This window comes from Zingiber officinale, chromosome 1A, assembly GCF_018446385.1.
Source record: "Zingiber officinale cultivar Zhangliang chromosome 1A, Zo_v1.1, whole genome shotgun sequence".
In the NCBI taxonomy this organism is placed as follows: Eukaryota; Viridiplantae; Streptophyta; class Magnoliopsida; order Zingiberales; family Zingiberaceae; genus Zingiber; species Zingiber officinale.
Genome location: NC_055987.1, coordinates 185,613,537 through 185,685,206, shown reverse-complemented (window position 1 = coordinate 185,685,206; position 71,670 = coordinate 185,613,537). Strand labels below are relative to the sequence as shown.

The following is a 71,670-nucleotide window of genomic DNA, read 5'->3' as shown; positions in this document are numbered from 1 at the left end:
GGACACGTATTCGCCTCGGTATATGTGCATAAGTTTCTTCACAGCTCTATATAAGGGTCCTCACACTTCGCCGGAGGTACGCATTCTCTGAGATTCAAAGCCACTTCCTAGTTTCCTCTTGCCTGACTTGAGCGTCGGAGGGTCGTCACCGGGAACCCCTTCCCGGCCCGACTTCCTTGCAGGTTCGCCGGTGATCCCTACGACCGGCCGGAGATCCACGTCATCAGTTCGGAAAGCGCCACGTGCCCAGCGTTCATTGATTCAATGTTCGGACAGGATCACTTAGCTTTAAAAATATTTTGATAAAATCTTAGCTTTAAGAATATTTTGATTAATATTTAGAAATAAATATTTCGATAAAAACTTAGCTTTAAAAATATTTCGATAAAAGCTTAGCTTTAAGAATATTTTGATAAAAACTTTATCTTTAAAAGAATTTTGATAAAAGCTTAGTTTGATAATAGCTTAGCTTTTAAAAAGTTTTTTAGATAAAAAGAATAGTTAAGTACTTTTTCACAAACTTAAAAGTCTTTTTTTTTAAAAAAAAAAAATATTTGAACTCGCTTTTTCAAATAAGGTTTATTTGTAAAAATAGTTGAAAATTGAGCTTCCTTTTTAAGAAAACTTTGAAATATTGAAAAACAATGTTTTAATAAAATGAAAATTATTGACTAGAGTCCAAGCATGTAAAATAAACATAAAAGTTATTATTTATTTTTCAAAATTTTCAAGGTAATTTTCTATTTTCTTGATTTTCCATCTCACTATTTCTAAGTTATCAAACATGTAAAACTTATGAGTTTGTGTGAGACGGAGTTAAGTTTATTTTAATTTTATCAATATCAAAATTGAGATTTTAAAATATAAGTTTAAATTTTCAATGAGTTTGAATTTCAAATTTTAAAATATAAATTTAATTAGATTTGAACATTTGACAATAACTAAAATTTTGAATATTTTGAAAATTAATTAAGTTTGAAATTATAAACTTATATATTAATTATGATTTAAAAATTAATTATCTTTTAAAAATACTTAAGATTTTGAAAATCTAAGAATTAATAATTTGAAATTTAATTATAATTTGAAAATTAATAGGCAAACATTTCATTATGACTTTAAAATAATTATGATTAAGATTTTGAAAATTAAATCACTTGAAAATAATTAATGATTAAGGATTGAAATTAATTATACTTTTAAAATTAATTATGATTTTAAACTAATTGACTTTTTTGAAATTAATTATGATTTGAAAATAATTATAATTTAATTATTATTTGAAAGTAATTAACATTTTGAAATTAATTATGATTTAAAAATAATTATAATTTAATTATGATTTAATATTTAAAAATTAATTATGATTTGAAAATAATTATAATTTAATTATGATTTAATATTTTGGAATTAATTATGATTAATTAGATTTTTAAATTAATTATTAATTAAAATGACTTAGTTTATTTGAATTAATTTTTAGTTAACTTAATTGAGTTTAATTAATTTGGGTTTGAGTAACTACTTTATATTTTAAATCTAGGACTAATTCACCCTTTTCTAGATTTTCAATCAGGGAATCTTAATAGTTTTGTGAGATGACTAATTTAATCTTTAATTTAAATTCCAATCTAAGGATTGATTTACAATTGAGTTAGACTAAAGTTTTACAGTTAGTGAATTAAATATTTATTGATTTATCAATTAACTACTTATATGCACATTCATGGTAATTATGCATGGATCAAACAAATCAAGTATTTATTAGTTAAGTTAACAAGTTACAATTTTAGGTTAACTTTTATGTTGAGTTTTAAGTTTACTGATTAATTTAGTGTTTATTGATTGGTTTCATAATTAAAAGACACTTGATTATAGCTTGGTTTGTAAAGTTTAAGTTTCACCTTAGACTTGTAATCCAAGTTTAGATTTTTTGATTTGGTTAAATTATTAACAATTTTTTCTAATTTATCAATTTTATCTTTTAAAATATTATTTTGTATTTCTAATTTTCTAAGAGTTAATTTTTTATTTTTATTAAACAATTTTGAGTTATTCTTATTTAGATTTGAATTAACTTTATTCATTACATTATTAGCATGCATATCTAATTTTGAAGAGAAATCTACACTAGAGCAAGTAGGATTAGTTAAAGTACATACATGTGTTGCAAAAATTGGATTTTCATGTAATATAAATTTACTTACCTTGATTTCTCCTCCTGGATTCTTAGATCTTCTTTTTGGACATTGACTTTTGCAGTGACCTATTCGTTTGCACTTGGAGCATTCAATGTGCTTCTTCCCTCTTCAGATCGATTTCTCCTTTTCCTCTAGTTGTGCCAGCCGAATCTTATGAGTAGGGCACTTGTTTCTATAGTGCCTCTCTCCCTACACTTAAAACAAGTTATATGAAATTTTGAACTTATAATTTTACTTTTTAGATCCATGATAGGATTCTCCCCCTTGACTGTTGTCATCTCAAATTCGGACTCAGATTCAACTATCTTTTCCTTGGCCATCAGTGCTATGAAATCGGTCTGATTTGATTCTTCTAAGTCTGGTTCGGAGGTTAACTCTGGAGATTCATACTTAGATTTGAACTCAGGTTTGATTTGGTCTTCTGGCTCTGAAGGAATCTCATGAAACTTGATCAACTTCTCCCAAAGCTCCTTAGCATTGTTGAACTTTCCAACTCGATCAAGCTCTGAATTTGTTAGTCTGTATAGAAGAATACATGTTGCTTTTGCATCAGTCTCAATTTTTCTCTTTGTTTGTGTATCCCACTTGTCACAGGCGATGGACACACCTTCTTCGGTGGGGAGTATAAATCTGATCTAGACTATGGTCCATATCTCCACTTGGGTTTTCAGTTTATGCTCCATATGGTCTTTCTAGTATCCAAAATTTTCATCGGAGAAAAGAAGTGGATGAGCTGTGTTGGAGCCTTCTTGGTAAGCCATTAAAGAGGAGAAATCTTGCATACAATAAGAAAAATAACGAATGTTCCAAGACTTGATCTTGGATTAGTAGTGCGGAAGAAAATAAAACTAATAATTTACTAATTTCGAGAAATAAAATATTAAAAATATTAATAAAAAAATATTATTTCAAATATTGGCAAATGCGATATTTTGCGAATACTGACCAATGGTAAAAAGATGAAAATAACTTTTTCAAAAATAATTTTGGAGGGAAAAAATGAAATGCATAAGAATCTAATTTTTGAAAAAATAGACAAAAAAGCAAAACTTACTCGAACGGTAGTTGTACCAATTCAGAGTGGCCCCGCTTTGATACCAATTGTAGGATTGAAAAGCGCTAGAGGGGGGTGAATAGCGCTCATGGTTAATTCGTTTGTTAAGAAATAATCAAGTAAACACGCAACAAAATAAACAGAAATCAAACACAAACACCAAGATTTTACTTGGTTCGGAGTTTGTGGCGACTCCTACTCCAAGGCCCGCACGTAAGAGTGCTTTCGATGGACAATCATTATAGCTTCGAAAAATTACAACTTGAAGTACAATATTAATGCAGTAATTAAAAGTATACCGACAAATAAGAAGGGAGAAATTAAGGCTTTCGGTTGTTGGAGTCAAGTTACGACTTTGTTGGATCATCCTTTGAGCAGCACACAGAAGAAGGATTGCATGTTACTATTCTATACCTACTGCTGCTCGAACCAGGCTTAGATAAGCCATTGAAGGCGCTTCCAACCTCCATAGGAGGCACCTCCAGTCCGAGTCCACAGTGTCGATAAGCTTCCGCGGCATCCGCTGCTTATCCACCCGAAGGCACCTCTAAGCTCCATAGAGAGTGTCTTCCATCCAGGGTTCAAGGCGCCTCCCATATCCTTGGAAGGCGCCTTCGCTCATTGCTGCGAGGCTTTTTTCCAAGGCACCCGATGCGCCTCCAAGCTCCATGGAGGGCGCCTCAGGTACTATTCATTCAAGGCTTCCCTTAAGCAACTTCATTCCTGCAAGGCATATTAGTCCACAAACAACGTATCCCCTGCAAAACCAAGTTAGTACAATAAAATACAAATAATATAAGTATTTGACAGTCATCGGACTATTCGATTCTGACTTTGGATTTTTCTCCGAAAATCCTAGGTCGAACTGATGCCTACTGTTTCCTCACTGGGGAACACGTCCTCACCTACTCCACTCAGGAGAGTTTACTTGTTGCCAGATCCGTCCTCCAGACCGATAGACTTTCTGCCTAGGGTTACCACCCCCTAGGGTTTTCCACAGCTTAGGGTTACCACCCCGTACGGTTTTCCACCTACTTAATTGCAGCTAGGACTTTCCATCACCTAAGGTTACGACCCCTTAGGACCTAGGGTTACCAACAATATATATATATATATATATATATATATATATATATATATATATATATATACCCCCTGTAACTCTAATTCCTGGATTCGTCCGTATGGATGGTTCTATATATGAATATGTAGTCGCATATAATAGACTTTTAGATCGATTGGGATAATTAATTGGATTATATCAATCGATTACTATAAGATATCAATATATCGATTAATAAATCTAATTTTAGATTGTTAAGGCTAATTAAGTAATTTCTATTCGAATTAAGTTCCTAGGATTTTCTTGGGTCTATCTACACAACATGCTATAAAGTTAAATTATTGTGTCATCCCAAAGGAGATTTAGTGCATTTTGTATTGGTAGACGTATATCCATACTAAGAGTGATCGGCCCAAAAGAAGATTACCTTTATGCCACATATATGCACAAGATAGCTTACATGTATAAAACAAAAATATTATTTTATTTAGATTATGTACTAAATATGTTGGCCCAAAGGAAAACACATTATGTGCTGATTAAGGTTGTTGTGAGCTATAGACCAAAATATAACTCATATAAAGTATCATATTATGCGCACAATGAGTCATCCCAAAGGAATGCATGTTGTATAATCAATTAAAGTTTTAGTTATATCTGAGAGTTCCACTAACAAATTATATTTTAATCCATAAAGTAAAATACAATATTGTATTTGATATCTTATAAAGAGCTCATTTATATGCATTTAAAATTTTATTTTATTTCCATAATTTTATATTATACATGTTTTTAGCTTTAATTAAATCGCGATCTTAAATAAATTTTTCTCTTTAATTTTAGTGCAATCTATAACTTCCAATATTAATAACATTCTAACATTAACTGATTCAAATTTTACTGAATGGAAAGAATACGTGATCGTAGTCTTATGCTGCATGGACTTAGACTATGTATTAAGGAATGATCGCCTCACACTTCTGACCAGTGCTAGCACTATAGAGCAGGGGGTTAAATTTCAACTATGAGAAAAATCAAATCGCATATGTCTGAGTATTATAAGACTTTCCATACTAGCACTAATAAAGTGTTCAATAATAGAGGGATGCTAGGAGTTTTTTGGACTAATTGGCAGACTGATTCACCTCTTACGAAGTTAGTAACCATACAATACAGTGGTAGAGGAAATATAAGAGAGTACATTATGGAGATGCCCAATATGTTGAGGATCGGTGGCTGGCAAGAAGGGGGTTCAATAGGCGTGACCCCAATTTGCTTTCCCATGATCTTAGCACAGTGGAATACAAACAATAACAAATAAAAAGCTAATCTAAAGACAAGAAAACAAACCAAACTCGACACGTTCGTTTACGTGGTTCAGAGATAACTTACTACTACTCCACGACTTTCTGTAAAGTGGACGATATCTATCCGTCGATGGATTAGCCCCCGGCAAACTCCGTTTGTCTCAAGTCTCCTTGTGGATGGAGAAACCTTATCACAACTCTTACCAAAATTCTTGGATTACAATGAGCACTTGAGACTTTGGTGACTAATAATTAGGGTTAACTACCACTAATTTTGTCAACCATTGTTAGCCACCCCAAGCTTCATTATATAGATCTTGAGAAAAATAGCCAAGCTGATTATATCGTTACCAGTCAACTGGTGTCAGAACCAATTAACTGGTCCTCTATGGAATTCGACTGTTACAGCCCCAACGACTCAATACCAGTCAACTAGTCCATACACCCAGTCAATTGGTCCACTTCGGTTGAGACAACAAAAGCATTCTGTTCTCCCCAGCTCGACCACCAGTCGACTGGTACATACACCAGTCGACTGGTAAAACCCTAAACTTAGGGTTTCCCTTCCCAAGTATATTTTTCTCACACTCGGACCCTCACAACTCACTTAACTCTTCATCATAGCCTTGACGTCTTGTCTGCAAGCCTTCTTCCTTTGGCTCTCATCCCTCGGATGCATTTAAGCCAGTGGATTGTCCCAATCTCATCCTTCACGTATGCCTCGAAGTGCACTTTCCTCGGCTCTTGTCATTGCTGCCTTGTCTGCGGTCCCTCGGATGCTCCATCCTTCACCGTACCCAAAGCTATCAAGCTGGGCCATATATGTATCTTGCAAACCTGTACAACTCAAATATATATATCAAATACAAGAGTAAACCTAACTTAAATCCTTTGTCCAAACATTAAAATACATGGTCACATGGACCCTTAAGATTGCATCCAACACAATATAGCGACAAGTTTGAAAGCACTAAAACTCAATATGTCTGAGGGTATGTTGGTACATTTTGTCTTAATGTCTTTACCTACACGGTTCACTCTTTTTAAGATATCGTATAATACTCAAAAGGAAAAGTATACATTGAATGAGCTTATTGCTCAATGCGTGCAAGAGGAGGGGAGACTAAAGATTAAAACATCTAAGAGTGCTCACTTAGCATATGGTTCTTAAAGTACGAGCAAGAAATGAAAGAGGATTAATAACAAAGGAAAAAAGAAAATAAACTACATATTCTAGAGGTAATGGTCATAAGGTGCACAAGAAGCAGGATAAGGAATCCACTTGTTTCTTTTATAAGAAAAAAATGTCATATGAAGAAAGACTGTCTAAAGTACACCAACTTGCGTGTAAAGAAGGGTTAAATACTCAACTTTATTAGTTTGAAAGTCAATTTAGCGATGTACTCATTGACACAATTAGTAGATAAATACCTGTACTACTACTCACATTAGTGTCATTATGCAGGGTTGTCTCAGAAGCCGACTTTCGTTTGATGGTGAAAGATACATCTATACAGGAAATGGAAAGAAGGTTAAAGTTGAGTCTATTGGTGTTTTAAAGCTTTGTTTAGGAACTAATGTCTTTTTGAATTTAGAAAATATATTTATTATAATGTCTTTTTGATGAAATTTAATTTCAATTTCTTATTTGGATAAATCAAGTTATTCTTGTTCATTTACTTTAATTCAGTGTTGGTTGGCGGTGGTTCCTTGATTTATAAGCTTTATAAATTGAACACTTTTACTGCTATGATTGACAACGTAATAATGCATAGTATAGGTACAAATGTAAATTGACCGATGAGAATTCTTCCATGTTATGATATAGGTGTTTAGTACATATATCCAAACAACACTTAGAAAGGTTAATGCCACATGGAATTCTTGATTCTCTTGACATATCAAAATTTGATGTTTGTATAGAGTGTGTTAAGGGGAATTCCACTAACAAAAGGAACAAGGGAGCTAATACATATGGATATTTGTGGACCATTCCCTAAGGCATCTTGGAATGGATACACATATTTTATTAGTTTCATAGATAACTATTCCAGATTTGACTATCTATACCTTATTCATAAGAAGTCACAATTTTTGGACATGTTCAAAATTTTTAAAGCCAAAGTTTAACTTTAACTAGGTAAGAAAAGTAATGTCGTCCGATCCGACCATGGAGGTAAATATTACGATTGATATGATGGATCATATGAATAATGTCCAAGACTTTTTGTGAATTACTTTACTGAGTGTGGGATTGTACCTCAGTATACCACGTCTGGTACTCCCAATCAAAATGGTGTAGCTTAACGTCAGAATCATACCCTAAAAGACATGGTGAGAAGTATTGATGACCTTCACTTCTCTACCAGAGTCTTTGTGGGGTGAAACACTCAAGACTGTAATTTACCTACTCAATAGAGTACCTAGTAAGACAGTAATTAAAACTTTATTCGAGATGTGAACGGGTAGGAAGCCTAGCATTAGACATTTACATGTTTGGGGTTGTCTAGCTAAAACTAGGCCTTATAGGCCTAATGAAAGGAAACTGAACTAAAAAATAGTTAGTTGCAATTTTATAGGTTACATTGAGAAGTCAAGAGGGTATAAATTTTATGATCCCTCTAATATATTCTTCTTTGAAATGGGAAATACCAAATTTATTGAAGATAGTGGGAGCAATAAAATCAAAAAAGTATCTTTTGACGGAAGCGTTGGTGATCCTCTTATGATCACTACTAGTGCGATCAATAACTATATGATTGTCATATCATACATTATGAATATTGTACATCTAGTAAGAGTAGTGAACCGAGATATTCTCATGACATCTCCAATGCAATTGGAGGAGTCTATCACTAAAATTGAGGTATTGCCTCATATTGATGAGAAAGTACCTCCACCACCTCAATCACAAGTGCCTTTAAGGCGATCCACAAGGGAACAAAGAATCATAAATTCTCGTGATTATATTTTCTCCAAGAGTATGATTTTAGCATAGGGTTAGAAAGTGATCTTACATCTTTTCAAAAAATCAAACAATGTTATAACCCTGAAAGGTGGATTAATGCTATGCAAGAAGAGTTTAAGTCTATAACAGACAATGACGTTTGAGAACTTGTCGAATTGGCTGAAGGTAAGAAGCTAAGCCTGTTAGTTGTAAATGAATATTTAAAATCAAGCGAGATTCAAGGGGCAATGTTGAAAAGTATAAGACTCATCTTGTTGCCAAGAAATTTACTCAGAAAAAAGACATTGATTACAAGGAAATTTTCTCACCTGTGTCAACGAAAGACTCCCTTAAGGTAATTATGACATTTATAACTCATTATGATTTGAAGCTACATCAAATGGACGTAAAGACTGCATTCCTTAATGGAGAGATAGAGGAATATATATATATATATATATATATAGTGCAATCAGAGAACTTTAAGTCTAAGGACTCAAAGCACCTAGTATGTAAATTAAAGAATTCTATTTATGGTTTGAAATAGATATCTCGTCAATGGTGTCAGAAATTTAATCAAGTGGTTACCTCATATGGTTTTAAAAAGAACCCCGTTGATAAGTGCATATATGTCAAGTTTAGTGAGAGCAAGTTTGTTATACTTGTTTTATACGTGGATGATATATTGCTTGCAAAAAATAATAAGGGTATGCTGCATAAAACCAAGTTATTTCTATCTAGTAATTTTGAAATAAAAGACCTTGGTGAAACATCCTTTGTTTTAGGCATACAGATATATCATGATCATTCAAGAGACATTCTAGAATTTTTACAACATGTCTATATTAAAAAGGTGCTTATAAGGTATGGTATACAGAACTATACACCTGGTGACACACCTGTATCAAAAGGTGACAAGTTCAGCTTGCAATAGTATCCATAGCCTGAACTTGAAATAAAGGACATGAATAATTCTGATATGCATCAACAGTGTGAAGTCTCATGTATACACAAGTTGATGGGAATCTTGTATGGCCGGCTAGAAGGGGAGTTGAATAGTCGGTGCCCCAAATCGATAGCTTCCTACACTTGTTAGTTTGTGCAGTGGAAATACAAACTAATATGAATACAAAGAAAGTTAAAAATAAAGAAAAACAAGCAAACCGCTAACATGACGATACGTGGTTCAGAGATAATGCTTCTACTCCACGGCTGTCCTTGAGGTGAATGATCCCTATTTGTTTATGGATTAGTCCCCGAAAACTCCGGCTAGCACAATCCTCCTTGTCGGTGGAGAAATCTCGCCACAACTCGATCAAGATCACATGGATTGCTAGGGCACTAGTTGATTACTAATTAGGATTAACCACCACTAATTTTGTCAACCTTAATTAAGCTCCAAAGCCTTGGTTATATAGGCTACGGGTTGAAAAACCCCGCCTACCAGTTGACTGACAAAACCATCAATCGACTGCCCTCTGTGGATATTTGACCTCTACAATCCAACGACTTGATGCCAGTCGACTGGTGAAAGTACCAATCGACTGATCAATACTAGCCGAGTGAACATAAGTATTCTGTTCGTTCCCAATAGACTGATGAAACCACCAGTCGACTGGTACCCGAGTACAATCTCTCAGCACTCGGACCCTCACCCTTACGACTCACTTGACTTTTCGTTGCATCTTTGATCTCTTGCCTTCAATCCTACTTCCTTTGGCTCTCGCCCCTCGGATGCATTCAAGCTCGCGGCTTGTCCCCAATACCATCATTCGCGTATGCCTCGAAGTCGCTTCCATCAACCCTTGTCCTTGCTGCCTTGTCTACGGTCCCTCGGATGCTCCATCCTTCATCGAATCCTAAGCCATCAAGCTGAGTCATATGTATATCCTATAAACTTGCACACTCACATACACATATCAAATACAAGGGTGAACCTAACTTAAACCCTTTGCCCAAATACCAAAACACATGGTCGCACGGACCATTGGGATTGCTTCAACACAAGTTTGTACTCAACCAGATATAACATTTATAGTGGGGGTGTTAGGTAGATATATTAATAACTCAGGACCATCACATTGGAAAGCGGTTAAGAGAGTGATGCAGTATTTATAAAGAACTAAAGGACATATGCTCGTGCATCGGAGATCGTATCACCTGGAGGTGATTGAATATTCAGACTCCGATTTTGCTAGATACTTAGATAGCAAGAGGTCCACTTCGAGCTATATTTTCATGATTGCTGGAGAGACTATATTTTGGAAGAGCGTCAAGCAGACACTAGTAGCCACTTCTACTATGGAGACAGAGTTAGTAGCATGTTATGAAGCATCCAATCACAGGATTTGACTGCGGAACTTCATCACAGTATTATAGATCATTGATGACATTGACACGCCACTGAGGATCTACTGTGATAATAAAGTCGTAAAATTTTATGCCAATAACAACCATAGTTCGTCTAAGCACATCAATATTAAGTTTCTAGCGTTAAAGAAAGAGTTTAGAGTCGTCAGGTCAAGATAGAGCATATGAGTACATATTCCATGTTGGTTGATCTCCTTACCAAAAGCTTGGAGTCTAAGGTGCTTCATGCCCATATTGTAGATATGAGAGTCATTCTTATGAAAGAAGAACTCATCTAATAGAAGTCTGTATTTATTTTATTGCTCTATATTGATTAATGAAGATAAACATTTGTTTTGATTATTGTATGTATTTAAAATTTAAAACATTAATGAGAATTTATATGTTTGTTTGACACTTTGACTATGATATTATAATTTACTGTTGCTATTTAGCATTTGCTTTTTGTAAATATAATATAAATTTATTTTAAAATCATAAAGTTTGAATCATGATTTGCTATTGCAGTTTAGTATAAAGTATTTTATAAATATGATTTGACCTATTTTGAGATATTCTTAGGATCGGTTGGAAATTGACATATACTGATCATGTTTCATGTAATTTCTACTCTATACATTCATATCTTGATCTATGTCATTAATGAAATTGGTATTGTGATTACTGAGGGGGCTTGTTATATGCATATATAGTAGTTATAATCTTTTTACTCCTATACCAATGAAGTTAATGGGCAAGATTGTTTACAGGGATATTGTGTATCCATAAAGTTTGATATCAACTAAAGTTTTACTTGTATTTCATAAACAACTCACAAGTAACCCAAGTGGGAGATTATTAGTTATAATCTCTAATTAGTGGGCTTAATTATAAGTTGTGTATATGAATACAAATCGAATCCATTAAAATGATTTAAATTAAGCTTATTGGATTTGGGCTATCAAATGTGGGTTGAATGTGTAGAATATTTTAGTCCTATTCGTTATCATCTATGGGCTAATAATGGATTAGTTTCCTATATAAAGGGAGGTCCGATCCCTAAGGGTTTAGGCATATATCTTGACCTAGTTTCTTATTCCTCATTGACAAAATTTTTTTTGGCACCGTCACCCCTAAACCTCTTAGAAGATCTTCTCCATTTACTTTCGGTTATTCTTTTTTCTCTTCCTTAGAATCTTCCAGATGACGCTAAAAAATAAGAAAAATGACTTTTCAATCAGGTTCTTCATCAATTTTGTTTATGCTTATATATTATGTCATGTTTTCGATGAAACTAGATCATGTTTTGCATTTTCTCGATTAGAGTTTTTTTTCGTTCCTAGAATTCATACAGATAAGAGAAACTCAAGTCCTTTCAAGATAATCTTTTGCTGCTCATTTTACACGCTTAGATTAGTTTCTTGGACTTGATTATGCCCTTGATTCTGGTAGTTACAAGAAATGTTTTCAGAAATTTAACTACACTATGATCTTGGTGTCTAAGATCAGATAAAACTATAAAAGTTCATACCGAATTTGACTATAGAGTTTTGATGCACAAAGTTAGGAGGAAATTCGTCGGTAAATACTAACGGAAAATGGGTTTCCATAGGTAAATGCAAATCAGTTTTTATTGCAATTACCGAAATAATTATATTTCCGTTAGTAAATTACTGGTTGTTCAAACAGTGTTTCCAGTGTCATTTCCAACGAAAATAAATTTCATCGATAAAATATTAATGACGGAACTCCATATTCCGTCGAAAAGTCATTCCAACAAATCTTCTACTGATGCTTATTTATCCGTCGGTATTCTATCGGCATTTACTAATTCCGACAGAATACCAACTAATAATTACATCAGAAATCCTGTAATTTTTTTTTTTTATAGTGCATCATCTGATCCTTCTTCTTTAATCATCAACTCATAATTAGTTACCTCTGTTTATTTCTGTCCCCCTTGTGAATGGTAAGCGTTAGCATTGGAAAGAGAATCAAATTCTTCCTTATTCTGATGCATGCCTTCAGTAATGGAGGAATGAAAGTTGGCAGTGGGAGAAAGAACCAAAGATCGACTCTGAAGGTAGGTTTGCTTTCAAGTTTTGATCTTAAAACTTGCAGTGTTGGTCAAGATCATTGGACGGCACTGCACACTGATTATGAACAATCAATCAATCAATAATAATACACTAGTCGTTCATGGCCGGCAGCGATATGGTCAAACGAATTCAATGACCATCGAGCAGCGCACATGCCTACACATCAACACAAACGACAAAAGAACGAGCTGTTGAATTCAGTGTTTACAAACACAAGAGATGAGCCAAACAAAAACAAGCTAAGATTCAACATAATTGAATCCAAATGGAAAAAAAAAAAAACAGAAGAGGAGAAAAATGATGGAGCTTTGTAATAATAATATTCATCGTTTGAATTTCGATCTCAATTTGCCAGACGTGTGGAGACTTTCTGCGTCAGCGCCTCCTGGAGATCTTTGCGGATCTTCGCTTGGTGAAGAATCCGCAGCAGCGAGGGAGCTCCGGCGACGGCGGATCCGTAGCTCGCTGCACGACGGCGGCGCGAAAGGGCAGCGCCTGGCGGGAGCCGCCGCCGGCGCTGCGGCTGGAGGCCATCATTCCGGTGGAGCCGACGCTTCTCGAGTGGCGGAGCTCTCCGGCGACCTCGGCCTCCTCCTTGTCGGGGTCCGGGTGGTCGGAGAAGATTAACCTCTCATCCCACACCAGCCCCGACGAGCCGGACCTCCTAAACGTCGTCGCCGATCGTTGCAACTGATCCGCCATCTTCTCCGTCCGATTCACTCTTTCCTTCTCTCCTAAATATACACAAACTGGCTGTTTCTGCAAGATCTATCGGCGGTTTGATATTTGTTGATCTGTTATCGTGAATAATTTATATAGAAGAAGGTTGAGGGATGAGATTGGAGAGAGAGAGAGAGAGAGAGAGAGCGCCACGTGATGATTTATTTTTCTGCATTTAATTATTTTTGGAGAAGAATAGTCAAAAAATTGTAATTGATAAAACTAAGAAATTCTTTTTCTGCATTTATGTCTCCCGTCTAGGGTTATAAATGAATCAAGCGTTCGTGAACAAGTTTGGTGTTCGGCTTGATAAAAGGTTGTTTATGTTCGTTCAATATACATAAGATTAATTAAACAAACAAACTTGAACAGCTCGTTAAGCTAAACAAACAAGCTTGAACGCATATGTGTTCAGCTCGTTAACGTTCGTGAACAACGTTCGTGAACAATGTTCATGAACCATATTCATTAATAAAGCTCTTTTTAATATACTAAATAAACAATAAAATAAATAAATAAATTTAAATTATCAAGCTCAATATCCAATCAAACAACTAAAATTTTCAAACAATCAAACAAATTTGAATTGAGAGCTTGATAACATCTAAATGAACCAAGCTCAAACCAAGCTCAAGCCAAGCTCGAACCAAGCTCAAGCCAAACTTGAATTGAGAGCTTGATAACATCTAAACGAACTAAGCTCAAGCCAAGCTTCAAACAAGCTTAAGCTCATAAAATATAAACCAAGCCAAACTTGAACACTCATTTCAAAAGCTTGGTTCATTTTAAGCTCGGCTCGGCTCGGCTTGGTTACCTTATCAAACTGATGCGGATATATGGGGATGGCTTAGACGTAATTAGGAATGGGAAAAAAGGGCAGTTTGGTCACTTAACAAGAATAGGGTTGGAGGTAAAAGGGGGGGACTGTAGCACAGCAAAAGGAGAGCTTTTTTCTGGCCTTGACGGCGGCCAAAGAAGGGGGATTTTTTCTCCTCCTCGCGCCTTTCGCCGGAGCGGGCGAGATCATCGACGCTCTCCTCCTCTCCTCCAGCCGGCGAACGTCTTCAGTAGCCACCACCTCTCCTTCCCACCAGCCGCTGCTCTCCTTTCTTCTTCACCACGAACCCGTCGCAGGTGACTCCAGCAGCCGCCTGTAGCTCCCTCGTCCTCACCACTTTCAACCATAGCCGGCTGTGAGCGCCTCCGGGAAGGCTTTCTGGTGTTGTGGTTTTCGTCGCCAAGCATGAGCAGAAGACGCCTCTCTCCCTCGTGCGCCATCACCGCGCCACCTTCCGTTTCTTCTCGATCCACGCCGACGTAGCCACTTCTGGCAGCCACTGCCGTAGTCACCTCCGGCGATCAGCATCCTCGGCATCCAGTGCCGTCACCTCCGGCTGCCGTAGCCGCCTTCGGCGACCCGTGCCGTCAGCACCTCCGGGCAGTCGTCGTCGCCCACCGAGTAGTTGTCATTCGAGTGCTAAGGTATCGTATTATGCTTATATTTCGGCCTGCGAGCCGAGAGAGTGCCCGGCCTTCGTGTCGTTGTTGTATCCCGGTCTGCGAGCCGGTAGAGTGTTCGGCCTTAGTGCCGTTGTTGCATTCCGGCCTGTGGGCTAAGGTTGTAGTCGGACAGTGCATCATCCTACTGATCCATATCGCGTCCGGCTCCGAGCCATTGGAGCTAGCTACTCATCAGGCGGACATTTATCTACTATTCAGAGCCGCGACGACTCGATCGGTATCCCGACCAACTCATTCATCCATCCGAGGGCGCCCCCCTGGACCAGGGTAAGTTCTCGTACTCAGTATCTGTTCATTTTATTGCTATACTATTATTCGATTGCTTATATATCTGTGGTATTCGCCTCGAGCACCGAGGTACTAGAGGCCGGGGCGACCCGGTCGCTGGATACAGGTACAGTTGACCGGAGGAGGACTTCTGACGATCTGGTCAACGTAGAGGACAGCTCATCAGCCGGGTCATGGGGATGCGGTCAACCTTCCAGACACGTCATACCGGCAGGTTCGTTTTCTCAGCTTCCAGACAGGAACACAAACAAACTTGAACACTCTAAAGCTCGACTCGGCTTGACTTGTTTATAGCTCTACTCCTGTCCATGACTATGGTCTTGGATTTAAAGAACATATCCAATGCATTGATATTGAATTTTATAGAAAAAATAATATTAGTGTGGCATTTTAAAAATTAACACTATAAATCAATGCCATAATGACATGATCTTTGAAATCAAACACTATTGGTGATGTTCTTTAAATACCGCATCGTAATTGACATGGAAAGGATAAAATGTGAAATAAATACCTTCTTCACAAATTTAAACGTTAAATACGTCTTTTAATAATTCGGTAATTGCCTTTATCTTTTAAGATTTAATAATATTTTAATTTTGTTAATTTTAAATTACTCTTTTTAAAATCATAAATGCTTATTCTATCCTTTTTCAAATTATCAATCAGATGACTTCTATATTAGGCGGAGGCATTTTAGATAGTTAGAAGAAAATACTAAAGATAATTTTAATAATAAATATAAAATATCGAGGGCATTTTAAGAAACTATTGAGGATTTTTTTTTTTATTTTATGAAATAATTTCTTATTTGATTTATAGATATTTGAAGGTTCCAAAATACAATTTTTTAAGATGCATCTACAATTAGATATATAGTTTAGTTTCGTCTGTTATACATTGACACATTAGGTAGGTGTAGATGTGTCAACCAAGCATTTTATTTTATAAATCATTAATATTAATTATAATGGTAATTTATCCAAGGAACCTTTTTGCTTATTCGAACTTTTTAAACTTTGTCTATAATCCTTGCTTAAAGTTTGTTAAAAATTTTGATAAAATCTTTTTACAAAATTTTATTTAAAATCTATTGTTGTTAGGTACACAACATTTAACTTAGAATTTTGATATATGACTAAGATTAAAGTTAAATTAGTTGTGATCTAATCAATTGTATCAACTTAGCCAACATTTAATTACTATATGCTTAATTTTTAAATTCTTAACGCTATTCATCCCCTTTAAGGTTGATTTTAATTGTACAAAATCTTTACTTAAATTTTACTTACCTTTTACCTATATTTTGTTTCAATTATTTGCCTTGCCTAAAGTATTGCTTTTTTTCCTTGAAAAATTCTCACTATACTTATGGATTGCAAGTCAAACAAAAGCGATAAGTAAAATACTTTTTAGGCTTGTTAAATAAACAACTTTTATAATTATTAATCAAACAAAAGTATTCCCTCCTCATTCTTAAATTGATAAGAGTTAGCACGAATTCACCCACCTAATTTATAAAATCCTTTGTTCTTCTTCGTTAATACAATTATAAATAATGTATTACATTATTTTTTTGAATTAAAGAAGGCTCATCTGTTATCATCATTATTGCCATTAAATTATTAGAGTAGTTGAAGAAAATTGCATGAGTGAGAATGGAGCGAAAAGGAGTGGGAAAACGCAAGTAAAAAGGAAGAAACAAAGAAAAAATCATTAATGTCAATTGTCACATTAAAGTCAGAAAAATATCGTCCATGTTTTGGTAAACGCGAGGGAGTCTGAATTGATTATTGATATCGTGGTCATTCACGTTGGTTTGGAATACTAGTGTGTGACTTAACAAGAGGATATCCTGTTGAGATAGTTGAACCGGAAGTGGCATTTCGAGCCAACTTCTCGCTAAAAGTCGACACCTCTAAATGGTTCAACGGATCAAATCCTCTGTGTCGATCTCTCTTAGTTTCTCTCGCAGGCCTGCATGCCAATAGCTTGCCCATAATTTTCACCTTTTGGCGGGATATTAGTCCACATCATATACTATAATGACTATTAGAACAGTTGAACTACACTTCCATCTTTCTCCTTTTCTTCCATTTTTTTTTTACCATAAATCTAATTTAAACATCAGAAGGATTTTATCGGGATGACTTATGTTAAGCATCCAACTACCTTCCCCTATGTTGACTGCCACATTATCCAACCTTAAGAAGCTGTCGACCAACTCATTCCTCCATCTCAGCAGCAGATTTTAGCTGCATCACAATAATGGTTTAAATAAGCAGTCATAATTCAGAAACCAAACGTGAGCTGGGAATAAGCAAACAGAAAGAACCATGCAAGCCAATGTTCACATGCTGTGTCTGAACAACTCATTGATTATATAAAATGTGGAGCAGATCAGCCACTTGAATATCTTTACAACGCCGTCCATAATAAACCCTCGAGACCAATTAATATCCTCATTCAGATTAGATGAAACCAAATATGTACTAAGAGAAATTTGAAGCAAGCTTTGTTGATATGCAAAAGATATTACAAGCAAATCTAATGAAAGCATGTGAAGGTTAATCAACTTGAGCCAGTTCATAGCCTTTGGGAAGATTCAGGGAATCTATGCTTTCAGACCACGAGGATAAGCATGGCAGTGCAACCTAGAAAAAAGTATTTTCTTTTTACCATAAACAAATCTTCAGATCAATTAGTAGAGATCGACTCAGATGAAGAGCGGCGGTAAGGAACACGCTGAATAGGTACTCCATCCTCAAGTCTCTTGTCTTCAAACCACTTTGATACTCTCTTCCATGGAAGGTTTGTTACATGTACAATGCTGCTAATCATCGCATTCTGCATCATAGCATAGAAACAATTGACGATTGATTATTATTGTAGTGTGCATTCCTGTATATAACTCATGCTTAGTAGTGAAACAATATAGCAGCATTATATCTGAAATAGAAAGACATGTCTTATTGGTCAAGCTGTGCCCAAGCTGGAGACTCAAAATAGTTGGTTCTTTGCTAATTATTTTCATCTGAGTCAATAAGTTATCTCACATTCCAAACGATCAGAACTTGTAACACAAAATACTTAAGGTTGCAAGTGTTGAATGTCCTTTTGTGAAGGAAAAACTTACAGTAGGGCGTTTTGTTCGTGAGTAAACTCTTTCAAGCGTTTCAATATGAACTTTCTTCAACCTCTTTTGCATTAACCACCTTTTCTGCATGACATGGACAGGGAGATCCTTTTCAGGCTTGCTTTTAACATCAACTGATGTTGTAAGAGGAGATTCCATCGGCTCACTTTCAGGTTCAAGTGTTTGACGGATGTCATAAGGTGACCTGCTTGAAGAGTCAAATGTTTGTATGGTCTCATCAGGTAAAGAAGCAGACAGGAGTAAAATATTTGGAGGTGGATCACGAAGCAATTCAAGAACAAACGCTCTTTCTAGACCAAGCTCTGCAGCAAGATTCTTAATCTGCAAAGAGAACACCGCATAAAAATAGGAATGACCATCTACAACTCAGAACATCACTAATGGGTTATAATCACACAATTTTTGTACAGTACATATGGTCATAGTCTCAATGAGGTACTTACGCTAGTTTTTCGTCTACCAATCTTTAAAGCACGAGCCAATCTCCGAATCTGCCAATTCTTAAGTTTTGGCTGCCTTTCTTCGTCATCATCCTCCTCACTATCCAAGCTTTCAGAACCTGGTGAAATTCCAGAAATTTCATCTTCCTCTACATCACCAAACGCTTCCTCCAACTCTTGTTCTAACATTGCCATATCTTCTTCAGTAATATCATCATCATCATCAAAATCATCACTCAAGAGGTTATCATTTTTTAGATCTTCCTCAAGTTGGGCAAAAAGGGCCTCCAAAGCATCTTCATCAATATTATCTCCATCTTCCTCACTATTTGGCATTCTTGTCTGTGAATAACATACTTTTATCATAATATGCTGGAAAGATACAACACTTGCTCATGCATACATAAAATCATAGCTGAAAACACTAGGCACGACATTGCTTTCCAGCATCATCCATACAAATCGGAAAATTAATAGCATCATCAGAATGAAACATAAGATATTAAACAACAACAACCCAGTTTCTATCTCCTACTATATCATCATCTATATTTAAATAATTTTTATCTTGTTTTATTGTTGCTAACAAAGTCTTTTTTGGTATACCTCTATCTCTTTTGATGTGCATATTTGTCATAATTTCGTATCGCCTAACTAGAGTATTTATTGATCGTCTAATATATGTTCATACCATCTTAAATGTGTCTCTCAAAATTTACCCTCATGCAATGCAACTCTAAATTTCTCTCTAATATTTTCATTTCTTATCCAATCTATCCTCTCTTTTTGCTTTTTTTTTTTAATGAAACATAAGATATTAAAACACTAGGAAAAAAATCTGCAAAGAGAAAAAATGCATCAAACAAACAATAGTATAATCTAACAGAATTTATACAGGGAACCAAGGAAAACTTTGATTGATCATCTTCTAAGATGTTAAAATTGATGAAAAAGTTCAATTTTGCAGGAGCATACTTGGCTTGCTTCTGGCATTGCCATGTTCTGTTAACAAAGCAGCAAGAGACTGCTTCCCATAACAATGGCCATTTCACTACAGCACTCATTTAGTTTGCAAATTTGAATCTGTTAACATGATGATTTGACAAAAACAAAATGAAGAACCAAATGTGAAGCTGCTGAGAAAGTGTTGTGGGTTTCATAAAATATTTTCTATTTTCCTACATAATTTTTTTTTATTCTTCAGCATTTTGGAAACTCAATTTGTATATCTCAAATTAGGGATGGAATTTTTAGCAAAAGAATCCAATAAAGTGTACAATAAAAACAATGAAGAATTTTTTCTTGTTTCTGAAAATGGTCAATCATCCTCTTTACAAATACTAAATTTTATTTCTTAAGGAACTGAAAAACCTATGGTAACACATTGTTTTATTTTTAAAATTTTATATTTTTTGCGAGAAAACTCAAATCTTTTCTAAAGCAAACTCAACCTACGTTCTTTTTCAACTATAATTTTGGTCAGACTCCATATTTGATCTGGCACACAAAAGTGGACAAGCTACAAAATAAGAAATTGAAATTGTAATTCAAGTCTTTGTTAATTAATGTCACTTCCTACATATTAAATCATGTATTGATATAATGAAATACTCCACCAAACTTTTTCCCACAGAAGAACACACATCAAATTAATGGCGTGTTTGGTTCAAGGAGAAGATAAGGCAAGGAATTGAATAGCCATTGCTAGGGAATGAAATCAACTATGTATAGAATATCAATAAGTTTACTTCTCCTTTCTAAATGAATGATATTTCTTCTCATATCTTAGGCAATGTTCATTTTATACAGTTTAAACATCTCCCTTTTCATTATAAACCCCAATGTAGAATTAAAAAACAACAAGAAATTCACAGACTCAGGAGTCAAAGTGTGGCATCTAGTCTTTGAGACAATGAAGATATGTTCGGAGAACTATGTATATATCTCTTTATCAGCTGATGCCTGAGTGATTTACTGATTTATGATTAAAAGTTGAGAGAACTATAAAGATAAACCTACATCTCTCATCTTTAAGTGAAGACTTGAGGAGATGAAAAGAATGTCTTCTTGCCACAACAAACCGTGATACCACAAGCAACACTAATTTAGTCTAAAAGAGGGAAGTAGGGATACCTAAAAAATGAAGACTCACCAGATTCATTACTAAATGGGTTCTTCTCGTGCCTATCTGGATATCAATAAGTTGTTGGTAATGGTCACACACCTATCTAATAAATCAGACGCATTATTAACACAGGGCAAGGCATAACTTCAAGCATATAATATAACTAGCTCAAATAGCCTATGATACACAATTCATTAGCAATCCAACATAGGCACAATATAAAGCAGGACATATATTCATGTATGAATAAATTCCATTAGAACTATTAGTCGAAGAGAAATATGTCATACACTATTTCATTACTTAAAGCTGAGAATTTTCGAGGGGAAAAAAATTCTTTTATCCAGGGGAACGGAACCTGTTGTGCCCAAGCATAAGAAGACCAAATGACTTGAAAAATCTTAATAAAAATATGATAAGAGCTGGGGATTCTGGAAATAGAGTAAAGGTGATAATGAGTACCTTTTGCCTGGGAGGACCTTCTTCTCTTCTGATGGAAGCAGAGCTACTCCTTCGCCTTGGCCGAGCGAAGGGGACGAGGCGGAGGGACGAGCGGGGGAGACGAGACGCCGAGGAGACGAACGAGAAGGAGACGCTCACGAGGTGTTGCGCCCTGCTAGTTTCTCTGCAGCAGAGGGAAGCCGGTGAAACCCTAACTGTCAAGGCCGGCGTCGAAGCGAATGCCGCCATGAGCGAGCGAGTGAGCAAATCTATCGCCGTGAAATCGTCGTGAAGTATTAAAACAAACCAAACGACGGCGAGGTCAGCGGCCCGGCCCAGTTCAGTAGTCCTACAAGGAATCTGCGACACTATAGATAGGCCGGCCCACAAAATATGAATATATATATATATATAAATGAATTATTTACTCATATTTATCGATAAAAAAATAATAGAAAAAAATTCATCTTTAATCCTCTCTAGCCATTAAAATACAAGCATATATAACTAATCATTGTTTTGGGAAATGGTCTAAAATTATAAATTTTTTTAAATGACTTATTTTTTTTCTTAAATGCATAATTATATTTAAAAAATAATTAAAAAATCATGGCAAAAGTGGAATAATTATAATATACATAGTTAAAATTTAATTGTATCAAAATTAAAAAATAAAAATTTAGAATATATGTATTTGTATAGTTATTTAATTAATATCTAGTTTATATTTTTTGGGGTTTGACGCGGTTTAATACCCTTAACCGGTCGAGACCGGTTGGCCAAGGCCGGACTCGAGACGCACGCAAAAAACGGAATTTTATAGGTCGCCTCGGTTCCATTTATATTTTATAGGTGGCCAAATTCCCCGTTAATTTGTCTTCCAAGCCAGCGGAGAGACGGAGAGAGAGAGGAAGAGTTCTCGTCTCGGAACAAATAGAAATTTGATCTGTCGTTTGCTTTCTCGTCCTTGAAAAGTAAGTTACCTTTTGTCGGATGGATTGATTAGTTATCATCGGCAAGCGATCATAGTTTTGTCTTTGATTTGTGTTTATAACTCGGTAATCTGTTGTTTTTTCTTTCTGTTATTGATATTGAGCAGTTGACGTTTAGTTGAATCAGGTTGTCAGGTTCTGCTTGTTTACTTTGATTCGGATGTTTGCTTCTTCTTTTTTTTTTTGTTTCTTCTGTCTTACCAGAAATGTTTGGTTCATTTTTGTTTTTGTAAACTTGATTTAATTGGGGTTTTGGCATTCACTGTTTTCCGAAGTTTTTTTTGGGGAATCGGACTAGTTTTCTTAATTTCTAACTTTAGTAAAGAAACAAAATTTGATTTTTTTTTTTTTAGAGACCAAGTCCTTTGGCTTTGATTTCTTAGCGATCTTATTGGAACTGTGTTTAATCTGTCAAATGTTTGGATATTTTCCATTGCATCAGAATATCGATCGCTGGGGTCCGTCAGGTTGTATTTTATGGTTTTCTGCTACTTTCTGGTTACGTTCGCCCTTGTTGATTATTTTTGTCCATTCTCTCCAGTCGTCCATCATTTTATTCATCCACCCATCAATCCGTGTATGCATCCTCTAATTTATCTACCGACGGAAACAAGTTCTAACTCTCATTTCTTATTTGTTTAGGAATTCAAAGTTCTATGATGAGATTCAAGAAGGGTAATAAGGTGGAGGTTTGGAACAGGAGGGGGGTTCCTTCTGGCTCTTGGCAGAGTGCCGAAATCATATCTGGTGATGGGCATACATATTCTGTGAGGTATGATGGGTATCCAACAGATAGCAGTGTGGCAGTGCATAGAGTGTCAAGAAAAGCCATTAGACCATGCCCTCCACCGTCAGATGACCTTAAAGAGTTGAGAATTGGTGATGTTGTTGAGGTCTTTGACAAGAACTCTTGGAAGCTTGCTGAAGTTCGGACTACTATTGATCAGAATAACTATTCTTTGATGCTCCTTGAATCGTTCAAGGAATTACGAGTCCACAAATCTTTCATGAGGAAACAACTGTCTTGGCATGACAACCAGTGTATGGTGATTCATAAGGTAACATGATGTGCTGTTTTATGCCACAAAGTTATTCTTAAATCAGTATAAATGATGATTGATTTCTTAGCATTTTTACATATTTATACTGACTCATTTTTGGTATTTTTAATCTTTTGTTATTTTTATTTCGTAACTACAAGTATGGCTTTTATTCTCTCTAAGTATCTGGGTTCACATATTCTGACAACTTGAAGTGTTCTTTTGTTACCATTAGGATTCCGGAAAACAAAATGATAGAAGACTGAGCAGCTCAGTTAGAGGAGGGAAGTCAGGTTGCCGTATACTTCAGTCACATGAGAAGCTGGAGAATTATTCTAAGCGTAGCAATTTTCCAATGGTTTTACCAAGAATAATGAAGAAAAGGACACTTGATATATCTATTTCTGCTAACTCATGGAATGGAGGAAGAAAAAAGAAGATAGCAATTGGAAAAGATGGCAGTTGCCAGAGAATTACTGTGAATCCATTAAAACGTACATCAAAGGTAGATGATACTACAAGTGGAAGACTGTTTGGTGAAAAATACATGGATTGTTTCTTAAATAGCAGAACTTGTTCTTCTAGAATTGAATCAGGGAGGATTGTTCCACATTCAGATGAACAGAAGTATATTTTGAGTTCAGTCAATAGTGATGCTGAAAGTATTTCATCCTCTGTTGGCAGTTGTAGTGTTGACAGCAGTCCATGTGGGTCATTGCAGGACAATGAAGAAGTGTATAGCCAAACTAATCGTGCTGAAACTTCCTGCAGTTACGAAAGAGATTCATCTCCTTCTAATATGGCAGACCTGCAATCAGAAATTCATCTGCTGGAGTTGGCTGCATATCGGTCCACTTTAACCGCAATGTATGTTTCTGGTCCGGTAAGTTGGGAACGAGAAGCAGTGTTGACAAACCTTCGTCTTATGTTAAACATATCAAATGATGAACACTTAATGGAGCTAAAGAAATTGATAAATTCTGACATGGCTACATATCATCATAGTTGACTAAAAGACGTGCTTAGTTTTGGAGGAGTTACCAATTACTTGAGTATTTTTCTGATAATTTTTGTCATGTACCAAGGTGAATCAAAACTACAAAGAATTCTATTTACCTTTTTATTGCAAGTGGGCTCACCTTTTGTGGCATAATCCTGTTGTATTACTCTCAGTTAGCAATAAGAAGTATGCACTGACCGAAGCTTTCTCACACTATCTTTTATTGTTTTTTTCTTTAGTTATCTTCTTACCTCATTTCCTTGATATTCCATCCAACTGAACAAGTGTTGTAATAGATATATGTAGTACCACAAGTGTATATATCTATCAGGTTTTCTATTGCAGGTTTGTTCTTATAAATATAATTTAGATTCAAAATCAACTGCATTGCCCCAATAGTGAAAAATCAATGCCTATGTTTGTCGCACTCAATTTGATGACTCTATATGGCAGCCAAAATGTCAATGAGGAGAAATTGAAAATTTTATTTTATTGAGGAGTTGATTTCAATAATTTCTGATGAGCATACAAGGCACTATGACTTGTATATCTTTACTGAATTTTATAGGGGACAGATATTATCAAAAACCACGTTGTAAATCTCTTGTAATAATTAATTGGTCATGCTCATTGTCGCATGATTTGTTGTTGATGCGTGATCTCATGATCATGTGAAGCTTTTTTGCTTTGTTTTGGCCCTTCTATGTGACAAATCCATTTGATTGACTTGATTATAGTTCCATCTTGTGAACAGAATTGACACTTATTATCCATCTTCCAGGGCCAAAGTTGGAGGCTTCTAAGCTTTGCTTCCATAGGCCTATGATGATATTGGAATTGTCATGCCTTTGCACTTCAATCAGTGTGTCAAGATTTCCATCTTATTCTCATGGGGTATATCAGTTTTGGTGCTTCTATTTCTGTTTGCAACTATTTCAGGCCTTTTGCCTTCGATACATGTGTGATGAAAGGGGATTTAGTTGATATTTGAAACTAATCTTAGTATCAAACATTTGATCTTTGATTCTGTTCAGAGTCTTGACTTTGTTATAGATATAGGGAATGTTTGTCGGTAGCTTATGCTTCTAGTTTAGAAACATCTGGTAAATGAAACATTAATACTCTTTCTTATTACCTGGATTTAAAATTTTAAATCAAAAGTTTTTTTGAAATCAAAATTCACACTAGTGAAATCTTGCAACTTAGTTTCATTCACGCGACCATAAAGTCATTGATAGTTGTTTGAATAAATAAAATAAGTTATACAACAACTAGTCTGTATAAGTGGACTCTAGGCATCTTTGGCACCAATTATGACCTAAAGGAAGGTTATGCCTCTAGATAATTTACATTGGAAGTTTTATCTGACACGTTTAGTACATGCCCCAGGAAGTGTTTGATTAGTGGCAATGTTGAGCACTGAACAGATGCTCGTAGTAGCTTTTCTGTATCATCATCGTTCATGGTACAATGTTTTTATCATACTTACCATAGTTGTATACATTTTCAAGTGGTGGGAGTCTATGACTTGTTTCTCTTACAATCTCCATTCTAACTTTGTTTTTATGATGCATTTGAGGAGAATTGGATGAATTACACGAGGTGTGCAATGGTGCATTGTCAAACTTTCTACAGGGAAGTAACTTTTCTCAGATTTTGAACCATTTATTCTTCTGTCATTCTCAGATGGAAAAGAAATTTCTATGCCTTTTATCACTTTCATGTGATTTTTAATTCTAGCTATGAAATTAAAATTTAGTGAATAAATTTATATTATTCTAGTATCAGGTATGTTGTATATTTCCTAGTGGGATATTCAGATGTCTGTTTTTATATAAAAATTATAAACACTACTCTACTCTAGCTGAAAAATAAAAAATTATTTTTTCATTTGAATTATCAGGATTAACTCATATAGACTCCCTGTCTATGCTGGAAAGCTGAGAAATTTAAGTGGCAAATACTATGATTTAGGTATAGGTATCTAAACTTTCATGGCATGTGAACCTATATTGATTTTATCTGTGAAGAATTGCATTGAAAGTGAATCATCAATAGCTAGCTAAACCAATATATGTTTCTTAAATCAGGATAGTGCTGATTTGAAAATGCTAATTCCCTTGATACTGGATAAGGATGGAAATTTAACAGTTAGATTAGTGTTTTGCATGTCTCATGCTGCTAAGGTGATTGGCAGTTAGTGCTCTGCTACCCGCAGATACTGTGTAGAAGTAAACGACTTTGATGAAGTCTACACTCATATTTTGTCCTCAGGTCTGCTGTTCTTTGTCTCACTAGAAATTGGTTCCAACAAATGTCTCATCCAACCTATTGATTATTTCTTATGTCTTTAAGTGGACTGCATTTAAATTTCCAGTTGGCATTTGAATACTACATATCAACACATATAGGTACACAATGGTAGAGGTATGCCCTTTCTTTTTCACCCTTTGAATGTTTAGATATTTCTAATTTCCTATATATTAGCATTTCTTAATTTGATCTAACATTCAATGTTTTCTAGCTCATTGTTAGTTTGAAGTGGCAGAGAAAACTAATTTAGTTTCTAATAACTTGGTTTTCTTCTAGGAGCAATGGTTTGCTAAGGTCGCCAATGAATCAATTCTTCAAGTATATAGCACAATTGTCAAAATTCACAGATGCCAATATGAATTGACCGAGTAATGTGAAGGCTGACTTGATCTTTCTCAAAATCACTTATATAGGTTGGAAAATTTGATTTTTGTAAACTCAACTCATATAGGCAGCTCTTTTCTGATATTAGTTTGAACACTATCAAAGGCATATAGAATAGACATATCTTGAATATTTAAGATTGTTTAATAACTTCATATTGATAAATATGATAGCATTTAATAATATTTTTTAGTTATTAATTCTATATTGGTAAAATATAATGTATTATCTATCAATAATCTAAAGATGCATATTAATTTTACAATAATACAATGTCATCTATATATTTTTTTTTCCCCCCAGGGCGTAACACAGACATGGCCGCATGACATCTCTGGCATAATGGTCAGGGGTCGATTCTCAGGAACTGATGTGACCTAGGGTTTACCTCATCATACGTCTGACGTCTGTGTACCTGTATGTACCTCCCTCCATATCCATCGGGCCAGCACTAGAGGGACCGTTAATGTAGCGGATCTACATTTTTATAACATTATTTTATTAACCTAATAATAACAACAATATGAAATATTGTTAATATAACTACTTTAATTAATTAATCTTACTATTCATATGACTATTCTAATAATTAATCTCACTGTTTTTTGTTTACACTGATATTTTATTGTTTCTTGGGATGCAATATAATCTTTATTATGATTTAACATCATTTTCTTTCTTTTTTTGTTTATATCAAGTTATATACTTTTTTATTTTTGCCCAATAATTTTGATTTCATTGGGTTATTAATCCGACATAGTTGATACCAAAGTTTAAAATCTTAATTCATTTTGGAGTTTCGATCTTGATTGGAACAATGTGGTTTTGATACCATAATGTTCCAGTTAGGTAAATTTTGATTGCTTCAAGGATGAAGCTTACTTGAATCTTTTAGGTCACTAAGGGAGCTGGCCACACAAAATTGAGTCATAGAAAACACTCTGGCTTGAGTAGAGGGTTGTGGAAGAAGATCACGGCTTGAGTAGAGCCCGGAAAACGCTTGTGACAAAGCGGAGTCCTTGTAGAAGACTCTTGATGGTGGTGGAAGGCTTGTGATGAATGCAAAAGCTCAAGTGGAGTTTGCAAGAATTCAATGCTCCAATAAAGTTTCACAACAAAGGAGAAGGTCATGTCAAGCTTGCATCGCAGGCGGAAAGCTTGGGTGAAGCTTGTGACCTAGGGGAAGGCTCTTGACAAAGGTGGAACTGCGGATGGACTTGTTTGCTTCTGCATCAAGTATTGGTGCTTGTTGGCACAGGTAATGAAAATTTTCAGGGGTGTCAACCGATGCAATTTGAGATATGAAATCATGGTGGATAGATTTTTATAAACCGTAGGTCTAGATATTGATATCCCCATATTGACAACCTTGGTATAATATAACTGGATTTCAATTCCATATTTTGCATTTTGGCAGATTCTCTCTCATAAATTGTATCTCCTAATTAAATTTACTAAGACTTACTCACTTGTGCATCAGGGTATTGAGCTTCTCAAGTGTTGATCGGCCGTGTCAACTGGCACAACTGGAGGTTTGAAACCATGGTGAAACTTGGATTTTTAAACCATTGGATCCTGATATTGATAATTCCAATATTGTCAACCTTTGTTTAATAGAACTGAATTTTAGTTCCATATTTTGTATTTGTTAAACACATTCTTTCTCATAAATCCTTTCTCCTAATTAGATGCACAATTAAATTATTTCATTTCTAATTAATAACAACTCACTAATTTGTATGAGATCCATCCTTGCTCACTAATATCTTTGGTATTTTGACAATCTTATTTGAACTGAAGCCGGAAATGGTTGTTTATTTAAATATTTACTTCACAGCTCTCTTTTGCATGGTGTATGGATGATGATGTTTAAGCATATATCCATGGGATGCAATGGACTTGGAACTTATTAATGGGTGCACAGAAAATGTGTCTGTTAAAAAAAAATGTTAGAACACAACAAAATATCTGAATTTTCATGCACCATATACAACATTAATACGGTACCTGCAAATAAAAGAAAAAACAAAACCTTCATGAATAAAATTATTTAAAATGCGAATACTTCACATAATTAACTATGAGGATCAGTCTCTGAATTTTTTTTTTCTAAACATCATCCTCATCAAGGTTTGCATGCACGAATATTTGTGACTACAGGGAGAAATGAAAAACCAATTAAAATATGGGCATGGTGACTACAAATGAAAACCAAAATATAATTAGGAGCACTAATCCTTAGATACCATATGGCATTACTCTTCACTGACGTGGATCCCAAACTGATCTGTGATGTGGCGGAGAATCATACAATAGGGGTATTTATTGTTCATAATCCGACAGTATCTGATTCTTTTCAGTGGCCAAATACTATTGATATTGGCGAGTTGGGAGGGAATTATTTTTTATCCTATTTGGACGGATAAAAAATGTCAAAAATTTTCTATCATAATTTTTTTTTCATAATTTTTATTTTCGTCCAAACAGAGCTTAGTTGGGAAGCGTATTTTGTTTGGGGTTTCAGTTTCTTAGGTATTTTAATTAATTCAGAGATCTTGAGTTTTTTTAAAATATTTTTTAATTGTAAATTCACGCCTGCAAATTATAAATTGCAATTCATAGCAAATGGAAAATTATATAAAATTTTGGTAATAAAATTGTGTTGTCGAGTAGGGTAGAGACAAAGTCGTACAATTAAAATGGGACCCTTGATAGAGAATGGAGCGTGGGAAATTAAAGGGACGTTGGGTGGACGCAACTTAGTAGTGATGTTGATAAAGTGTGAAAGGAAAAGAAAAGATGAAATTAGTAATTTGAATTTTAATAGGAACGAATTTCGGTCTTTGAAAAAAATAGATCTATTATTTGTAAAAATATGTAATAAATTAATGATTAACAAAAAAAAAAGTTTAGGAGAAGGGTGCCCAGCCATATTAAAACTCTTTAAGAAGTCATTTTCTCGTGTCAAATACGGATTCTAAATAATTAATTTATTAAGCAGATACTTAATGATTTATAACCCAATTATGAATTTACTGGATCGTTAAATATTTCGGTAATTTAACTTTTCATACGAAGAGAAATGAAAATGCATACAAAATAACCGCACATACCACTTCCAATCCAGCCGTACGGTTTTAATCAAACGGCACTTGTTATTTCTGGGAATAAATATATAAATCCCAGAATAAGGCATTTCCGCAATCGACTTCTAGAAGAAGAAATATTTAAATTTTTTTTTTTAGAGATATATACAATAATGGGGAAATCGTTCGAAATCGAAGTCGACGGGTTGGATCGGCGGCCGCGACGAGGTCAAGCGGATCCCCGGCGAGGAACGTCGGAGGCGAGGCGAGAGGCGATGGCGGAGTGGTACATGGCGTCGTGGAAGGCCTCCGTCTCCATCATCCGGATCCGCAGTTGCTTCGCCTTCTCCTCCGTGAACACCGTGAACTTCCGGACCGACACCGCCTGCTGCCTCTTCTTCTCCCGCTCGTCACCCTCCGCCGCCGCCCCCTTCTTGGCCGCTGCTGCTCCAGCCACGGGAGCGTCGATGTAGTCGGCCTCCGGCGACCAGCCGAACAGCGGGGCCCACCAGCTGTTCCCGCTGGCCCGCGAAGTGGGGACGCCCCTCCGCCCGCCGCGGCCGTCCACGGCGCTCGCGCAGGCCACCGCCGGCCGGATCGAGTTGAGGAATAAACCGGAAGCCATTTACCTTGCTCTGCGCTTTTCTTCTGTCACCGTTGAATTGATTTGGCTGGGAGAAAAAGGGGAAAATGGTTGCGCTTTAAAGCGAAGGAAAACGAGTGGATAAGGCTGGAGAACGAAGGAAGAGAAAGCAAGCCCTCGCCATACGTGGCGCCCATCGAGCGGTCGTGCGCACTTTTTCCAACGCCTTTTCCGCGTATGCCTAGCTGGTATTTCCTAATTTTTTTTAGTTGAAATTCTTATTAAAGAAATTCTATTTTTAAATAAATCCGAAATTTCTATAAGTATGGATAAATCGGGTAGAAATTCAAAATATCAGATTAGAAGGCCAGGTAACGATCGAGTCAGTGAGGAGGGCTAGTCACATTTTCATCACATTTTTTTAATTGATTGATACGGATAGCGATATTTTGGCGACCGTTCCGTGCCGGTGTCGAGCATAATGCAGCGGCCGCCACTGTTTGTATCGGGACGTTTTATTGTGGGGTGACGTGGTCTTTGTCCGGATGTTGCGCTTTTTTTCCAAGCACTTGCTCGGTGGCGTGCATGACCTGCAGGCCGCTTTTCTTCGCTGCTGGTTTCATACTTTTGTTATTTTAATGGATCTCAGTGAACATGGAGAGAGGTGCATATAGATAAACAGGTCATAAATGTATAATGAAATTTGTCGGTTCTTGAGAATTGATCTTTGATCATTACGTTAAAAATATTATGTGTCCACCGTCTACGCTACACCCGGGGGCAAGCATTTAAAGAATCGAGTGAGTAGAACTTTGTGATGTTAAGTTTGTTTAATAAGTAATCGAGGCAAATTATATGAGTTTAAAATGAACTAATTTATTGAAATGATTATTTAAGCTTAGAAATTTTTTTTACACACTTGAGATCGATTCAAATTTATTCATAAATATTTAGTTCATTTACCACCTTAGTTTTAGATGTATTAGATCATACAACCAAAAGTAGTTGTCTTTCATTTGCGAGCTCTTGCTTTCCTCGACCTCCTCCTTCGATCAGTAACTCCTGGGAACATATTCTTCATTTTCGATATCCAGTCAACAATAGAATCTACTAAATTGAAGTAGACAACACTCCATGTCTTTCTGATCGATATAACTCCGAACAACCCCAAAAGACCAGAAGCAAATCCGAGTCCAAGGCTCACGTAGAATTCCTCGTCTTCCAGTATACTCTCACTGCCGTCGATGACGATGCCATCAGATTTGCCAGTCGGTGGATCGTCTTCACAAGACACATTAAGTGGTGCTCCACATAGAAATGGGTTCCCAGAGTATGCAGATGGATCGAATGTCCCGAGTTGGCCTGCATCTGGCACCCTGCCAGAGAAATTGTTGTTGGAAAGGTTTAGATAACTCAAGAAGCTCATGGATGCCATACTTGCAGGTATGCTTCCATTGAATTGATTGTTTGACAAGTCCAGGAACAACAGGTTTTGGAGCTCAGAAATCTGCTGCAAAACCTCACCGTGAAGTTGGTTTCTTGAAAGGTTCAAAACTAGTAACCCTGAAAGGCCCATCAGCTCTCCAGGAACCTCCCCGGACAAATTGTTATCCGACAGATCAATGCTCACGAGAAGGGAAAGTGTTTTTGTGAACACCAGTTGTCTGTTGTTTATCACCATTGACAAGCTCTCGGAATAGTATGTTCCTCTGTAAAACCCATACTGGACGTATTGGTTGGGTCTCTGTTGAATAGCCATTGCTGTGAGGCTCCCCAAGCTGCCAGGAATTTGGCCTTCCAGATCGTTTCCTGCGATGTCCAACACTTGCAAAGAGCTCAGCTTCGAGAGCCCATATGAGATTCGGCCGGAGAGCTTGTTTGCTCTCAACCTGAGAATTCTCAAGGCCGGGAAGCTTTCTCCGAGCCATACTGGAATTGCGCCTTCGAAATTGTTGTAGCCAAGATCAAGAGTTTGGAGATTGGACATGTTCTTTAAGGATGGTGGAATGACTCCATGAAGCAAATTGTTGCTGAGGTGCAGGGATTGGAGCTGTCTCAGGCTTCCCAGAGATGGAGGAATGGTTCCAGTGATAGAATTGTGCTCCAGCACAAGAGCCTTGAGGTAGGAGCAATTGCTCAAGCTTGCTGGGATTGGACCGGAAAGGTTGTTTCTCGAGAGGTCAAGAACTTGTAGTTCCTGAATCAGCCCAATTGAGTTAGGAATTTCTCCTGATAGATTGTTGTTGGAAAGAGACAGGGATATTATATAAGGTTGCAGCTCAGCAATGTCACCTGGGATTGGACCAGAGAATTGGTTGTTTGAGAGGTCAAGTAGTTCGACGAAATTGGAGAAAACTGGCAAGGGACCAGATAAGAGGTTTGATCTAATATCAACATCAGCAAAAGCATTAATGTAAAGTGGTTTAGGTAGTTCTCCTTCGATCAGGTTGAAGGAGATGTTGAGGAGCAACAAGTTGGAAGTTAAGTCCCAGAACCATGTTGGTAGTTCGCCGGAGATGGAAGAGTTAGAAAGGTCCAAAAATTCGAGCTCCTTCTGGGTTTGAAGCCAATAGGGAAACTGATCCAACTGACATGAACCCAACCCTAAATTTTGTACCTGAAATGGAGGAGTCCAGCCAGAGCTTATGTTGACAGTCAAGGAATTGAACCCTAGCAACAAGAACTTCAAATCATTCAACCTTTCAAAGTGCCTTTCTGTTATAGTTCCTGTGAGGTGGTTTGAAGAGAGGTCCAACTGATGCAGTTTAGTAAGCTGTCCTATGGAGTATGGAGGTGTTCCATCCAATTGGTTCCCGGAAAGGTCCAGAGTTGCGAGAAATGGTAGCTTTCCGATAGAGGAAGGAATGAAGCCTCTAATTGAGTTATAACTAAGATCAAGTGTCTCTAGGTTTGCAAGTTCACCCAACCATCCAGGCAAAGTGCCTGATAACTTGTTCACTGCCAAGCTCAAGGTCCTCAATTTTGGCAAAGGGTGTTTAATGAGATGCAGTGGTAAATCCAGAGTCAGATTGTTGCCACTTAAGTCCAGTATTTGTAAGTTAGAGAGCTTACCTATGGAGCTTGGGATGCCTCCTTCAATGTTATTAGAGAGAAGGTCGAGCTCGATGAGAGATGAGATATTTCCAATGGAATCAGGAAGCCTTCCATATATCTGATTGGAAGCAAGTCTCAGCACTTCAATCTGTCTCCACTTGCCTCTTAATAGTGTGAAAGAATCAACAGTGAGATTGCCGTTCATCGATAGATCCAAGTGCCTCAAGCTGGGAGTTGCAGAGAGCTCAACAGGAATAGAACCATAGAAACCTGCACTGACCATGTCCAACTGAACTAGGCTGCTTAGATTCGAAAACCAGTATGGAATCTCTGAATTGAAACTATTGAAGGAGAGATCAAGAACGGCGAGTGAAGAAAAATTGACAGGGGAGATGGATTGAGCAATCCCTGATAGGCCACATGCTTGAAAATCCAACAGAGTGAGGGATGGGATCCCATTTACTGCTTGAACCCAGTCTGAACCGATCTTTGAAAGGTCGACACCCGACATTTTAAGGTGTCGAAGAGAAGACAGACCGGTCACCCACTGCAAGCTATCAGCAAAGAGTGGTTGTAAACTTGAGGATAAATCAAGGTACCGCAATTCGGATAGATTTCCCACTCTGAATGGAATAGTGCCTGCAAAGCCTGCATTTGAGAGGTTTAGATACTTCAGTCTCTTTAGGGAGCCAATGAAGCTTGGTATCTGAAGGCCATTGAAGTTGTTGTAGCTCAAATCCAAATGACTCAGAAACTTGAGCTGGAGCAAGGAATGATCCACTCTCCCACTCAAGTTCCACAAGTCATATCTTGGATCAGATGCATTTGCATATGGATTGTGGAGATCAATGCTGATAACTGATGCAGTGAGGTTGTCACAGCTCAATCCTCTCCAGTGGCAACAGTTGCGACCTTGCCACGACGAAAGGAGGTTGTCAGGGTCGATGAGGCCTCGTCTGAATTGGAGAAGGGATTGGAGCTCTTCAGATGAGCAAGCTCCATCAGAGGCACAGTTGCTGGTCCAGAATTGTGCATGGAGGAGACAAAGTAAAAGCAAGAAGTGGGCAATGCAAGAACAACATGAGAGACTCATTGTAGCAGTATACAAGTTTGCTAAATGCTTGTTCTATTGAAGAGGCTCAAACTGACAGATCCTCAAATATATTGAAAGCTGCTTCCTTGCATCCGACGGTAAGTCCTATTTAATTGGAGAAAGATAGACAACAGTTGACTTTCCTGAAACATTGAAGTCAAAGAAAGAGACTGCTTCCTGCTTGCACTTATTACCTTGTGTATTCTTTAAACATTCTTTGGAAGCTCTTAACAGCATTCATTTGGCATCTTGCCCTTATTGCTCAGCATTGAGAAATCTCAAATGGCCTTTTCCTTCCTGGTTGCTCTCATCCCACTCCACAGATAGCGTCACGCTCGGATATAAGTTTGGCACATCAGAGGTATCCACTCGATGATACTGTAATCAAATAGATTCAAAGATATCGTTCCAGATATCTACTAAGATATTTTATATATATTGGGAATTAATTCTAAGTTCTATTAGAGTAAACAATAAATATGATTAAATATTAATTGCGCCAATACGTAGGATAGTCAAGAATTTCACGAAAATTGAACGGATAAAATAACAAATAAAACAAAACTAAATAAAATGAAATAAAATCAAGCCAAAAATTAATGGGTCGAAATCTCTAGGCACCGTATAGATTGAAATCAATTTTAATATCAAAAAGGTGTCTATGCTTGCAGAACTAGTCGTCAAAAGAAGTAAATAGTGAGCCCAAATTGTAAAGTAGGTAATTGGGAAAAGTTGTAATTAAAATTTAATCTCATGAAGTATGGTAGATTATAATTTTATTGGATATATGTGAACAGAGAAGAGAAGAGAAGAGAAGAAAGATGAAAGAAATTTCATTGTTAATGAAATTTTAATTTTAAATTGGGAATTTCAAGGTATATTAGTTGATTTATATTGATTCACATGTATTGATGATGTGAATAAATCCATGGAGAAAGACTTTCTCTCATACGTGAGTACTCAGGGGAAGTGAAAAGTCAGGGCCAAGATTGCACTGAACTATGTTGACTTGTGTTCGATCACAATCTACGTGCATCGAATGTCATATCGGTCTGGACAACATTCGTCCAAGTGGAACAACCAATATTTCACTACCTGGATTCCTTTTGTTTGCTGCTCAAGAAGGTAACGAAAGGGATGGTACTCTTATATAAAGGGAGATCATGGTCTTAAACAGAGGAGAACACAAAAAGTTGAAGCTCTCCACCTACGTTCCCCTCCTCCTCCTCCTCTGTCGTGCTTGTCTTACTTGGCAGAATACCCGTGATAGTAATCGCGTGCTTCAAACCAATTGGAGCTATACAATGATTCCTAGTTAATCCAAATTAATTTATTATTAATTATTTCGATATCCAACCAATAAGTAATAGCTGATTCTTTACCTTAAATCGATCGTTATCTGAACACCATCGTTGAACAAGGTTACTGAAAGGTTAAGAAATGAAGAAGTCAAATAGCCAATTGTGGATTTTCCTCTTGACTCCAGTCCGGCGACTCTTGGCAGTAGCCGCTGTCCTCTCTCAATAAAAATAAAGGGGATGGCAGCGAGATTGGCTCCAGGAACAACCAATGACGGTCACACTTACTGCATGCTGTGCTCTGTAGGAGCGCAGCTTGCTATTGTTGGCTGAAATTAAGAGAAGCAACTGAATGATGTTGATCTGGAAGAAGAACAGGACCCCTCTTGCTGGGAATAAAAAATAAACATAATTTAGAAATTACTTCGATCCTAATTTAATCAAATTAAATTTAAATCATCCCAAATTGAACTCATGTAATCTTTATTATCATTTAATTAGTTTATTTGCTATCAATTCAAAATTTTAATAAAATTTTAGATTTAATAGTTTTTTATTTTCCTTATAAAAAAATCAATACTTAACAGATAACATAAATTACAATCGCTGTTTGAATATATTTCTTCTTGCACTTTGAATGCCTTTTATATTAGAACAAATTTTAATTTGACGTTACGTTCATTGCTAAGTTAAGAACTTTGTACGTAAAGGCGATGACATCTTTGGCCATTGGATTGGATGGAGTTAGAGTAGACTCGATGGGGAAGACCATGTGGAGTGTCCAAGGGTAACGTGATAAAAGATAATTTTCAATTCATTTCTATAACCAATATAGAAAAGATAAATCATAAATGATCAAAATATGAAGAAAGATATATTCATACATGTTGAATTTTAATATCTTATATGATAATATCTCATATTTTAATCATCATACCGTCACGAAGGAACGGAGTGTGAGGATAATGAATTATTGATTAGTAGCCAAGATAAAACTTATAACTAAGTTACCTAGCACTATACTAGAGTTCTAGTATTCTACAACAAAAGTACTGAGATACATCGATATCAAATCCAGAAAACAAGTCATGCAGCAGAAATTGGATTATGACAAGTTTTAGTGACAAAACGTCTGCATTAAAACCAAAATAAATAGGTAAAACATCACCCTAATCTCCTAATCCACCAATTGAACCAATGTTTTTTTTCCCCTTAAATCTAATAATCGAATCCTTCAAAGCGCAGAAACCTTTGGAACTGCAACTGGAAAATTGTTAATTTCCTCCATCCATGGGTTCTTTTCCTTTGCAGGATTGACCGTCCTCAGAGCCTTCCAGACAGCGCTGTTGCACTTGAATCCAGAGCCAAATGCTATTTGCCAAATCCTATCCTTGCTCTTGATCCTTCCTTTCCCCTCTGAATATGCCAGTTCGTACCACAAGGAGCTGCTTGAAGTGTTTCCAAACCTGTAGAGGGTCATCCTTGATGGTTCCATATGCCATTCAGAGAGCTGCAAGTTCTTCTCTATTTCATCCAAAACGGCCCTTCCTCCGGCATGAATGCAGAAATGCTCGAAGGCCAACTTGAAATCCGGAATGTAAGGCCTGATCTTCATTTTGAGTAACTTCTTGGCCACCAATGTAGCAAAAAAGATCAACTGTTCGGACATGGGCAAGACAAGCGGACCAAGGGTAGTGATGTTGGTCTTGAGGGCATCACCAGCAACTGCCATCAGATCTTTTGAAAGAGACACACCGACCTTTCCATGCTCATCCTCTTCCTGGGTGACACAGCTGAAGCACTTGTCATCAGAACCCTTATGAGTGCGCACGGTGTGCACCAATTGGTACTTTGAACGCCGACGCTCCGACCTCTTGTTGGATAGAAGAATTGCAGCACCTCCCATGCGGAACAAACAGTTGGAAACGAGCATGGAACGGTTGTTACCGAAATACCAGTTCAAAGTGATGTTCTCCATGCTGATAACCAGAGCATAGGAATTGGGATAGAGTTGAAGAAGGTCCTTGGCGAGATCAATAGAGAGGAGACCAGCACTGCATCCCATTCCACCAAGATTGTAGCTGACAATATTTCCTCGAAGCTTGTAATGATTCACTACCATGGCAGAAAGAGAGGGTGTCGGATTGAACAAGCTACAATTCACTATCAAGATACCAATGTCCTTGGGTTTGACATTTGTCTTTGCCAAAAGTTCATCAATGGCGCCGAACATGACCGTTCTAGCTTCCTTCCTGGCCTCGGCCATGCAAGGGTTGGGAGGAACATTGAGGATAGCCTCAGGGAGGTAAGTAGATTCACCAAGACCAGACCTTTCGAGAATCTTTCGCTGGAACGCAAGGTTCTCTTCTGAAAAGGAGCCTGTTTGAATAGATCTATCCATGAATATTTGCCTGGTGCATTTCCGTGCATCTTCGGGCTTGTAGCAGGCAAAGTTAACCAAATACACGGGTCTGGGGCGTGTGAGGAAGTAGACGGTGGAGAGGAAGACAAGAAGCGTGGAGCAAAGGATCACAGAGATCAGGTTGAATCTGAGATGATCCCAAAGGTCATGGAAATCCTTGATGGAGAAGGTGGAGAGCGGTGCTGTGACGACGGCAACGAGGGGCAAAAGGAATAGGTACATTCCATGGCTGATTAGGTAGTGGTAACCAAGCTTGACATACTTGAGCTTGACTGATTGCTTAAAATCAGGGAGGTGGGAGGAAGATTTTCGGATCAATGGGGCATTAGTGCTTTGTTCAGAATCAGCCGTCATGTTCAGATCAGATGCTTAGGAACAGAATTACAGTTGAGGAAAGAGGACAAACACCTGTATGGAACCCGATCGCCGGACCTGCACAGGGTAGCAAAACAGGGAAAACTTACTTCTCAGAAAACAAAGAACAAAAACAAAAGAATGCTCCCCTTCTTTTCTCGTACAACAAAAAAAAATCGTGATTTTTTTGGGGGGGGCTCTAATCGTCTTCTTCGAGAGAAGAAAAGGAGCCATAAAAAAAAAAAGAAATTTTGAACAAAAAACTAATGGCAGCAGTCATTGCAGAAAGATCTACTTTTGACCAAGAAATCCTGAAGTGCGTGACCCAGAAAAGAATCTCAGACGAAAAATCCAGAAAAAAAAAAAAGATCACAGGAAACCAAACAATCTTTCTCTGCAAAGAACTTTTCATCGTAATGCAAAACCGAATGATCAAACACTAGGCAAATGTAGAAACGGGTATCCAAGAGAATCAACATGATCAAATGTTGCAAACCTCGAATCCAGGCTTCTGGCACGAAGGGAAGGGAGGAAAGCGATGCCCTAAACAGCAATGCTGGATTTAGGAGGAGGGCAGCCCCGGGGACGACGGGAAGAGGGGTGGAGAGACGGAAGGGGAGATCACGCTATAAAAATACTTCGTCCTTTCTTCGGCTTCCTCTTCCTCTATGTCATCGATGACGATCGAGCTGTAGGAGGAAGCTTCGAACGCACCGTGATTCCGCTGGGCAACAATGGCGACTTGTGGAGCAGGCAACCTCCCTCAAATCTTCAACTGGCGCATATCAAATACTGATATTTGGACTTAACCCACTATCTACCCACCTTTCTATTGGAAGCAAATGTGAGAGGCCTTCGTGGGACCCACCGACTTTGGGATTCTAGCGAGTTTCGAATGCGCGATGGAGGACGACGGCGGCGACGCCGCGTTTGACCGAATAATTGGCTGAAGAAAACCCGCGGGAATATCGTGCACTATAAATTTAACAAAAGCTACCTCCGAAAATACCCCCATCTAATCTACTTAATTAGACTTTTACCATTAAAACCATTCATGAAGTGATCAGTTAGTTAAATTGTCATTAAATATTTTTAACCAAAATGTTTGATGATTTTAAATGTCTCAAATTCATATATAAAATGAGAATCATTGCACTTGGTCATTATTTGGAACCTTACAGGTGTTGGTGAAATCAAAATCTCAATTTGGTCATATTAAAGGATTGTTATGTTAAGTTTTTTTGATTTTTTTTTTTATAATCCAAGTGTATTGACTAATTCCAAAAGTAGACAGTCTTCCTTCTTAGTTTATTTATCTGGTAAATTCAAAGTACAACTTATGCATACTCATCCATACTATGATTCAAACTCGGGTTTTCATGTTTGTTGGCCTAAGTGTTTACTACCCCATCACATCTATGGGGCCTACTAAGGTGTTTTGATGCTTGTACAATATTTGGATGACAATATGTTGTTTAATCATGTTGTGAGCAACATGATTGAGGTAAATTTAAATTCAATGTGTCAAGTAGGTAAAAATTGACTAGATATTTAACATTTAATAAAAATCAAGTAGATCGAGGTGGATCGAATATTTTGCAAGCGAAATAAGTGTTAACAAATGGAAAGTCTAACATATATTGGATAAGTGATAGAAATTCAAATATATCAAAGTTAATTAGATACTTGATAAATGATAAAACTTTAGATAAATCAAGAGTGATTGAATACTTGATAAGTGATGACATTTAAAGCAATCAATTAAACGTTTGGCAAGTGACAAAAGTTTAAACAATTGGAATACCTAAAAAGGAGTGACCTTTAGGCACATTGAAGTTCTAGTAAATCAAAGTAAATATAAGGCTAGGCAATAGAAGTTTTGACCAATTAAGATAGACTTGAGGTGGGGCAAGTGGAAGTACTAGTGAATTAAAGTTGGTTGATATTGGGCAGATGATGTTGTGAAAGCTAGGCCTTCGGGTGATAGAAGTCTTGGTAGATTAAAATTGATCAATACTAGGCAAACGAGAAAATCTTTAAGACTTGATTACAAGCACGAGAAGTACCTAGACAAAGTCTTGGAGGCATGGGTCTTTTAGCAAGGAAATATAAGCGACATGAGAGTCTACAATTGACCTATAGTTTTGGTTCATGTAGAATTGACTTAGGGTAAGACTCAGCCTTAAAGCAAGTTGGAGTCAAAGTTTCAACCAACTAACATATGTTTTTAGTTGACTAATGGTTGGATCAACTAGACAATCAATTTAGGTTGAATTGTCAATTGATAAAATATTTGTATTCCAGAGTTGTTTGGCAATAGATTGAAGCAAAACTAGTCAATTGATGGAATCACATGAATCTAAGAAGAGAGACATTGATCTATATAACAAACTTAACTACAATTGTCAACTAACTTAAATGTTATAGGTGATCAATTGATTGGATGGAAGATTATTTGACTCAAGTAGTCATTACGAGTAGATAACGGACTACATGCATATTCAATCGACTCAACTATTGCAATTAGTCTATTGATTAGAGGGATTATCATAGTTCCCAGGGCTATCGTGTCATTGTAGGATATCTAGGTTGTTATTCAAATATTTGTAATTCGACCCCTAGTTATGGCATATTTGTAGGAATTTTTTCGCCAAATAAGAGGCGCAATCAAAGGATGTTGAGCTTCTGGGTTGACCACCACGCGCGCTTCCCGATTTATCCTAGTGGTTGATAGAAAACTTTCGTAAGGCCAAATCGATCACTTCTAGGAATAGTCAATGAAACTAACTAGGATTATATTTTTTTTGTTAGATGGATTATCACATGTAGTTGTTGGCAACGAGAGTATATAAGAAGAGCTTCCAATGGGGATTTTGAAAGCAACTCATAAGTGAACATATAAGTCATCCTTGAACAATCCAAAGTGAAAAAATAAGGAAAAAAACAACAAGAAGTGAAACCAAGTCAAAGAAAAGCTCAATTATGCAATCCTTTCTTATGTTATAAATTGTTTTTAATTAACATTGCATTTTCTCATTGTTGCAAGTTTAGATTCTAAAAGATTTCTCCCTAGAAGGACCATAGGCCAAGGAGTAAAATTCTAGAAGTGATCTACTAAAAGATTATAAGTCACATAGTAGAATTCTAGGAGTAATCTATTAAAGGATCATAGACAGTGAATTAGAAATTGAGGGTTCAAACTATGTAAATCACCTTGTTTAATTTGTGTTGTTTGTATTTTCTATATTCCCATGGTGTACCAATGAATTTGTTGAGATAAGCATGAAATTGAACATACTACTATTTACCCCAGTCGTAATATTAATCCAACAAAAGGATGAGCAGTTTGCTTATTTTGCTCAAAGTGTTTGAAGGTTACTAATTAATTAAAAGCTATTTTAGTTGAGTAGATATGTTCCAGTTGACTTTTCACCATAAAATATTTTTGACCAAAAATATTTGATGACTTTACAGGTTGTAGTTAGTATAATATGAATGTTAGGTAAATAAGTTAAATTTATTGGTGCAATTAATTTTTAGGATTTTAATATTTGATAATGTACCTAAGTTGATCAATTTGATCAAGGATTGATTTAAACATGACTTGATGTTTGGAAGAAAGAAGTCTAGTCAGGAGGACTAACAAAGGTAAGTCCTAACTAGAGATTAGGTAAGGCAAAATCCAGACAAGTTTATAGGACCAGATTTCTGGTAAGAGAAAGTTCTAACTGAAAGTTAAACAAGAAAAAGTCCAAGTAGGTTTGTAGGACTAAATACATGGTAAAGACAAATCATAACTGTAGGTTAGGCAAGGCAAAGTCCAAGCAGGTTTGTAGGACCAAATGTCTGGCAAGGGTAAATCCAAGCAGGTCAAAGATGACCAGATGCTTGGCAAAGGAAAATCTTGGGGGAGTGAACCTTGGGTGGTGAGATTCTAAGGAGTAAGTCTTATGTGGTAAAGTCTTGGATGTAGTCCAAGCATGAAGCCTTGTAAGTTGAGTAGACTTACAAGAGTGTGACTTGATCCTAAGGGATTGATTCTTAGGTGGTAAACTTAGATGTGGGACCTTTAAATAAAAGGTAAGCCTAGTAAGACAGATAAACTTACAGTAGTACAGCTTAATCCTAAGGGATTAACACTTAGGTGGTAGACTTGGAGAAGAGACCTCCAAACAAAAGATAAGCCTAGTAGGTCAGGTAGACTTACAAGATTAAGCTAGGTTACTTGCTTGTGTTTTGTATGGTTGTTTTGTAGGAACCTGGAGTTGGAAGTAAAACAGAGAGCAGACAAATATAATCAGACACAACTAGATCAAGTTTGGGGTGAATCGGACTTGACTCGGATCTAACTAGACCCAAACTGATCGGGCTCGATTAACAAGGTTCGAGTTCGGACTTGGATCAATGGCTTGGCTTGGTTCAATCGATCAAAAATATCAATTTAGTCGACCAACTGGGTTAGGTTGACCAGATTGCTGAGTTGTTAAAGAAGTTAATATGGAAGCTAATGTGAAAAAAGATTAGGTTCAATTTTATAATTTGAATGAGGATAAAGATAAGCCAGATGATATAGATAAAGATAAGGCTTAATCCAAATATAACTTTATCTAGATAAAATTTGTTCTAGATAAGGATTTAATCCAACTCTATAAAAGGAAATGAAGACTCTATGTTCAAGAACAAGAATTCCATACTTCTCTTATACTCTGTGCTCGAAGAAAATCCGCTGTGAAGCTCTGCGACTAGGGAAGCTCCAGGAGGGGTGTGTTGCACTCAGGACTTCCGGATCGACTCGCTATTGTTTGTTTGTTTTTAATTACACATTGTACTTCATTTCGTATCTTATGTTGTGCTTGTATTATCAAACTCTAAGATAGGTTTCTCCGCTTTTGGAAAGTTTTCAGAAAGGAGACCACTAGTGGACTCATACTGAGTGCGTACTCCATGGATGCACTGACCCTAGGGGGTTGGGAACCAAGTAAATCCGTGTTTTGTTTATTATTATTCCACTGCATACTAACACTTTGTAGAAAAAATGAATGAACGACAAAAACACAACAAAAATTGACGATCGATATTCACCCCCTTTGTTGATGCACAACAATCCTATAAAATCTAGCTATGAAACTGTAGTTAATATAACGTGAATGTTTTTAAACATGTTAAGTATATGTTGTAGCAGTCATGAACCTTAATTGCTACAATATAAATATTGTTAAATTGGTCAAGTCCGTTTGAGCGACTCAGGATTTACATTTGAAATCGACCTAGCAAAAAATCGAAATTGGTATGTCAAAAAATCAAAAATAACCCAACAATATATTAGGACAAAAAGAACCCATATATCTTTATAATAGAATGAAATTATCCACTTTGAATATAAGCCTTTATGAATTTATTTTTAGGCTCTACCAAAAAGATATTGTACCAATAGAGATATCTTTCATTTTATAAACTTATGATCTTTTCTATCTGTTTCCAATGTGAAACTTTGATTATATTTTCAACAATCCTCTCTTCAAATAAAGGACCACAATTATGTAAGTACCACGTTGTGGTTTTGGTGTTATCAATTAAGTCAAGTTAGGTCCTGTGTATGTTTGATGTTTTGTGTATAAATGTGCAGGAACTTAGAAGCACAGGAAGTCAAACGAAAGACATAACTATCGAGAAGGATGACATGGGAGAGAGTCAGCGGGCTCAGTACGTCTGAGGGACGAGGTGTTGCGGAAGAGTACATTGGTGGACGAGAAAGAAGCAAACGACATTTCTGGGGACAAGAAGCCGAAGAGGAAGTTTGCTCGAAGAGAAGGAAGGAAAATTAGTTCGGGTGAGCCATATTCCGGATGGTCAAAATCACCCAAGCAAATGGAACAGGATCGGAGGAGAACTGGATTGTCCGGGCACATGGACCAAGTCCAGGTGCTTGAATGCTCGGGGCGCCTGGACCGCCCTGGCCAACCCAGGGTGCCTCCTCGACGCGCCCCTGTTTAGGGCCACGTCAGCACGATCCGAGCGCCCAGAGCTGGTCCAAGCGTCGGGATCAAGAAAAATATATCTTTACAAAGCCATTGTGATGTGGGTAAAATTTTATCTACACCTAGGAATCTAGAGCTGCCGACCAACAAGCTATAAATAGAGTTCTGGTCTTAGTAGTTCAGAACAACACTTGAAAACGATTTTCTTTTTGTTCTACTTTGTAATCTAGTGTTTAAACTACTGTAGGAGGCTTCTCCGTCGGAAGAAAATTTGATAGTGAGTTTTCAACATCTAGGACGAGCAATCTTCTATTTGCAAACCAAGTAAAAAGATTTACCTCTTCTTTCTTTCTTGTTAATTAGTTTTTATTAAACAAGTATTTCTTAATTTAGTTTGAAAAGTCGAGAAAAATTGATTTTTATTTTTAGGACAATTACCCCTTCTTACCGGCCTCAAGAGGACCAACAAATTATTCTCATAGTCCGGGTCTTCCCTCGAGTATCCAATCACCCTTGACTTAGCTTGCTTTGGGTCTCTCCTCTAAAACTTTACCATTGACCTACTTGAACTTTTCATCACCTAGGATTCACTCCCTAGGATTTCCACTAAGCATTCAGTCACCTTTGACTTGCTTTAACTTTTCGAGTTCACTTCTCTAGAAGCTCCCATTTCCTTTGTTCAAGGCCACTAATCTATCCACATGGCTCGATCTGGACCATGACTCTAGCTCGTGCTTCTTCCGGCGGTTAGTTCGATAAAGAGTGACCTTACTTTAATTTGACACCATTTATTAGGACCAAAAGAATTCATATATCTCAACAATGATTTGATATTGTCCACTTTGGGTCCAAACTCTCGTGGATTTATTTCTGGGCTCTACCCAAAAGATCTTATACCAATAGAAATATCTTGTATCTTAAAATGATATCCGTCTAATTATTATCCAAAATCTTTTATAGTCATCCGATACATTTCAACTAAAATGATAAATATACATTAAAAAAAATTTAAGTTGATAATAATAAAAAAGGTATTTTTTTAAAATATATATGATGATGTAAAAAAAAAAGAGTCTCTAAAATGATTTATATAATCGATTTCACTTAGTAATATAAAATTTAATTGTTGTTGTATATGTATCCTTGGTATATACTAATAAAAAAAATACATTTCAACTAAAAATACTTGGCTATTTTCAAAGGATCCGAGCTAAACTGATGTTGTTGTGATTTTGAAATTCTTATGAGCATGTCAATGTTATTTTTTCTTGATTTTAAACCACTCAAATACTTTATGTCAAACTTAATAATGACTAAACCAATCTCAATTTGATATAATTTTAATCGACTAACGAATGATTTCAATCATGATTAAACACTTCAAAGCAAGCAAGATAATGAAAAATGGATTTTTTTTTTTTTTTTTTCCTTAATGGAATAGCGCAATGGGACAGCGGCTAAATCTTTTAAATGATTAATTAAATATTTAATGATCGAATCTTAATTGCGTAGAGAAATTTTTATATGTGAATTAAAAAACAAACGAAAAAGAAACACGGACTTCGTGTCCTCTTCTGTTCTCTCGCTCTCTCCTCGCTGTCTACTACATACAGGGCGTGACCTTTCAAGACAAAATGCGGACACAATGGCTGTGGCTGCATCTTCATGATTTCTCGGTGAAGTCACTGCGCTCGTCACAGATTTCTCTTAAACTTACCATTCTAAGCATGGAGTGAAATCTTTATGTGCTATTAATGCCCATTCTTGCAACGATTTCTTCTCATCTTTGCCCAAATCAGTTGTTTGCTTCCCATGACGACGGACCAACCGGCGGCGAGATGTGCTCACTTCGTGCTGGTGCCGCTCATGGCGCAGGGCCACACCATCCCCATCGTCGACATGGCGCACTTCCTCGCCCGCCACGGCGCCCACGTCACCTTCCTCACCACCCCGCTCAACGCCCTCCGCATCGACGCCATCATCCAACGCGCCGGCGCGTCTGGGCTTGCCATCGACTTCGTCTCCCTCCCTTTCCCCTGCGCCGACGCCGGCCTTCCCCTAGGCTGCGAGAACATCGACGCCCTTCCGTCCCCGTCGCGCGACTACCTCCCCAACTTCCTCCGCGCCTGCGACATGCTCCGGGCCCCCTTTACCGAGCACCTCCGCCGGCACCCTCTGACGCCGAGTTGCATCGTCTCCGACGCCGCGCAACCGTGGACCGGGGAGATGGCGCGGGACCTGGGCGTCCCGCGGCTCATCTTCCATGGCCTCGGGGGCTTCACCATCCTCGCGCGGCAGATCCTGCACCAGGAGGACGTCTACGTGAGGGTCACCGACGAGTCGGAGATACTCGACGTCCCAGGATTTCCTCACCCGCTGCGGGTGCCGATGGCCAAAACTCCGGGCACCTTTTGGGGTCCTAAGCTGCAGCACCTACGCCTGAGGTCCATGGAGGAGGAAGCCAAGGCCGATGGCGTTGTGGTGAACACATTCGACGACATTGAGGCCGTGTACGTGGAGAGCTATCAGAAGATGATCGGAAAAAGGGTATGGACAGTCGGCCCCTTGTGCCTCTGCAACAGAGATGCCGCCCATATGACCGCGAGGGGAAACAAGGCGGCCGTTGATGAGAATCAATACTTGCGCTGGCTCGACTCAATGGCGCCGACCTCCGTGATTTACGTGAGCTTCGGTAGCCTCGTCACCGCCGGCGTCGAGCAAATTGTGGAAATTGGAATGGCTCTGGAAGGTGCAGGGTTTCCGTTCGTATGGGCGATTAAAGCCGGAGACCAAGCAACCATACAGGTGGATCGGTGGCTGGCAGAGAGCGGTTTTGAAGAGAGGACAAGAGGGAGGGGGCTGGTGATACGAGGGTGGGCGCCGCAGATGATGATCCTATCGCACCCTGCTGCCGGCGGGTTTTTGACGCACTGCGGGTGGAATTCCACTCTGGAGGGAATATGCAGCGGCCTTCCCATGGCGACTTGGCCGCACTTCGGAGACCAGCACCTGAACCAGAAGGTGGTGGTGGAGGTGCTGAGGATCGGGGTGGCAGTGGGAGGCGGATCGGCCAATTGGGGAGACGAGAACAGCGGGACGGTGGTGAGGAGGGAGAAGATCGAAAAGGCAGTGAGGGAGTTGATGGGAGGAGGGGAGGAAGCCGAAGGGAGGAGGGAGAGGGCGAGGGAGCTGGGGGAGAAAGCAAAGCGCGCCATGGAAGAAGGTGGCTCTTCTTATCAGAACTTGAGCATGCTGATACAGCAATTCCCGGCTGAAGAAGAGTAGATGAAGGTAGGTGAACATTCGGTTAAATTAATTGAATGAATTAAAAATTAATTTCATGTTGACTAATTAAATTAAATTAAAGGTTTATTAAAATTAAATTAACAGAATCAATTATTTTCGTTAACCTTAAATTAATTAAATTTATTTAAAATAATAATAATAATAATAATTTATATAAAATTAATATTAAATTAACCTAATATTCATTTATGATGCACTAATCCCCAGATCAAATCTTCTATCTCTAAATTTATCTGTCTCGGTGTCCCCTGTCGATCGGACGGACCAGATTATATCTTAAGACATCATGATATCTTTAAGATATGTGCAGTATCTTCGTGATGTGTAAGGTATCCTTGAGATGTAATCTGGTCCGTGCGATCGATAAGAGGACATGGGGACTGAGAAATTAGGGGATAGAGGATTTGATCTCCACTAATCCCTTGCTTAGTACAAAGTCTTTTCCTAAGTACTCTCATATGTTCCAATTGAGGATTGATTTTTCCTCCCAATTAAATACTCTCATATGTTCCAATTGAGGATTGATCTTCTAGAAATCCACCTTGACGTTTTACCATTGTACTGTGTCCGTGGGAGCTCATACGATAAATATTTCAGAGTTTGAAAGGGAATCATAGAAATTGATTCATTAGCATTGTATTTTCTTATTGTTGTAAGTTTAGGTTATAAGAGGTTTTTACACCTCTAAAACGACCACGCCATAGAGTAAAATTCGAATGCTGATCTACTAAAAGATTATATGTTGGAATTAAGAAGGTGAAAGAGCACATTTTTCCCTTCATCTTTTACCTTCATTAATAAAAAAAATATTGATAAACTTAGTTAACTTTATTGATTATTTTGGAGTGTCATAGTAAAATATTCAAATTATCTCTCAAGTATCTATAATTTGATCTTTATATATGACGTATTTATAAAAATTTTAAACATGAAAAATACCGGATCCATCACGAATCCACTGTAAGTGTTTCATGTTCACAGAATTTGTTTTTATAATTTTTCATGTTTTAGAACACCAATAATAGTATCAGAGCTATGTTCTAAATGCGTGATGCTTGTCATGATTTGCTCGCTTCGTGTGGTTTCCATCGTCACCAAGGGGTTGAAGAGTTCATGAGCGATCGTCGCTTGCAAGAACCGGTGACCGCGTCGTGGTGGTTTCCCTTGAGTCTGGCATCACGAAGTCATGATTTCTGCCCCACTGCCAGGAACTCACGATAGTCCTTGGTAGCACAAAGTCATGATAGAGGGGGGTCAGTTATCACGTCGATTGACTGATGATCGACTTCTGTAGCCAAAGAGCATCGACGATGCCCCCACGGGTTGGATCAGCCGGAAGGGTGCCTGACACTTGCAACGGAAGTTCAGGGGTCGAGGGTCGCCAGTTACATATGGGCGTAAAATCTCGGTCTACTGCGCTTTAAATTCCACTCGACCCCTAGTCACCTCTCCTGCCCAACTTAACCATGATTTATCCCCTCTGAATATCTATGGGGTCGGATCCAGGGGGCCGCTAAGATGACGGTTTCACCTTTTTACAACAGAGAACATCGACGATCACCTCGGTAGGTTGGTGATTGATCACCATGGTCGACGACCTTGCATTCAGCGCGACATAGAAGAAGAATTTTTTTCCACAACTATTTCTTATTCAATTGAGAAGAATCGTTTGATTTTGTTAAATAAAAACAAAAGGAAAAAGTGAGCGTTTTTCTTGGGTTCACGTTTTGTTTTTAAGGGAAAAAGATTTTTTTTTAAACTGTTTTGATTCAAATCAATTTAGCTCAATTGGATATCTAATTTAAATTATTGATTACTTTAATTAGACCCTGATCTCATTCAAACTATTAGTTAATTTAACCAGATCAATTTAATTCAATCATACCCGATTGAATTTAAATGTATGATTTAATCCAAAGGGACTAGGCTAATCGAAATTTGTCAAAATTACAAGAATTGGGTTAATTTGATTTGTTGGACTGGATCTTTCCTGATTTGATTAAATAGGCCAAATTTATTCTATTGGGTCAGTTTTGATCAAATTGAACCATATTGTCTAATGGGCTAGAATTGATCAAATGAGCCTTGATTTGATCAATAAATCTAAATGTAACTTAAATAAGCTTAGGTTAAACAACAACAATAAGTAAGTTTAGGTGATCCATGTCTAATTGGATAAGTTCTAATGAGGACAAGGAACTAAGCTATTGCTCAAGGTCTAGTTTCCCAATTAATCAATCTAGTGTGTCAGTCAATTGGAGCTCCGCAAATAAAAAAAAATTATTTTTCATACTTGTTTATGGATTTTGTATGTTTGTTCTATGCATATGTAAGAATTATATTGAATCAGTTTTGTTATTGATTTGTCGATTTTGTCGATTTTATACTGACATCATTGTTTTCAATTCCAGATGCCACGGATGATATACACAATGACTCATCTCAATGAACGATCGGATGAGCCGAGGGATGAGATTCATGAGATAGAGTATGACTCGACTCACGGAGTTAAAGGACATATTAGACAGCTTGATCAATTATTCTGGAAATTCGAGCATGAAGAGTTTCCGATCCTGGACAATTACAGGATCTTGGCTTTGATTCCTTCACCGCCGGGGCATCCCAAGGTTATGGCACACCATATACGAGGGCGCTATAAAGGGTGTATCTCATATTCAGAGTTGTGTGTGGAGCTACTTCACCATGAATATCCAGAAGATGATCCTGAAGAGTTTGAAAAAGATCCAAAGAAGGATCCTGAAGATTCTAACTTCTGAGGAGGATCCTGAAGAGTCCAAGGAGGATCCAAAAGAGGATCCGAATGTGGATCAAATGAAGAATCTTGAATCTGATCTACTTGAGATTGCTCTAATTGAGTCCGAGATGAATGGGATAGTACTGCCCACCTCACTGGTGTTTTTTTTAATGGGAGTGGTGTTAACTTATCTAGCTTATTAGAGTTCAGTTGTTGTAATTATCACTATGTACAAAACAATATTAGCTCATTTAATAAAGTCATGTAGTATAAACTATGTAGGATCGTTGCGCTAGAGGGGAGGTGAATAGCGCTCGTGACTTTCACATTCGTTTAAAAATAATCGAGAGTAACAACGGAAAGAAAAGAGAAAGAGAAAGAAGATCACACAAGAACACAAGTCAAAATTTACTTGGTTCGGAGCCTATGACGACTCCTACTCTAAGGTCCGCGATCGTTGATCATTTTCGTAGGGCAATCACTATAATTTCGAAAAACCTTTACAATAGAGAATTACAAGTGTGGTAATTTAATTACAATAATTTAAAATTTTACCAACAACAACGATGTTGAAATTATGAGTTTCTGGTCGTCAGAGAAGTGTTACAGTTTCGTTGGATCGTTTTTGGAGTAGTGCACAAGAGAAGGATCTCGAATTTGAGTTGTTGTTTAGGTGTCGGTGAATCCTCCTTTTATAGCCCACTCCGAGTGTTTGGAACCTCCCCAGGGCGCCCCCACGGGGCTGACGTGGCGTGCTCTCGTCGAAACTAGATCCAACAAGAGTTATCTGCCTTCGGGCGCCCGACCACCCCCGAGCGCCCGGACCGAGACGTAGCTCCACCAATCAATGCACTCCAGCTCACCGTACAAATCATTTTTTGTCGTCCGGGCACCTGGAGCAACTCGGGGTACTCGGACCACGAGGGTCGTAGCCAGGCACCTCACTCGGCTCGGCTTGTTTATCGGTGAAGCTAGTCCGAGTACTCGGACCATCATTTTTGTAAACTTGTTTCTCTACAAAACAAGGTTAGTCTAGGCAATAATATTTAAAGAACGATAAGTTTTGATAGTCTTTGGACTGTCCATTCCTGACCTTGAGTTTTCTTGAAACTCTAGGTCGGATCGATACATACTGTTCCTTTTTCGTGGAACGCATACTCACCTACCCCCTCCCAGGAGAAATTATCTTTTGTCAGACTGATCCTCCAAACCGTTTGGACTTTTACTCAATGTCCAAGACTTCAAGACTTCATGTTAAACGTTCAATCCACGACCCGTTCAGTCTTCCACCTGGTGTCAGCGACCCCCAGGATTTTCACCTAGAGTCCTCGACTCTAAGATTTTGCCTAAATTCCTCGACCCACCAAGATTTTGCGCAAAATCCCAATCCCTCAGACCATGACTTCGTTGTCTAACCGCAGCTAGGACTTTCCTCCTGCCTAGCCTTAACTAAGACTTTCCTTTGCCTAAGATAATATAGGACTTTCCTACACACTGAGTTCAACTTTTTATATAACAAAAAATCTTAACTTTGAACCCTTCGTCACAATTAAAACTTAAGTTCGATCATCTGGTACTTCCTGCACTAACAATCTTCGTTTTTTTTATTATAGCAACACAATTCAAAGTTAAGTAAATCATAACAAGAAATAATAGTAAAGAATTTGAGCATAAATAATTTGACAATTTAAGTAAAGATGCTCCCCTTAATTTTATTAAATTGTGTTTGGCTTAATTTTTTAAACCTTTCTCTCCCCCTATAATATAAATACAAAAAAATATATGTAGAGAGAAAATTATTTAATTTGTAAAGATAGTATTTAAAAAAACTAACTTTTAATCTTTTTAAATTTAAGCTCCTCTAAAATCATCACTGCTTTTTTTCTTAATAAAAAATTTGGCTAAATTCTTAGATTTGAAAAAAAAACACTTGAAGTACATAGCTTTTGAAAAAATTTCTATAAAAACCTGATTAAGTACTTAACTTTTTGAAAAGTTTTTAAAAGCTTAGTTATATACTTAACTTTTTTTTTTAATTCTCTTAAACAAACTTAGTTAACTACTTTGCTGAAAAAATTTTAAACAGTTAAATACTTAACTTTTTAAAAGATTCCAAACAAACTTAGTTATTTTTTGAAAAATACTTTAACTTTTAAAAATATTTAAATTTTAACCATTTTTTTCTCTCTCACACATTAATGACTTAAAAAATTTAAATAAATTGTTAATTTTAAAGGACCCTAAAGTCCAAGCATGGAAAGTAAGATTAAAAAACTATTTAAAATAGTCATTTATTTTCCTGATTTTCTATCTTACACTTTCTAAGTTATTAAACAAATTAAGCTTATGAGTTTATATGAAATGAAATTAAGTTAATTTTAAAGTTATTTTTGAATTTTAAAATTATTAAGTCTAAATTTGAAGATTATTTAATTATAAATTTTAAAATATTTAAGTTTAACTTTTAAAAATTTAAGTTTGAATTCCAAAATATTTAAGTTTGAATTTGTAAAAAGTATTTTAAGTTTGAGTTTTGAAATAATCAACTTTAAATTGAAGTGTTTCAAAATAATTGAGTTTGAATATTAATTAAGTTTTGAAAATACTTAAGTGTTGAAATTATGATTTTGAGAATTAGTTAAAATCAAGATTTTGAAAATTAAATAAGATTTTTAAATTAATTAAGTTTGAAAATAAGTAACATTTTAAAATTAATTAACATTTGAAAATAATTAAAATTTTAAAATTAACATTAGAAAATAATTAAGTTTGAATAATTAAATTTTAAAATTAATTAAAGCTTTGAAATTAGTTAAGATTTTGAAATTAATTAAAGTTTAAAATTAAGTATGATTGGTTTGAATTAGATTAGACTAATTTTCAATTGTAACCTAAATCCATCTCAACCTTTCTAAATTTTCATTCATGGAACTTTATGAGTTTTGTGAGATGGTTAATTTAATATTCAATTTAGATTAAAATCTAAGGATTGATTTATATTTGAGTTAGACTAAGGTTTAACAGTTAGTTAACTAAACATTCATTTTAATAATTGACTTCCAGGCTGTGGTGTGACACTAGGCCTTCTTAGATATTGGAACAACAACCACTTCTAGACGAAACTTTTTAAAGAAATTAAGTATTTAATTTTCTTTCTAAGAATCCTTGGTCTAACTAAACAAGTGTCGATCCAGCTTAAGTCCTTATCTATCCTAATCTAAACATGTACAAGGAAAAAAGCAGTATATCAAGCATCAATTAGGCTTATCTAATAATAAATATGATCTTTCTATTGACTTCATTTGTATCATAGTCTCGATAAGGTCTATCAAGATAGTAAATTTGATCATTAGGGATCCAATATTGATCAAATCCAACTTAATTAGTCAGGTTAGACTTGGGGACCCAAGCTTGGACTAGGTTCTTAGTTGATCGATTCACTAAAGACAAGTAAGATTTGAATCGATGTCTAGCCTTGTACTCAAATTTGGTTCGGTTGTATACGTCCCTTTATTTTCCAAGAATCAGATCAAAGTTCTTGGAACTCAAGGCGAATCGTTCCAATGTGTCCTTAAGTCCTTTGACTTAGTTTTTAAATTGAAATTTTCTCCCTCAAGTTGTTAGACTTGGGTTGAATTTCCACTTTGAACTGGCTCAGTCAAAGGACTTGGGTTAGTCTCCTCCTTAAGAGATTCAATCTCTTTTTGGAGTGTCTTGACCCAGATATTAGACTTAGCTAATTTTCAATAACAAATTAAATTATGTGATCGTATTAAGGAAGTACTTACAGTGGATTGAGAACCTTCTGACCGGATACGGATCCGTAACTTCGCTCGGACTCAACTTCCGATTCTATCTCAGACTTAAATTTAGTCTCGGTAACATGAGCTTGTACGACTAGAGCAAGGAAGCTTGCTTGAATTTATTCTTCTTCGTCCGACTCTTCCGATGACTCGAACCATGTTGCTTTCAAAGCCCTCCTTCTTCTTTGCTTCTGGTTTGGACATTCAAACTTGTAATGTCCCTTCTTGCTACAGCTGTAGCAGGTAACTTCAGACTAAGCCTTCGTGTTCAATTGAGTCACCTTCTTAATCTCTGGTTTGGTGAAGCTCTTCTTCTTCTTGTACAATTTTTGTACCAGTTTCACGAGCTCGACGGTGATTTCATTATCGTCTTTTGAGTCTGATTCATCTTCAAACTTGGATTTGGTCCAACGCTTGGTTTTTGGTTCTTTCATTCTGCTTGTACCTACAATCAAAGCAATACCTTTCTCGACTGGCAGTGCATTAGTCTATTCAAGAAGTTCGAAATCGGAAACAACTTATCTAATTTAATTAAGGAAAGCTCCTTAAATACCTTGTAAGAATCTACCATTGATACCCACAATGTATTTCTCAGAAAAGCATTAAGTGCGTACCTTATTACATCGCGGTTCTCCACTTTCTGTCCGATCGCATAGAGATCGTTGAGTAGATCTTGGATCCAGACGTGTAGTTAACTTGTTGACTCACCTTCTTGCATTTTAATGTTATATAATTTATTAAAAATTAGATCTCTTTTACTTACCTTAGTATCGAATGTCCCTTCATGCAGTTCGATCAATTTCTCCCATAATTCCTTTGCTCTTGAGAATGGGCCGACATGGTTTAGCTCTTCTTTGGCCAAGCCACATTGGAGAATGCATGTCGCTTTTGCATTTGCCTCAATCTTCCTCTTTGTTGGTGTGTCCTACTTATCGCTTTTACCATTAAAACCATTCATGATGTGATCAGTTAGTTAAATTATTATTAAATATTTTTAACCAAAATACAAATTTATATATAAAGTGAGAACCATTGCACTGTCATTATTTTGAACCTCATAGGTGTTGGTGAAATCAGATCTCAACTTGGTCATGTTAGATTAAGGATTGATATGTTAAGGTGTTTTGATTTTTTTTTTTTCTAATCTAGTATCCAAGTTTCACCCCCCTAATTCTAGAGGTAGACAGTCTTCCTCCTTAGTTTATCTATCAAGTAAATTCAAAGTACAACTTATGTATACTTAGAGATCGACCTTTAGAATATTCGTCCATACTGGGATTCAAACTCGGGTTCTCTTGTTTGTTTGCCTAAGTGTTTTACTGTTTAACAAAATCTATTTTTGAAAATACCCCCATCTAATATACTTAATTAGATTTTTACCATTAAAACCATTTGGGAAGTGATCAGTTAGTTAAATTATCATTAAATGTTTTTAACCAAAATGTTTGATAATTTTAAATGTCTCAAATTCATATATAAAATGAGAATTTTTGCACTTTGTCATTATTTGGAACCTTATAGGTGTTGGTGAAATCATATCTCAACTTGGTCATGTTAGATTAAGGATTGTTATGTTAAGTTGTTTTGATTTTTTTTTTTTTTTGATAATCTAAGTGTATAGGTTTCACTTGACTAATTCTAAAAGTAGACAGTCTTTGTCACACCCCAGGTAGTCCTTGTCCGAAGAAATTTCGACAGCATCTCCCCTGTACGGGTGACAATATGAATCCTGAATACATATATCTATACCTCGGCCACACACGGCCGGAACAATACAATACAAATAAGAAACAAACCACGCAGTTTATATCAACATTCCACACAGTTCAACATATAATCAATCCACGCAGTTTAATATAGAAAGACTATAAGGAATCCGCGAAGATATATGTAAACATCCTACTCCACTACAACGAAGAAAACAAATCCACGAAGTAATGGGAAAATCCGCAGCGGAAAACAAAACTAGCAAACCCGAATGTTCAATGTCCACAATACAAACCCACATCATCAGTATATGCGTAGAAACAATAACAGAAATCTAAAATAAGAAATCCTCATAACGAAGGGGCTAGCGACTGGAATCTCTCCTGACGGCCTCAACCTAAAAAAATAGTAACAACGGGATGAGTTCAAAGAACTCAGCAGGTAATCCAATAGATATGTACAGCAACATATAACCACCAGTGACATCTTATGGTACAGTACACTAAACCATAGAGCCTACAGTACAATTTCCTAACAGTACAACCTACGGTACAGTCTCCTAACAGTATAACAGATATGCATAGCTGAAATAAACTGTAATAACCAGCAATATGCATAAAGTACAGTCTATAGCAAGAATAATAAGAAAATGCATAACTGAAATAAACTGTACTCACCTGCGAGGCTTGGGCAACTGACTGTGAACATACAGAGATAAAAATAGTCAGAGCAAATAAGCATGTATCCTGTATGCATGTCAATCATATGAAATCACCAAAATGCATCATCCAATATGCAACAATCACAATAAATGCAATCCGTGCATATGATGAAATATGACATGGTCACCCCTGTCAGCCAGTCAGCCATCTCACACACAATGGTGAGACCGAGTGGGTAGGGCTGTGACACCGTGCACTCTGCCATCACTGCCCCTGAAGAGTGACCGAGTGGACGGGATGCTGTCGGAGTACACCTATCCTCCTACCTCAAACATAGTGAGGGAGCGCAATGCTCTCATCTCCCGGTACGCGATGACGGGGAGGGATCCCTGCCTGCTACCACGTTGCAATCACACTACCCATGAGCGGATCAGCGGAGCACTACAGAGCTAACTACCATACACACCCTAGTGCTGTGCCACTACCCATAAGTTGACACGTTGTGTGCAGGCCCATGTAGCCGACCGACGAGCTCAACAATAATGGAGTCGTCAATCGCCCAGCATGCAATCATGCGATATGGTGCATGTGACTACAATATGACATACCTGAACAAAGCCTCCTCCATATATGTGTGTGCCAAAAAGGTAAACACATATGAATATAACCATGATATAAGCAGTATAGATCCAACAACATATAACAATTATCTACAGCAACTGATCCAGTGGAAAATAACACTAAATGTATCTATCCATCTCCATAACATACATAAACATAGCAAAAGGTAAAAATCATCCAATTCTAAAGTACAACAACTGACAGAAGTAATTATATATAAACTATACATATCATAAGACAGTATCAAAAGATAAGTCAAAGGGTACCCGCCTCAAATAGCAGGTAGTATCACGCCAAATCCAACGTCGAGACGCCTGTCTCGAATCAGAGTCCTGTGTCAGACAAATAAACAATATATATATTTTATTTAGCTAAATCCAATGAATAGCTAAATAAAATCCCTAATACTAAATTAGGGCAAAACCCTAATCACATCAATCTTAACCTACCTAATAAATCTAATGGTCAATTAGGGTTAGTTACCTAATCCCTAATCACCAATTAGACTAGCAATCTACCTAAATTAAATCCAATAGTTGATTAAGGTTAATTACCCTAACCCCAATCATTCCATTAACTTAATCTAAGCAATTAAATCTAATTACAATCAACATAACCCTAATTCAAATCTACACATCATGTATCAAATAATCATGGATTAATCCAATGTATTCCTAATCCAATACATGAATCTAATTCATCAACACATGAAACAATTACCCTACACCTTACCTCGAATCACAGCCGATACTATTGCTGGTTGGAGTGCTGTCGGTAAGGAAATACCTCACGATCACAATTCCACAGAACAGAACAGAACCTCACAGCCACACTTGTTGATCCACAACACTCAATTTCACCTCACAGTCCTTATCCTTTGATCCACAACCGAGAATCGTCACTGCTGGAACCCAAGAACACCTTCACAATCACAGAACCTCACCTCCCTGGATCGGATCAAGATGAGAAGATCACAAATTCAACCAAGCCTTCTAAATTCAAATGATAACCTAATTCCTGAAACCAACCCTTACCTTCAATCGGTTGTCTCCAGAAGAAGTCGCCCAATCCGATCCAACTTGAGGAGACACGGGTTGTTCTGTGAACAGCTCAAGAAGAACAAGCGAAGGGTCAATCGGTCGGAGACAATGCACATCAAGCCCTCCACCGTGCCCTAGCCACCTAGCTGTCGTCGCTTATGCGCAAGAACCGGCCGAGGAAACAATTACTCCTCAGTGGCGTCGCCCGATCCAATCCGAGATGGATCGCACTGTAAGCAGCACGATGAGAGCTAAGGGGAGGTCGATCGGTTAGGAGACAACGCGAATCAAGCCTCCTTCGTGCCCTAGGTACCGTGCCGTCGACGTCCGGCCGTCGAATCCACCGAACAACAACCCCTCGGCCGAAGATGACTTGAAGCCCGCTGGTTCCCGTCGAGCTCCGGTGACGTGCTCCTCCAACCTCGACGCCGATTCGTCCGCGAGAGGGAACAGAGAAAGAGGGGATCGGAGAGGAAGAGGGGAAGGAGTCCGGGTGATCGGCGATTTGGGGGAGGAAATAAGGGAAAAAGGATTTATATAATTTAAAGCATTTCCTCACTTAAACGGTATCCCATACAGGCTTTATCCGTGCCCGCCGATCGATCCCCTCAAAACCCTCCATACGAGCTCTGAAAAATTCCCAGAAAATTTCTAAAAATTCCAAAATATTTTATAAGGCTATTTCCCCAATAACCCTATTTATTAAATTTTCCGATATCTTACATCCTCCCTTACTAATAAAAATTTGGTCCCCAAATTTCGCTATAACCAACAGCAAACACTAGAATATAACAAAACAGTATAAATGCTGAAAGAAACTCTAACCCACATACCTCAAGTAAAAAGATGAGGGTATCGAGCTCAGATCATATCCTCCAACTCCCAAGTAGCCTCCTCGTCAGAATGATGCTGCCATCCGTATTTAACCAGTCGGACAGTCTTGTTTCGCAACTGACGCTCTCTATGGTCCAGAATCCGTACCGGAACCTCCTCGTAAGTGACGTCAAACTGAATAGGAACTGACACATCTGACAGAACATGTGCCGGATCGAATACATATCTCCTCAGCATAGATACATGGAATACATCATGAATGCCAGTTAGAGATGGTGGTAGCGCCAGACGGTAAGCTACTGCTCCAATCCTCTCCAAGACTGGAATGACCCAATATATCGTGGAGCTAACTTACCTCGAAGACCAAATCTCTTCACCCCTTTCGTGGGTGAAACTCTCAAAAACACATGATCACCAATAGAGAACTCCAGGGGTCTCCGTCTCTAATCAACATAACTCTTCTGACGGTCCTGAGCCTCAGACATCCTCTGCCTAATAGTACGAACCAACTCTACCTCCTGCTGAGCTCTCTGAGGTCCTAACAGCTGGGCCTCCCCAACCTCCTCCCAGAGGATGGGTGTCCGACACGGTCTACCATACAAAGCCTCAAACGGTGTCATCTGGATAGCCGAATGATAGCTGTTGTTGTAGGCGAACTCCACTAATGGTAAGTGGTCCTCCCAACTGCCTCCGAAATCCATAACGCAAGACCTCAGTAAGTCCTCCAAAGTCTGAATAGTCCGCTCTGACTGCCCCTCTGTCTGCGGATGAAATGTCGTACTGAAATGAAACTGTGTGCCCAAGGCCTGCTGCAGACTCTGCCAGAATCAGGACGTGAACCGTGGGTCTCTATCAGATATAATACTCAAAGGAACTCCATGCAATCTGATAATCTCTCGACAATATAACTCTGCTAATCGATCCAGAGAATCAGTCTTCCGGATCGCTATAAAATGTGCGGATTTGGTTAATCGTTCAACGATTACCCAAATCGCATCATGACCTCGTCGAGTCCTAGGTAATCCTACCACAAAATCCATAGTAATATGCTCCCACTTCCACTCTGGAATAGGGATCCTCTGAAGTAAACCAGCAGGTCTCTGGTGCTCAGCCTTCACCTGCTGACAGACAAGACATCTAGCTACAAACTTCACGATGTCTTTCTTCATACCGTTCCACCAATAGGAACGCCTCAAATCACGATACATACGGGTCCCACCTGGGTGGATAGCAAATCTAGAACGATGAGCCTCCTAAAGTAACTCCTCCATGACCGGGTGAGACTAAGGTACACACAATCTGCCTCGAAAATAAACAATACCCTCGTCATCTCGTGTAAACTCGGTCTGCTGTCCAGAAGCTATCCGGCTGCTAATATGTAAATGATGATCTCCGGCCTGGGCCTCTCGAATCCTCATCCTGATCGACGATTGAGCAACCATGGTAACAAGAATACCCTGCTCTGTCCGTCCCTGCTCCTCAAGGCCCAACTCGGAGAATCCATGAATCAAGTCCGTGACTAAAACTCGGTGACAAGCTAAAGTCCCTCTGGACTTCCTGCTAAGTGCATCAGCAACCACATTAGCTTTACCCGGATGGTAGCTAATAGTACAATCATAGTCCTTCAGGAACTCCATCCATCTCCTCTGTCGGAGATTGAGTTCCTTCTGTGTGAAAATATATTTGAGACTCTTATGATCAGTAAGAATCTCAAAAGTAATACCATAAAGATGATGTCGCCAAATCTTCAAAGCAAAGATAATAGCGGCTAGCTCTAAATCATGTACTGGGTAGTTCTTTTCATGCTCCTTCAACTGACGAGAAGCATAGGAGACTATCCTACCATGCTGCATCAAAACAGCGCCCAAGCCCTGAAGAGATGCGTCTGTGTAAAGTACGAATCCATCATCACCAGAAGGTAAAACCAAAACTGGTGTTGATACTAATCTCCGCTTCAGCTCCTGGAAGCTGGTCTCGCAAACCTCTGACCACGTGAACTTCACGCCTTTCCTAGTCAGACGTGTCAACAACATAGCAATACTGGAGAAACCCTCAACGAATCGTCTGTAATATCCAGCCAGTCCCAAGAAACTGCGGATCTCCTGGACTGACTTCGGCTGCTCCTAGCTAGTGATAGCCTCGATCTTCTGTGGATCTACTGAAATACCTCGGCTTGACACCACGTGTCCCAGGAAACCAACTGAAGATAGCCCAAATGCACACTTGCTGAACTTCGCATACAGGTGATGTCGTCGAAGAGTCTCCAAGACTATGCGAAGATGCTGTTCATGTTCCTCCTCGGAACGCGAATAGATCAATATGTCATCGATAAACACAATAACAAATTGATCTAGATACTCCAGAAAGATACGGTTCATCAAATCCATAAATACTGCTGGAGCATTGGTAAACCCAAATGGCATTACCAAAAACTCATAATGTCCGTATCTGGTGCGGAATGTTGTCTTCTGAATATCAGAATCTCTGACTCTCAGCTGATGATATCCAGACCGCAGATCAATCTTGGAATACACTGATGTATCTCTAAGCTGATCAAATAAATCCTCAATCCGTGACAAGGGTTACTTATTTCTGATAGTCACTGCATTCAGCTGCCTATAATCGATGCACAACCTCAGAGTACCATCCTTCTTCTTGACGAATAGTACAGGAGAACACTAAGGCGGAATACCGTGGGGTTCTCCACAAGGACACCGAAATGCTCCTGCCCGTGCATGCCATAAGCAGTTGCTGCAGGGAGAGCTATCCTCTGTTGACGATGCGAAAATTGAGCTTTCGACCCGCCTCGCTAAGTCCCGGACTGACCAAACTGTCCTCCCGGAATAGAAATCCCGGAAGCTACATGCTGAGCCTTCAGCGAACAGTCTCGGCTCAAGTGCCCAGACAGTTTGCAATAATAGCAACCTGACTGTCCCAGGGTGCATGCAGAAGTAATGTGATCTCAGGACCCACATCGGGTGTAGTGAGAGTCACCGGTGGACAGTTTCTGAATTTGCTGAGAAGACCGGGAATGTCCTGAAAAAGATCATCCTGACTTCTGGGGTCGGCCAGATGACCCAGAAGTACCCTGACCCGTCTGAGTGCGACTGCTCTGCTGCTGTCCCGTAGTCTGTGGCTGTCCCGTAGTCTGTGGCTGTTGGATCTATCCGGAAGTCCGATCAGTCTACTTCCTCTTCTTGTCTGCATTCACTCTCTGATGAGCAAACTCAATTATAATAGCTCTATCCAGTGCCTCTGTGTATGATGCAATACCAAGACCGGCAATCTTCACCTGAAGATGTCCATCCAGTCCTTGGACGAACTAAAGCATACGAGATCTATCATCGGTAACCAACTCAGGACAAAATCTGGCCAACCGATTAAATTCGGCATTATAATCCATCACTTAGCGGTTATTCTGCCGAAGACTCAGAAAATCCTACCGACGTGTCATCCGGTAAGCATAGGGAAAATACTGACTCTCAAATGTTTCTCTAAATCTCGCCCAAGTAATATGCTGCTCTCCTATAATCGAGCGCTGTGTGTCCCACCAGATCTCTGCCTCATCTCGTACCTCAAGTACGCAGTAGTAGGCATGACTGGAGGGGGTGCCGGGTATACTGAAGGTGATACCACTAGTGGTACAGTCGAGGTATGTATCTCTAATGTCGAAACCGTCGGGGTCTTATAATCCGACGTGCCTATAATATCTTGACGAGTCTATCCCTGACGGACAAGCTCGACCCTAGCAGATCTCTCTGGAGACTCTATCTCCAGAGAATCTATCGGCCTCTTACGTGGACGACAACGTCTCGGTACCGGAACACGTGTATGTGTCATATCTGTAACAAAATGTTACCCAGATATTACTACAAGTATAAAAACTATAAAGTTACCTAATTTACCTATTTGCCGTCTGGAGATATCCTGTCGCTGCTTAGCCCCCAAATAGAACCAATAGATCCTCGCCAAAATACCTCAGAATTCCGAAACGAGTAAGTCGACGAAAATCCTTACAATCCGAAAATATCCAGATAAGCTCGCAAAACTCATAAGAACTAGTATCAGAACCGCTCTGATACCAAATAAATTGTCACGCCCCAGGTAGTCCCTATCCGAAGAAATTTCGGCAGCATCTCCCCTGTACGGGTGACAATATGAATCCTGAATACATATATCTATACCTCGGCCACACACAGCCGAAACAATACAATACAAATAAGAAACAAACCACGTAGTTTATATCAACATTCCACACAGTTCAACATATAATCAATCCACGCAGTTTAATATAGAAAGACTATAAGGAATCCTCGAAGATATATGTAAACATCCTACTCCACTACAACGAAGAAAACAAATCCACGAAGTAATGGGAAAATTCGCAGTGGAAAACAAAAGTAGCAAACCCGAATGTTCAATGTCCACAATACAAACCTACATCATCAGTATATGCGTAGAAACAATAACAGAAATCTAAAATAAGAAATCTTCATAACGAAGGGGCTAGCGACTGGAATCTCTCCTGACGACCTCAACCTAAAAAAATAGTAACAACGGGGTGAGTTCAAAGAACTCAGCAGGTAATCCAATAGATATGTACAACAACATATAACCACCAGTAACATCCTATGGTACAGTACACTAAACCATAGAGCCTACAGTACAGTTTCCTAACAGTACAACCTACGGTACAGTCTCCTAACAGTATAACAGATATGCATAGCTGAAATAAACTGTAATAACCAGCAATAGGCATAAAGTACAGTCTATAGCAAGAATAATAAGAAAATGCATAACTGAAATAAACTGTACTCACCTGCGAGGCTTGGGCAACTGACTGTGAATATACAGAGATAAAAATAGTCAGAGCAAATAAGCATGTATCCTGTATGCATGTCAATCATATGCAATCACTAAAATGCATCATCCAATATGCAACAATCATAATAAATGCAATCCGTGCATATGATGAAATATGACATAGTCACCCCTGTCAGCCAGTCAGCCATCTCACATACAATGGTGAGACCGAGTGGGTAGGGCTGTGACACCGTGCACTCTGCCATCACTGCCCCTGAAGAGTGACCGAGTGGACGGGATGCTATCGGAGTACACCTATCCTCCTACCTCAAACATAGTGAGGGAGCGCAATGCTCTCATCTCCCGGTACGGGATGACGGGGAGGGATCCCTGCCTACTACCACGCTGCAGTCACACTACCCATGAGCGGACCAGCGGAGCACTACAGAGCTAACTACCATACACACCCTAGTGTTGTGCCACTACCCATGAGTGGACACGTTGTGTGCAGGCCCATGTAGCCGGCCGACGAGCTCAACAATAATGGAGTCGTCAATCGTCCAGCATGCAATCATGCGATATGGTGCATGCGGCTACAATATGACATACCTGAACAAAGCCTCCTCTATATATGTGCGTGCCAAAAAGGTAAACACATATAAATATAACCATGATATAAGCAGCATAGATCCAACAACATATAACAAGTATCTACAGCAACTGATCCAGTGGAAAATAACACTAAATGTATCTATCCATCTCCATAACATACATAAACATAGCAAAAGGTAAAAATCATCCAATTCTAAAGTACAACAACTAACAGAAAAACATGTGATAGGTATCAACTAAGCTAAGACCAGGGAAGAAATAAATCTACCATCTACCACTAGTAATTATATATAAACTATACATATCATAAGACAGTATCAAAAGATAAGTCAAAGGGTACTCGCCTCAAATAGCAGGTAGTATCACGCCAAATCCAACGTTGAGACGCCTGTCTCGAATCAGAGTCCTGTGTCAGACAAATAAACAATATATATATTTTATTTAGATAAATCCAATGAATAGATAAATAAAATCCCTAATACTAAACTAGGGCAAAACCCTAATCACATCAATCTTAACCTACCTAATAAATCTAACGGTCAATTAGGGTTAGTTGCCTAATCCCTAATCACCAATTAGACTAACAATCTACCTAAATTAAATCCAATAGTTGATTAAGGTTAATTACCCTAACCCCAATCATTCCATTAACTTTATCTAAGCAATTAAATCTAATCACAATCAACATAACCCTAATTCAAATCTACACATCATGTATCAAATAATCATGGATTAATCCAATGTATTCCTAATCCAATACATGAATCTAATTCATCAACATATGAAACAATTACCCTACACCTTACCTCGAATCACAGCCGATACTATTGTTGGTTGGAGTGCTGTCGGTAAGGAAATACCTCACGATCACAATTCCACAGAACAGAACAGAACCTCACAGCCACACTTGTTGATCCACATCACTCAATTTCACCTCACAGTCCTTATCCTTTGATCCACAACCGAGAATCGTCACTGCTGGAACCCAAGAACACCTTCACAATCATAGAACCTCACCTCCCTGGATCGGATCAAGATGAGAAGATCACAAATTCAACCAAGCCTTCTAAATTCAAATGATAACCTAATTCCTGAAACCAACCCTTACCTTCAATCGGTTGTCTCCAGAAGAAGTCGCCCAATCCGATCCAACTTGAGGAGACACGGGTTGTTTTGTGAACAGCTCAAGAAGAACAAGCGAAGGGTCAATCGGTCGGAGACAATGCACATCAAGCCCTCCACCGTGCCCTAGCCACCTAGATGTCGTCGCTTATGCGCAAGAACCGGCCGAGGAAACAATTGCTCCTCAGTGGCGTCGCCCGATCCAATCTGAGATGGATCGCACTGTAAGCAGCACGATGAGAGCTAAGGGGAGGTCGATCGGTTAGGAGATAACACGAATCAAGCCTCCGTCGTGCCCTAGGTACCGTGCCGTCGACGTCCGGCCGCCGAATCCACCGAAAAACAACCCCTCGGCTGAAGATGACTTGAAGCCCGCTGGTTCCCGTCGAGCTCCGGTGACGTGCTCCTCCAACCTCGGCGCCGATTCGTCCGCGAGAGGGAACAGAGAAAGAGGGGATCAGAGAGGAAGAGGGGAAGGAGTTCGGGTGATCGGCGATTTGGGGGAGGAAATAAGGGAAAAAGGATTTATATAATTTAAAGTATTTCCTCACTTAAACGGTATCCCAAACAGGCTTTATCCGTGCCCGCCGATCGATCCCCTCAAAACCCTCCATACGAGCTCCGAAAAATTCTCAGAAAATTTCTAAAAATTCCAAAATATTTTATAAGGCTATTTCCCCAATAACCCTATTTATTAAATTTTCCGATATCTTACAGTCTTCCTCCTTAGTTTGCTTACCGGGTAAATTCAAAGTACAACTTATGCATACTCATCCATACTATGATTCAAACTCAGGTTTTCATGTTTGTTCGCCTAAGTGTTTTACTACTACATCACATCTATGGGGGTTGCTAAGGTGTTTTAATGCTTGTACAATATGTAGATGACAATATGTTGTTTAATCATGTTGTGAGCAATGTGATTGAGGTAAATTTAAGTTCAATGTGTCAAGCAGGTAAAAATTGACTAGATATTTAATATTCAATAAAATTCAAGTGGATCGAGATAGATCGAATATTTTCCAAGTGGAATAAGTGTTAACAAATGGAAAGTCTGACATATGTTGATAAGTGATAGAAATTTAAATAGGTCAAGGTTAATTAGATACTTGATAAATGATGAAATTTTAAATAAATCAAGAGTGATTGAATACTTGATAAGTGATGATATTTCGAGCAAATTAAGATTGATTAGACGTTGGGCAAGTGATAAGAAGTTTAAACAATTGGAATACATAAAAAGGAGTGACCTTTAGGCACATTGAAGTTCTAGTAAATCAAAGTAAATCTAAGGCTAGGCAATGGAAGTTCTGACGAGTTAAGATAAACTTGAGGTGGGGCAAGTGGAAGTACTAGTGAATTAAAGTTGGTTGATATTGGGCAGATGATGTTGTGAAAGATAGGCCTTCGGGTAGTAGAAGTCTTGATAGATCAAAATTGACCAATACTAGGCAAACAAGAAAATCTTTAAGACTTGATTATAAGCATGAGAAGTACCTAGACAAAGTCTCTTGGTAAAATAACCGTAAAATAATGAAGTCTTGGAGGCATGGGTCTTTTAGCAAGAAAATTTAAATGAGATGAGAGTGTACAAATGACCTACAGTTTTGGTTCATGTAGAATTGACTTAGGGTCAGACTCAGCCTTAAAGCAAGTTGGAGTCAAAGTTTCAACCAACTAATATATGTTTTTAGTTGACTAATGGTTGAATCAACTAGACAATCAACTTAGATTGAATTGTCAATTGATAAAATGTTTATATTCCAGAGTTGTTTGGCAATACATTGAAGCAAAACTAGTCAATTGATCGAATCACATGAATCTAAGAAGAGAGGCATTGATCTATATAACAAACTTAGCTACAATTGTCAACTAACTTAAATGTTATAGGTGATCAATTGATTGGATGGAAGATTATTTGACTCAAGTAGTCATTACGAGTAGATAATTGATTACTTGCAAATTTAATCGACTCAACTATTGCAATTAGCCTATTGATTAGAGGGATTATCATAGTTCCCAGGGATATGGTGTCGTGATAGGATATTTAGGTTGTTATCTAGATACCTGTGGTTCGACCCTCGACTATGACGTATTTATAGGAATTTTTCCTCCAAATAAGGGAGGGGGGGGGGGGGGGCAAAGGATGTTAAGCTTCTGGGTTGATCGTCACGTGCGTTTCCCGATTTATCCTAGTAATTGGTGGAAAAGTTTCGTGAGGCCAAATCGATCATTCCTAGAGATAGTCAATGAAACTAACAAAGATTATATATTTTTTTTGTTAGATGAATTATCACATGTAGTTGTTGGCAACGAAAAGTATATAAGAAGAGCTTCCAATGGGGATTTTGAAAGCAACTCATGACTAAACATACAAGTCATCCTTGAACAATCCAAAGTGAAAAAATAAGGAAAAAAAACAAGTGAAACCAAGTCAAAGAAAAGCTCAATTATGCAATCCTTTCTTATGTTGTAAATTATTTTTAATTAACATTGCATTTTCTCATTGTTACAAGTTTAGATTCTAAAAGATTTCTCCTTAGAAGAACCATATGCCATTGAGTAAAATTTTAGAAGTGATCTATAAAAGATTATAAGTCACATAGTAGAATAAAAGAAATAAAGAAAAAGAAATAGAAAAGAAAAAGAATTTAGAAAATAAACATTTCCTCGTTAAAATGGGGTAACCTAAATAGACTTTCCCGGAGCCCATTTTTATCCCCGTAAACTCGTCCATACGAGCTCCGAAAAATTTCCGAAAAATTTCTAAAAATTTTAGAAAATTCCCTTATTAATATTTGTCTATTTTCGGTATTTTACAATCTCTCTCACTAATAAAAATTTGGTCCCCAAATTTCGTTATCTACCATCAGCAAGTACTAACAATAGATATAAAGTATAAATGTTGAACGGTAAATTAAATCACCTACCTCAAGTGAAAAGATGGAGATATCGAGCTCAGATCGTATCCTCGAGCTCCCAAGTAGCCTCCTCGTCTGAATGATGCTGTCATCCGACTTTTACCAGCCGGATAGTCTTGTTCCGCAACTGGCGCTCCTTCCGGTCCAAAATCCGTACCGGAACCTCCTCATAAGTGACGTCAGGATGAACTGGAACTGAGACATCTGTCAGCACATGTGTTGGGTCATGTACGTATCTCCTCAGCATCGATACGTGGAATACCTCGTGAACGCCTGACAGGGAGGTGGTAGTGCCAGTTGGTAAGCTACCGCTCCGATCCTCTCCAAGATCTCGAAAGGGCCAATGTACCGCGGAGCTAGCTTACCTCTGAGGCCAAATCTCTTCACCCCTCTCGTGAACGCCTGACAGGGAGGTGGTAGTGCCAGTTGGTAAGCTACCGCTCCGATCCTCTCCAAGATCTCGAAAGGGCCAATGTACCGCGGAGCTAGCTTACCTCTGAGGCCAAATCTCTTCACCCCTTTCGTGGGTGAAACTCCCAGAAATACATGGTCGCCAACAGAGAACTCTAGTGGTCTGCTTCTCCGATCAGCATAACTCTTTTGAGGGTCCTGCGCCTCTGACATCCTCCGTCTGATAGTACGACCCAACTCTACATCCTGCTGAGCTCTATGAGGTCCCAACATCTGGGCCTCTCCAACCTCATCCCAGAGGACGGGTGTCCGACAAGGCCTACCATACAACGCCTCAAACGGTGCTATCTGGATAGCCGAATGAAAGCTGTTGTTGTAGGCAAACTCTACCAACGGCAGATGGTCCTCCCAACTGCCTCCGAAATCCATAACACATGACCTCAGTAGATCCTCTAAAGTCTGAATGGTCCGCTCTGACTGTCCATCTGTCTGTGGATGGAAAGCGGTACTGAAACAGAGTTGTGTGCCCAAAGCCTGCTGCAGACTCTGCCAGAAACGAGACGTGAACCGTGGATCTCTATCCGAAATGATACTCAATGGAACACCATGTAGTCTGATGATCTCTCGGCAATACAGATCTGCTAATCGATCCAGGGAATCAGTCCTCCGGATCGCTAAGAAGTGCGCGGATTTGGTTAACCGATCAACGATTACCCAAATCGCGTCATGACCTCGTCGTGTCCTCGACAAACCCACCACAAAGTCCATAGTAATGTGATCCCACTTCCACTCAGGAATAGGAATCCGCTGAAGTAATCCTGCAGGTCTCTGGTACTCGGCCTTCACCTGCTGACAAACAAAACATCTAGCTACGAAATTCGCGATGTCTTTCTTCATGTCGTTACACCAGTAGGAACGCCTCAAGTCTCGATACATACGGGTCTCGCCTGGGTGGATCGCAAATCAAGAGCGGTGAGCCTCCTGAAGTAGCTCCTGTAAGATCGGATGAGACTGAGGCACGCATAATCTGCCTCAGAAATATATAACACCCTCCTCGTCTCGTGTGAACTCGGTCTGCTGCCCGGAAGCTATCTGACTGCTAATGAATTGTAAATGTTGATCACTGGCCTGGGCCTCTCGGATCCTCATCCTGATCGGCGACTGAGCAACCATGGTAACCAGAATACCCTGCTCTGTCGATCCCTGCTCCTCAAGATCTAACTCAGAGAAACCCTGAACCAAGTCTGTAACTGAAACTCGGTGGCAAGCCAAAGTCCATCTGGACTTCCTGCTGAGTGCATCGGTAACCACATTAGCTTTCCCCGGGTGGTAGCTAATGGTACAATCGTAATCCTTCAGGAACTCCATCCATCTCCTCTGTCGGAGATTAAGCTCCTTTTGAGTAAAAATATATTTGAGACTCTTATGATCAGTGAGAATCTCAAATGTAATGCCGTATAAATGATGCCGCCAAAGCTTCAGAACAAAGATGATGGCAGCTAACTCCAGATCATGAACTGGGTAGTTCTTCTCATGCTCCTTCAACTGTCGAGAAGCATAGGAGACTACTCTGCCGTGCTGCATCAGAACAACGCCCAAACCCTGAAGAGACGCGTCGGTGTAGAGCACAAATCCATCCTCTCCAGAAGGTAAAACCAAAACTGGAGCCGACACTAATCTCCGCTTCAGCTCTTGAAAGCTGGTCTCGCAATCCTCGGACCACGTGAACTTCACGCCTTTCCTGGTAAGGCGTGTCAGCGGCAT

General features: G+C 38.1%; 7 protein-coding genes across 28 annotated transcripts; 2 read left to right on the top strand and 5 right to left on the bottom strand.

Annotated features, from left to right (window-relative positions):
* Nucleotides 1-13,206: 13,206 nt before the first annotated feature.
* Nucleotides 13,207-13,805, bottom strand: LOC122013277 (MAPK kinase substrate protein At1g80180-like). Its single transcript, XM_042569590.1, has one exon. The coding sequence runs from the start codon at nt 13,720-13,722 to the stop codon at nt 13,396-13,398; it is 327 nt and encodes a 108-aa protein (XP_042425524.1). The 5' UTR covers nt 13,723-13,805; the 3' UTR covers nt 13,207-13,395.
* A 3,830-nt stretch (nt 13,806-17,635) lies between these two features.
* LOC122038669 (protein OVEREXPRESSOR OF CATIONIC PEROXIDASE 3-like) lies at nt 17,636-22,006 on the bottom strand. Of its 2 annotated transcripts, XM_042598537.1 has the most exons (5): nt 21,734-22,006; nt 19,150-19,488; nt 18,686-19,027; nt 18,229-18,396; nt 17,636-17,804 (listed from the first exon to the last, which is right to left on the bottom strand). In XM_042598537.1, exons 1-4 carry the CDS (start codon nt 21,959-21,961, stop codon nt 18,247-18,249), a joined length of 1,059 nt encoding a protein of 352 aa, XP_042454471.1. In that variant the 5' UTR covers nt 21,962-22,006; the 3' UTR covers nt 17,636-17,804; nt 18,229-18,246. The 2 variants fall into 2 exon arrangements, with proteins under 2 accessions (XP_042454471.1, XP_042454470.1); XM_042598536.1 differs by lacking the exon at nt 17,636-17,804 and having other exon boundaries at nt 17,908-18,396.
* A 540-nt stretch (nt 22,007-22,546) lies between these two features.
* LOC122038667 lies at nt 22,547-29,184 on the top strand. Of its 21 annotated transcripts, none has more exons than XM_042598532.1 (9): nt 22,547-22,686; nt 23,347-23,762; nt 23,980-24,383; nt 24,466-24,611; nt 25,526-25,638; nt 26,327-27,470; nt 27,745-27,858; nt 28,337-28,699; nt 28,922-29,184. In XM_042598532.1, the coding sequence occupies exons 2-4, from the start codon at nt 23,361-23,363 to the stop codon at nt 24,602-24,604; spliced, it is 945 nt and encodes a 314-aa protein (XP_042454466.1). In that variant the 5' UTR covers nt 22,547-22,686; nt 23,347-23,360; the 3' UTR covers nt 24,605-24,611; nt 25,526-25,638; nt 26,327-27,470; nt 27,745-27,858; nt 28,337-28,699; nt 28,922-29,184. The 21 variants fall into 21 exon arrangements, with proteins under 21 accessions (XP_042454466.1, XP_042454459.1, XP_042454458.1 ...); XM_042598525.1 differs by having other exon boundaries at nt 23,980-24,627; nt 25,526-27,018; nt 27,122-27,171; nt 27,334-27,470; XM_042598524.1 differs by having other exon boundaries at nt 23,980-24,627; nt 25,526-27,018; nt 27,100-27,171; nt 27,334-27,470.
* Nucleotides 29,185-30,491: 1,307 nt separating this feature from the next.
* On the bottom strand, nt 30,492-31,221 carry LOC122038666. Its single transcript, XM_042598513.1, has one exon. It carries the CDS (start codon nt 31,150-31,152, stop codon nt 30,757-30,759), a length of 396 nt encoding a protein of 131 aa, XP_042454447.1. The 5' UTR covers nt 31,153-31,221; the 3' UTR covers nt 30,492-30,756.
* Nucleotides 31,222-32,122: 901 nt separating this feature from the next.
* LOC122008039 (receptor-like protein EIX2) lies at nt 32,123-35,257 on the bottom strand. The gene has a single exon (XM_042563615.1). The coding sequence runs from the start codon at nt 35,255-35,257 to the stop codon at nt 32,123-32,125; it is 3,135 nt and encodes a 1,044-aa protein (XP_042419549.1).
* A 2,366-nt stretch (nt 35,258-37,623) lies between these two features.
* Nucleotides 37,624-40,071, bottom strand: LOC122038661 (3-ketoacyl-CoA synthase 11-like). The gene is made up of 2 exons (XM_042598507.1): nt 39,828-40,071; nt 37,624-39,409 (listed from the first exon to the last, which is right to left on the bottom strand). Exon 2 carries the CDS (start codon nt 39,329-39,331, stop codon nt 37,790-37,792), a length of 1,542 nt encoding a protein of 513 aa, XP_042454441.1. The 5' UTR covers nt 39,332-39,409; nt 39,828-40,071; the 3' UTR covers nt 37,624-37,789.
* Nucleotides 40,072-46,949: 6,878 nt separating this feature from the next.
* LOC122038662 (UDP-glycosyltransferase 73D1-like) lies at nt 46,950-49,436 on the top strand. Its single transcript, XM_042598508.1, has one exon. The coding sequence runs from the start codon at nt 47,122-47,124 to the stop codon at nt 48,592-48,594; it is 1,473 nt and encodes a 490-aa protein (XP_042454442.1). The 5' UTR covers nt 46,950-47,121; the 3' UTR covers nt 48,595-49,436.
* Nucleotides 49,437-71,670: the final 22,234 nt, after the last annotated feature.

Coding starts and splice junctions, on each gene's coding strand:
- LOC122013277 (XM_042569590.1), bottom strand. CDS start 13,722: ATGGCGGATCAGTTGCAACGATCGGCGACGACGTTTAGGAGGTCCGGC.
- LOC122038669 (XM_042598537.1), bottom strand. CDS start 21,961: ATGGCGGCATTCGCTTCGACGCCGGCCTTGACAGTTAGGGTTTCACCG. Junction 19,489..21,733: donor AAGGTCCTCCCAGGCAAAAG/GTACTCATTATC, acceptor TGTTATTCACAG/ACAAGAATGCCAAATAGTGA. Junction 18,397..18,685: donor CACGAACAAAACGCCCTACT/GTAAGTTTTTCC, acceptor GCTATGATGCAG/AATGCGATGATTAGCAGCAT.
- LOC122038667 (XM_042598519.1), top strand. CDS start 23,361: ATGATGAGATTCAAGAAGGGTAATAAGGTGGAGGTTTGGAACAGGAGG. Junction 23,763..23,979: donor AGTGTATGGTGATTCATAAG/GTAACATGATGT, acceptor TGTTACCATTAG/GATTCCGGAAAACAAAATGA. Junction 24,628..25,525: donor CAATGTATGTTTCTGGTCCG/GTAAGTTGGGAA, acceptor TCCATCTTCCAG/GGCCAAAGTTGGAGGCTTCT.
- LOC122038666 (XM_042598513.1), bottom strand. CDS start 31,152: ATGGCTTCCGGTTTATTCCTCAACTCGATCCGGCCGGCGGTGGCCTGC.
- LOC122008039 (XM_042563615.1), bottom strand. CDS start 35,257: ATGAGTCTCTCATGTTGTTCTTGCATTGCCCACTTCTTGCTTTTACTT.
- LOC122038661 (XM_042598507.1), bottom strand. CDS start 39,331: ATGACGGCTGATTCTGAACAAAGCACTAATGCCCCATTGATCCGAAAA.
- LOC122038662 (XM_042598508.1), top strand. CDS start 47,122: ATGACGACGGACCAACCGGCGGCGAGATGTGCTCACTTCGTGCTGGTG.